The sequence below is a fragment of the Oncorhynchus kisutch genome, unplaced genomic scaffold, assembly GCF_002021735.2.
Source record: "Oncorhynchus kisutch isolate 150728-3 unplaced genomic scaffold, Okis_V2 scaffold3902, whole genome shotgun sequence".
NCBI classification, from domain to species: Eukaryota; Metazoa; Chordata; class Actinopteri; order Salmoniformes; family Salmonidae; genus Oncorhynchus; species Oncorhynchus kisutch.
The window spans coordinates 230,643-302,731 of NW_022265847.1; the positions used below are offsets into that span (position 1 = coordinate 230,643).

Here is a 72,089-nt window from a genome sequence, read left to right on the forward strand (position 1 = left end):
AACACCACCTATGATTCATTCTTCACAGAGGTCAATACTGATGATTAACAATCATTCAAATGTATTTACGATCTCTCAGATAACATTTTCAGGACAGGGAAAAATACATTTTTCTTTATAAAAGGTTAATCAAAAATCAAGCTGAGTACAGAGTCTTAAATACTTGATGCATTCTGTTATTTCCAAGTGTTGATATATTCATCATGTTCATTATTAATACTGATCCATTCTGTTATTTCCAAGTGTTGATATATTCATCATGTTCATTATTAATACTGATCCATTCTGTTATTACCAAGTGTTGATATATTTATCACGTTCATTATTAATACTGATCCATTCTGTTATTACCAAGTGTTGATATATTCACCATGTTCATTATTAATACTGATCCATTCTGTTATTACCAAGTGTTGATATATTCATCATGTTCATTATTAATACTGATCCATTCTGTTATTTCTTTCTTCTTACAGGGAAAAGAATCTGAATAAACAAGACCAAAGTCTCGTCAATTTCCTGTGTTTCATAAAATATGATTTTCATGGTGAAATGTTGAGCAATGATTAAAAACATGTCGGCCTACATACACTTCCTTTGTGACTGTGGACTTATTTCTCAGAAAACAGCTTTTCATACCATAAAAAATACCGTACTTTAACTAAAGGAGCAATCTGGGATTCAAACCACAACACTTGTTTTGGTTAAGAGCTGAGGATTGAGGCTGGAGAAATGTAATCACTTTCAAAATCCATTACATCAAAAAATTATAGTTATAATTATAGTTATAGGTATAACCTTTTACACTCTGGGGAATTGACCTATATGGATCAAAATGGAATGTTTTGAAAATAAACAAATGGGAGGAATATATGCGCAACCATGGTAACTAATTGAGCGAAAACATTTTTGGGAGATTGAGCGGAAATTCTTAGAACAAGTTCTCCAGAGACAACTGCATTTGAATTTTGTCACAGATTATGCATACAATAACCTGGTGTGGACAGAAAATGTAAACATTTATAAATGGTAATCGTGCATCTGACTCAATTACACAAGATTTTAGTTCTGGGTTAACTAAAACCCAGATGCACATAAATGGATAAACACTGACAATTGGAATACCGATTTATCATTAGAAAATTTGAATATCCGATTTTTGTCAGAAATACAAAAGTTCCATAATGATTAGTGTTTCCCTCCAGCCCTCTAGTGGTGAAATTACGGTAATACACATTATAAACACAGGAATACACAACAGGCTTTTGCACATTGAGATGGATTAATTGACCTTTCACGAGGAAAATAAAATTGTCTGATTAGTGCCCACGAAATCATGAAAAACTAAACAATTATCTAGATTAATATTTATAAATCTTAATTGAAGATTATAATTATTCTAAATGTATTTGATTGAAGAACACTGTACATCAGCGGCGGTCGTTAACATGAGGAAGGATGATGTCATTTTTTAGAGAGTCCTTATTTCTCTTACAGCGAATTGGATGACTGTCGTTCATATTTCATTCACCCAGTTCAATGTAACATCCATAGGTTTAGGTTACCATAGGTTTAGGTTACTGTCGTTCATATTCCATTCACCCAGCTCTGTGTAACATCAGGTTTAGGTTACTGTCGTTCATATTCCATTCACCCAGTTCAATGTAACATCCATAGGTTTAGGTTACTGTCGTTCATATTCCATTCACCCAGTTCAATGTAACATCCATAGGTTTAGGTTACTGTCGTTCATATTCCATTCACCCAGTTCAATGTAACATCCATAGGTTTAGGTTACTGTCGTTCATATTCCATTCACCCAGTTCAATGTAACATCCATAGGTTTAGGTTACTGTCGTTCATATTCCATTCACCCAGCTCTAAGTAACATCCATAGGTTTAGGTTACTGTCATTCATATTCCATTCACCCAGCTCTAAGTAACATCCATAGGTTTAGGTTACTGTCATTCATATTCCATTCACCCAGCTCTAAGTAACATCAGGTTTAGGTTACTGTCGTTCATATTCCATTCACCCAGTTCAATGTAACATCCATAGGTTTAGGTTACTGTCGTTCATATTCCATTCACCCAGCTCTAAGTAACATCCATAGGTTTAGGTTACTGTCGTTCATATTCCATTCACCCAGCTCTGTGTAACATCAGGTTTAGGTTACTGTCGTTCATATTCCATTCACCCAGTTCAATGTAACATCCATAGGTTTAGGTTACCATAGGTTTAGGTTACTGTCGTTCATATTCCATTCACCCAGTTCAATGTAACATCAGGGTTAGGTTACTGTCGTTCATATTCCATTCACCCAGCTCTAAGTAACATCCATAGGTTTAGGTTACTGTCATTCATATTCCATTCACCCAGCTCTAAGTAACATCCATAGGTTTAGGTTACTGTCATTCATATTCCATTCACCCAGCTCTAAGTAACATCCATAGGTTTAGGTTACTGTCATTCATATTCCATTCACCCAGCTCTAAGTAACATCCATAGGTTTAGGTTACTGTCATTCATATTCCATTCACCCAGCTCTAAGTAACATCCATAGGTTTAGGTTACTGTCATTAATATTCCATTCACCCAGCTCTAAGTAACATCCATAGGTTTAGGTTACTGTCATTCATATTCCATTCACCCAGCTCTGTGTAACATCAGGTTTAGGTTACTGTCGTTCATATTCCATTCACCCAGCTCTGTGTAACATCAGGTTTAGGTTACCGTCGTTCATATTCCATTCACCCAGCTCTGTGTAACATCAGGTTTAGGTTACTGTCGTTCATATTCCATTCACCCAGCTCTGTGTAACATCAGGTTTAGGTTACTGTCGTTCATATTCCATTCACCCAGCTCTGTGTAACATCAGGTTTAGGTTACCGTCGTTCATATTCCATTCACCCAGCTCTGTGTAACATCAGGTTTAGGTTACTGTCGTTCATATTCCATTCACCCAGCTCTGTGTAACATCAGGTTTAGGTTACCGTCGTTCATATTCCATTCACCCAGCTCTGTGTAACATCAGGTTTAGGTTACTGTCATTCATATTCCATTCACCCAGCTCTAAGTAACATCCATAGGTTTAGGTTACTGTCATTCATATTCCATTCACCCAGCTCTAAGTAACATCAGGTTTAGGTTACTGTCATTCATATTCCATTCACCCAGCTCTAAGTAACATCCATAGGTTTAGGTTACTGTCATTCATATTCCATTCACCCAGCTCTAAGTAACATCCATAGGTTTAGGTTACTGTCGTTCATATTCCATTCACCCAGCTCTAAGTAACATCAGGTTTAGGTTACTGTCGTTCATATTCCATTCACCCAGCTCTAAGTAACATCAGGTTTAGGTTACTGTCATTCATATTCCATTCACCCAGCTCTATGTAACATCCATAGGTTTCGGCTATTACATGATACTCAAATTTTCCCTATACCCATCATGAGGTTGCTACAACCTGGCTTATGAATGAAAGTTTACAAAGTAGGTGCGCAGATCAAGAGGGCTCCATGAGTTGCGCAGCAGTGGTCTAAGGCACTGCATCTCAGTGCAAGAAGCATCACTACAGTCCCTGGTTTGAATCCAGGCTGTATCACATAAGGCCGTGATTGGTTGTCCCATAGGGCGGCGCACAATTGGTCCAGCGTCGTCTGGGTTTGCCGGGGTAGGGTGTCATTGTAAATAAGAATTTGCTATTAACTGACATGCCTGGTTAAATAAAAAATATAATTTTGAGTAATCAAAGTGACAGTCAGTGACACATTCAATACCGCCTGGCACACTCTTGCCTGCATCTAGCTGATCTAGGGTCACATAAAATTTTATTTTTCACATGCGCCAAGTACAACAAGTGTAGACCTTATAGTGAAATGCTTACTTACAACCCCTTAAAACCTCTACAGGACCGGTGTCCCGTGCTTGGGAGCTAACGTACGCTAATGTGATTAGCATGAGGATGTAAGAAACAAAAAAAATCCCAGGACAGAGACATATCTGATATGGGCAGAAAGCTTATATTCTTGTTAATCTAACTGCACTGTCCAATTTACAGTAGCTATTACAGTGAAATAATACCTTGCTATTGTTTGAGGAGAGTGCACAGTTATGAACTTGAAAATGTATGAATAAACCAATTAGGCACATTTGGGCAGTCTTGATACAACATTTTGAATAGATATGCAATAGTTCATTGGATCAGTCTAAAACGTTGCACATACACTGCTGCCATCTAGTGGCCAGTCTAAATTGTGCATGGGCTGGAATAATTCATTATGGCCTTTCTCTTGCATTTCAAATATTACGCTACAGTTATTATTTTTTAAACGTATGTTTTTTTCTTTTGTATTCTCTTTGACCAGATCTAATGTGTTATATTCTCCTACATTCATTTCACTTTTCCACAAGCAAGAATATGCATATCCTTTGCTTCAGGTCCTGAGCTACAGGCAGTTAGATTTGGGGATGTCATTTTAGGAGGCGAACATGTAAAAAAAGGGGCAGATCCTTAAGACAATGCAGTTAAGAAAAATAAGTGTTAATTAAAATATGAAAAATAAAAGTAACAAATAATTAAAGATCACTAGTAAAATAACTGTAGCGAGGCTTTATACAGGGGGTACCGGTACAGAGTCAATGTGGAGGCTTTATACAGGGGGTACCGGTACAGAGTCAATGTGGAGGCTTTATACAGGGGGTACCGGTACAGAGTCAATGTGGAGGCTATATACAGGGGGTACCGGTACAGAGTCAATGTGGAGACTATATACAGGGGGTACCGGTACAGAGTCAATGTGGAGGCTATATACAGGGGGTACCGGTACAGAGTCAATGTGGAGGCTATATACAGGGGGTACCGGTACAGAGTCAATGTGGAGGCTATATACAGGGGGTACCGGTACAGAGTCAATGTGGAGGCTATATACAGGGGGTACTGGTACAGAGTCAATGTGGAGGCTATATACAGGGGGTACCGATACAGAGTCAATGTGGAGGCTATATACAGGGGGTACCGGTACAGAGTCAATGTGGAGGCTATATACAGGGGGTACCGGTACAGAGTCAATGTGGAGGCTATATACAGGGGGTACCGGTACAGAGTCAATGTGGAGGCTATATACAGGGGGTACTGGTACAGAGTCAATGTGGAGGCTATATACAGGGGGTACCGGTACAGAGTCAATGTGGAGGCTTTATACAGGGGGTACCGGTACAGAGTCAATGTGGAGGCTATATACAGGGGGTACTGGTACAGAGTCAATGTGGAGGCTTTATACAGGGGGTACCGGTACAGAGTCAATGTGGAGGCTTTATACAGGGGGTACTGGTACAGAGTCAATGTGGAGGCTTTATACAGGGGGTACCGGTACAGAGTCAATGTGGAGGCTATATACAGGGGGTACCGGTACAGAGTCAATGTGGAGGCTTTATACAGGGGGTACTGGTACAGAGTCAATGTGGAGGCTTTATACAGGGGGTACCAGTACAGAGTCAATGTGGAGGCTATATACAGGGGGTACTGGTACAGAGTCAATGTGGAGGCTTTATACAGGGGGTACTGGTACAGAGTCAATGTGGAGGCTTTATACAGGGGGTACTGGTACAGAGTCAATGTGGAGGCTTTATACAGGGGGTACTGGTACAGAGTCAATGTGGAGGCTATATACAGGGGGTACTAGTACAGAGTCAATGTGGAGGCTATATACAGGGGGTACCAGTACAGAGTCAATGTGGAGGCTATATACAGGGGGTACTGGTACAGAGTCAATGTGGAGGCTATATACAGGGGGTACTGGTACAGAGTCAATGTGGAGGCTATATACAGGGGGTACCGGTACAGAGTCAATGTGGAGGCTATATACAGGGGGTACTGGTACAGAGTCAATGTGGAGGCTATATACAGGGGCTACTGGTACAGAGTCAATGTGGAGACTATATCCAGGGGGTACCGGTACAGAGTCAATGTGGAGGCTATATACAGGGGGTACTGGTACAGAGTCAATGTGGAGGCTATATACAGGGGGTACCGGTACAGAGTCAATATGGAGGCTATATACAGGGGGTACCGGTACAGAGTCAATGTGGAGGCTATATACAGGGGGTACCGGTACAGAGTCAATGTGAAGGCTATATACAGGGGGTACTGGTACAGAGTCAATATGGAGGCTATATACAGGGTATTACGGTACAGAGTCAATATGGAGGCTATATACAGGGGGTACCGGTACAGAGTCAATATGGAGGCTATATACAGGGGGTACCGGTACAGAGTCAATGTGGAGGCTATATACAGGGGGTACCGGTACAGAGTCAATGTGAAGGCTATATACAGGGGGTACTGGTACAGAGTCAATGTGGAGGCTATATACAGGGTATTACGGTACAGAGTCAATATGGAGGCTATATACAGGGGGTACCGGTACAGAGTCAATATGGAGGCTATATACAGGGGGTACCGGTACAGAGTCAATGTGGAGGCTATATACAGGGGGTACCGGTACAGAGTCAATGTGGAGGCTATATACAGGGGGTACCGGTACAGAGTCAATGTGGAGGCTATATACAGGGGGTACCGGTACAGAGTCAATGTGGAGGCTATATACAGGGGGTACCGGTACAGAGTCAATGTGGAGGCTATATACAGGGGGTACCGGTACAGAGTCAATGTGGAGGCTATATACAGGGGGTACCGGTACAGAGTCAATGTGGAGGCTATATACAGGGGGTACCGGTACAGAGTCAATGTGGAGGCTATATACAGGGGGTACCGGTACAGAGTCAATGTGGAGGCTATATACAGGGGGTACTGGTACAGAGTCAATGTGGAGGCTATATACAGGGGGTACTGGTACAGAGTCAATGTGGAGGCTATATACAGGGGGTACTGGTACAGAGTCAATGTGGAGGCTATATACAGGGGGTACCGGTACAGAGTCTATGTGGAGGCTATATACAGGGGGTACTGGTATAGAGTAAACTATAGATAGATGTAAACTATAGATAGATGTAAACTATAGATAGATGTAAACTATAGATAGATGTAAACTATAGATAGATGTAAACTATAGATAGATGTAAAGTATAGATAGATGTAAACTATAGATAGCTGTAAACTATAGATAGATGTAAACTATAGATAGATGTAAACTATAGATAGATGTAAACTATAGGTAGATGTAAACTATAGATAGATGTAAAGTATAGATAGATGTAAACTATAGATAGATGTAAACTATAGATAGATGTAAACTATAGATAGATGTAAACTATAGATAGATGTAAACTATAGATAGATGTAAAGTATAGATAGATGTAAACTATAGATAGATGTAAAGTATAGATAGATGTAAACTATAGATAGATGTAAACTATAGATAGATGTTTTATTTATTCACCTTTATTTAACCAGGTAGGCTAGTTGAGAACACCTTTATTTAACCAGGTAGGCTAGTTGAGAACACCTTTATTTAACCAGGTAGGCTAGTTGAGAACACCTTTATTTATCCAGGTAGGCTAGTTGAGAACACCTTTATTTAACCAGGTAGTCTAGTTGAGAACAAGTTCTCATTTACAACTGCGACCTGGCCAAGATAAAGCATAGCAGTGTGAGCAGACAACAAAGTGTTACACATAGTTGAGGTAATATGTACATGTACAGTGCCTTGCGAAAGTATTCGGCCCCCTTGAACTTTGCGACCTTTTGCCACATTTCAGGCTTCAAACATAAAGATATAAAACTGTATTTTTTTGTGAAGAATCAACAACAATTGGGACACAATCATGAAGTGGAACGACATTTATTGGATATTTCAAACTTTTTTAACAAATCAAAAACTGAAAAATTGGGCGTGCAAAACTATTCAGCCCCTTTACTTTCAGTGCAGCAAACTCTCTCCAGAAGTTCAGTGAGGATCTCTGAATGATCCAATGTTGACCTAAATGACTAATGATGATAAATACAATCCACCTGTGTGTAATCAAGTCTCCGTATAAATGCACCTGCACTGTGATAGTCTCAGAGGTCCGTTAAAAGCGCAGAGAGCATCATGAAGAACAAGGAACACACCGGGCAGGTCCGAGATACTGTTGTGAAGAAGTTTAAAGCCAGATTTGGATACAAAAAGATTTCCCAAGCTTTAAACATCCCAAGGAGCACTGTGCAAGCGATAATATTGAAATGGAAGGAGTATCAGACCACTGCAAATCTACCAAGACCTGGCCGTCCCTCTAAACTTTCAGCTCATACAAGGAGAAGACTTGCAGCCAAGAGGCCCATGATCACTCTGGATGAACTGCAGAGATCTACAGCAGAGGTGGGAGACTCTGTCCATAGGACAACAATCAGTCGTATATTGCACAAATCTGGCCTTTATGGAAGAGTGTAACGGCGTTCTTCGTTTGTTGAAAGAGAGTCGGACCGAAATGCAGCGTGGTGGTTACTCATGTCTTTAATGAAAATAAGTGCGATACATGAAATAACTATAAATACGAAAACAACAAACGGAACGTGAAACCTAATACAGCCTATCTGGTGACACTACACAGAGACAGGAACAATCACCCACGAAATACAAAGCGAACTCAGGCTACCTAAATACGGTTCCCAATCAGAGGCAACGAGAAGCACCTGACTGCTGATTGAGAACCGCCTCAGGCAGCCAAGCCTATACAACACCCCTAATCAGCCGCGATCCCAAATACTACAAACCCCAATACGAAACACAACACACAAACCCATGTCACACCCTGGCCTGAACAAATAATTAAAGAAAACACAAAATACTAAGACCAAGGCGTGACAGAACCCCCCCCCCCCCAAGGTGCGGACTCCCGGACGCACCTCAAAACCATAGGGAGGGTCCGGGTGGGCGTCTGTCCATGGTGGCGGCTCCGGCTCGGGACGTGGACCCCACTCCATAAATGTCATAGTTCCTCCCCTTCGCGTCCTGGGATAATCCACCCTCGCCGCCGACCATGGCCTAATAGTCCTCACCCAGAACCCCACAGAACTGAGGAGCAGCTCGTGACTGAGGGGCATCTCGGGACTGAGGGACAGCTCGGGACTGAGGGGCAGCTCGGGACTGAGGGGCAGCTCGGGACTGAGGGGCAGCTCGGGACTGAGGCAGCTCGGGACTAAGGGGCAGCTCGGGACTGAGGGGCAGCTCGGGACTGAGGGGCAGCCTGGGACTGAGGGGCAGCCCGGAACTGAGGGGCAGCCCGGAACTGAGGGGAAGCCCAGTACTGAGAGGAAGCCCAGTACTGAGAGGAAGCACAGTACTGAGATGAAGCTCAGGTAGGTAGTAGGCTCCGGTAGATCCTGGCTGGCTGGCGGATCTGGAAGATTCAGGTTGACTAGCAGATCTGGAAGATTCTGGTTGACTAGCAGATCTGGAAGATTCTGGTTGACAGGCTGATCTGGAAGAATCTGGTTGACTGGCAGATCTAGAAGATCATGGCTGACTGGCGGATCTAGCTGCTCTATGCAGACTGACAGCTCTGACTGCTCCATGCAGACTGACAGCTCCCTGCAGACTGGCAGCTCTGGCTGCTTCATGCAGACTGACAGCTCTGACTGCTCCATGCAGGCTGACAGCACCCTGCAGACTGGCAGCTCCTTGCAGACTGACAGCTCCTTGCAGACTGACAGCTCCCTGCAGACTGGCAGCTCCTTGCAGACTGACAGCTCTGACTGCTCCATGCAGGCTGACAGCTCCTTGCAGACTGACAGCTCCTTGCAGACTGGAAGCTCCTTGCAGACTGACAGCTCTGACTGCTCCATGCAGGCTGACAGCTCCTTGCAGACTGGCAGCTCCTTGTAGACTGGCAGCTCCTTGCAGACGGACAGCTCTGGCTGCTTCATGCAGACTGACAGCTCTGACTGCTCCATGCAGGCTGACAGCTCCTTGCAGACTGACAGCTCCTTGCAGACTGGCAGCTCCTTGCAGACTGGCAGCTCCTTGCAGACTGACAGCTCCCTGCACACTGGCAGCTCCTTGCAGACTGACAGCTCTGACTGCTCCATGCAGGCTGACAGCTCCTTGCAGACTGGCAGCTCCTTGCAGACTGGCAGCTCCTTGCAGACTGGCAGCTCCTTGCAGACTGGCAGCTCCTTGCAGACTGACAGCTCCCTGCAGACTGGCAGCTCCTTGCAGACTGACAGCTCTGACTGCTCCATGCAGGCTGACAGCTCCTTGCAGACTGGCAGCTCCTTGCAGACTGGCAGCTCCTTGCAGACTGACAGCTCCTTGCAGACTGACAGCTCCCTGCAGACTGGCAGCTCCTTGCAGACTGGCAGCTCAGGCTGCTTCAAACAGGCAGGAGGCTCCGGCAGCGCAGGAGAGGAGGAAAACGCTGGCTGCGCTGAACAGGCGGGAGACTCTGACAGCGCAGGAGAGGAGGAAAACGCTGGCTGCGCTGAACAGGCGGGAGACTCCGACAGAGCAGGAGAGGCGAGGCGCACTGTAGGCCTGATGCGTGGTACGGGCACTGGTGATACTGGAGCGAGGACACGCACAGGAAGCCTGGTGCGGGGAGCTGCTACCGGAGGACTGGTGTGTGGAGGTGGCTCTGGATAGACCGGACCGTGCAGGCGCACTGGAGCTCTTGAGCACCGAGCCTGCCCAAGCTTACCTGGCTCGATGCCCACTCTAGCCCGGCAAATACGAAGGGCTGGTATGAACCGTACCGGGCTATGCACCCGCACTGGAGACACCGTGCGCTCACTAGCATAACACGGTGCCTGCCCGGTCTCTTTAGCCCACCGGAAAGCACAGGGAGTTTGCGCAGGTCTCCTACCTGGCATAGCCATACTCCCTGTAAGCCCCCCCCCAATAATTTTTTGGGGTTGCTTCTCGGGCTTCCTTGCCAACCGTGTTCCCTCGTATCGCCGGCTCCTATCTCCTGCTGCCTCTGCTTCCTCCTTGGGGCGGCGATATTCACCAGGCTGAGCCCAGGGTCCTCTTCCGTCTAATATCATCTCCCAAGAACAGAAGTCCTTATATCGCTGCTCCTCATGATTAACAGGGAGAGTTGGCTCAGGTCTGACTCCTGACTCTGCCACTCTCTCCCTGAGCCCCCCCACAATAATTTTTTTGGGGTGAATTTCGGGTTTCGCTCTGCGCCGCCGTGTTTTCCTTTTCGACTCCATTCGCCTATAGCCTTCTTCGCACTGCTCAAGCGAATCCCATGCGGGCTTCTGCACTCTCTCTGGGTCGGCCGCCCACCTGTCGATTTCTTCCCACGTCGTATACTCCATGCCATTGCTGTCCATAACGTCCTCCTTTCGCTGCTCCTGCTGTCGCTGCCTGTTACCACGCTGCTCGGTCCGTGTGTGGTGGGTGATTCTGTAACGGCGTTCTTCGTTTGTTGAAAGAGAGTCGGACCGAAATGCAGCGTGGTGGTTACTCATGTCTTTAATGAAAATAAGTGCGATACATGAAATAACTATAAATACGAAAACAACAAACGGAACGTGAAACCTAATACAGCCTATCTGGTGACACTACACAGAGACAGGAACAATCACCCACGAAATACAAAGCGAACTCAGGCTACCTAAATACGGTTCCCAATCAGAGGCAACGAGAAGCACCTGACTGCTGATTGAGAACCGCCTCAGGCAGCCAAGCCTATACAACACCCCTAATCAGCCGCGATCCCAAATACTACAAACCCCAATACGAAACACAACACACAAACCCATGTCACACCCTGGCCTGAACAAATAATTAAAGAAAACACAAAATACTAAGACCAAGGCGTGACAAAGAGTGGCAAGAAGAAAGCCATTTCTTAAAGATATCCATAAAAAGTGTTGTTTAAAGTTTGCCACAAGCCACCTGGGAGACACACCAAACATGTGGAAGAAGGTGCTCTGGTCAGATTAAACCAAAATTGAACTTTTTGGCAACAATGCAAAACGTTATGTTTGGCGTAAAAGCAACACAGCTCATCACCCTGAACACACCATCCCCACTGTCAAACATGGTGGTGGCAGCATCATGGTTTGGGCCTGCTTTTCTTCAGCAGGGACAGGGAAGATGGTTAAAATTGATGGGAAGATGGATGGAGCCAAATACAGGACCATTCTGGAAGAAAACCTGATGGAGTCTGCAAAAGACCTGAGACTGGGACGGAGATTTGTCTTCCAACAAGACAATGATCCAAATCATAAAGCAAAATCTACAATGGAATGGTTCAAAAATAAACATATCCAGGTGTTAGAATGGCCAAGTCAAAGTCCAGACCTGAATCCAATCGAGAATCTGTGGAAAGAACTGAAAACTGCTGTTCACAAATGCTCTCCATCCAACCTCACTGAGCTCGAGCTGTTTTGCAAGGAGGAATGGGAAAAAATTTCAGTCTCTCGATGTGCAAAACTGATAGGTACATACCCCAAGCGACGTACAGCTGTAATCGCAGCAAAAGTATTAACTTAAGGGGGCTGAATAATTTTGCACGCCCCATTTTTTCAGTTTTTGATTTGTTAAAAAAGTTTGAAATATCCAATAAATGTTGTTCCATTTCATGATTGTGTCCCACTTGTTGTTGATTCTTCACAAAAAAATACAGTTTTATATCTTTATGTTTGAAGCCTGAAATGTGGCAAAAAGGTCGCAAAGTTCAAGGGGGCCGAATACTTTCGCAAGGCACTGTAGGTAGAGTTATTAAAGTAACTATGCATAGATAATAACAGAGAGTAGCATCAGCGTAAAAAGGGGGGGGGGGGCAATGCAAATAGTCTGTGTAGCCATTTGATTAGCTGTTCAGGAGTCTTATGGCTTGGGGGTAGAAGCTGTGAAGAAGCCTTTTGGACCTAGAGTTGGCACTCCAGTACCACTTGCCATGCGGTAGATGAGAGAAGATCTATAACTGGGGTGTCTGGAGTCTTTGACTACCCTCTGTAGTGCCTTGCGGTTGGAGGCTGAACAGTTGCCATACCAGTCAGGATGCTCTCAATGGTGCAGCTGTAGAACTTTTTGAGGATCTGAGGACCCAGGACAAATCTTTTCAGTCTCCTGGTGGGGAATAGGCTTTGTTGTGCCCTTTTCACGGCTGTCTTGGTGTGTTTGGACCATGATCATTTGTTGGTGATGTGGACACCAAGGAACACCAAGGAACAGCTCTCAACCTGCTCCACTATAGCCCCATCAATGTGAATGGTGACCTGTTCGGCCCTCCATTTCCTGTAGTCCACAATCATCTCCTTTGTCTTGATCACGTTGAGGGATAGGTTGTTGTCCTGGCACCACACGGCCAGGTCTCGGACCTCCTCCCTATAGGCTGTCTCGTCGTTGTCGGTGATCAGGCCTACCACTGTTGTGTCATCTGTAATTTTAATTATGGTGTTGGAGTGAACAGGGAGTAAAGGAGGGGGCTGAGCACACATCCTTGAGGGGCCCCTGTGTTGAGGATCAGCGTGGCGAATGTGTTGTTACTTACCTTTTCTACCTGGGGGCAACCCGTCAGGATGTCCTGGATCCAGTTGCAGAGGGATGGGTTTAGTCCCAGGGTCCTTAGTGATGAGCTTTGAGGGCACTATGGTGTTGAACGCTGAGCTGTAATCAATGAATAGCATTCTCACATAGGTGTTCCTTTTGTCCAGGTGGAAAAGGGCAGTGTGGAGTGCAATAGAGACTGCATCATCTGTGGATCTGTTGGGGCGGTATGCAAATTGGAGTGGATCTAGGGTTTCTGGGATGATGGTGTTGATGTGAGCCATAACCAGCCTTTCAAAGAACTTCATGGCTACAGACGTGAGTGCTACGGGTCGTTAGTCATTTAGGCAGGTTACCTTAGTGTTCTTGGGCACAGGCACTATGGTGGTCTGCTTGAAACATGTTGGTATTACAGACTCGGACAGGGAGAGGTTGAAAATGTCAGTGAAGACACTTGCTATTTGGTCAGCCCATGCTCGCAGTACACATCCTGGTAATCTGTCTGGCCCTTCTGAATGTTGACCTGTCTAAAGGTCTTACTCACATTGGCTGCGGAGAGCGTGATCACAGTCTTCCGGTACAGCTAGTGTTCTCATGCATGTTTCAGTGTTATTTGTCTCCAAGCTAGCATAGAAGTAGTTTAGCTTACCCGGTAGGCTCGTGTCACTGGGCAGCTCTCGGCTGTACTTCCCTTTGTAGTCTGTAATGGTTTGCAAGTCCTGCCACATCCGATGAGCCGGTATAGTATGACTCAATCTTATTCCTGTATTGGCGCTTTGCCTGTTTGATGGTTCGTCGGAGGGCATAGCGGGATTTCTTAGAAGCTTCCAGGTTAGAGTCCCGCTCTTTGAAAGCGGAAGCTCTAGCCTTTAGCTCAGTGCCAATGCTGCCTGTAATCCATGGCTTCTGGTTGGGGTATGTAGGTCACTGTGGGGAGGACGTCATCGATGCACTTATTGATGAAGCCAATGACTGATGTGGTGTGCTCCTCAATGCCATCGGAGGACTCCTGGAACATATTCCAGTCTGTGCAAAACAGTCCTGTAGTTTAGCATCTGCTTCATCTGACCACTTTTTTATTGATCTAGTCACTGGTGCTTCCTGCTTTAATTTTTTACTTGTAAGCAGGAATCAGGAATTATGGTCAGATTTGCCAAATGGAGGGCGAGGGAGAGCTTTGTGTGCATCTCTGTGTGTGGAGTAAAGGTGTTCCAGAGTTCTTTTTCCTCTGGTTGCACACTTAACATGCTGATAGAAATTTGGTAAAACTGATTTAAGTTTCCCTGCATTAAAGTCCCCGGCTACTAGGAGCGCCGCCTCTGGGTGAGCGATTTCTTGTTTGCTTATGGTGGAATACAGCTCATTCAATGCTGTCTTGGTGGCAGCCTCTGACTGTGGTGGTATGTAAACAGCTACAAAGAATATAGATGGCCTTATCAAACCCCCAATAATTAACTTAATTGTGTCACCAGAGTCATACTTTCTGTGGCACACAGTCAAATGCTTTCTATAGAACTAAATTCATCAGGATAGGCAACCGAAATTCATTAAAGTGTTATATTAAACAGAGGTAGTCAAATGTAGGAAAGCAATAAACATTTCAGAACTACTAGTCAAATTAGACATGGACGAGATGACGAATTTTGGCAAAGAGATTTATAGACTAATAAACTTAAAACAAAATAGCCAAACCCAAAACTGCAGACATTACTTGTGCCTCCCCCCGCGTTCAAACCGCCACAAAAAAAATGTATGAAACGCAGCCTCACTGACAGCTGCCTTGAAGAACACAAATAAAACCTGCTTTCTGCTACTAAGATCAGTGAAATGTGAACTGACAAAGGAGTGAAGAGCAGAAATCTCAACTAGCCAGAAAGTTGCAACAATGAAGAATTGAGTGTGTGCCCGTCCACGTGAAGGGGCGAATTCTGGCGGTGGGGGGCACAACACCGGTGGAGGCGTAGCGACGATCCTGAGGACTGAGGTGGGATGGGCGCCTTCCGAGCCAACCGTGGTAAGAAACCTCTCGAGCCAGCTAGGGCGTGACAGCCCAGCGCGCTGGCTTATACAGGACCGACGCTGGAAATGAGAAGCAGATACGGGGAGTTGAACGTTTATTCGGAACAGACAGGTAACAGGAACAGCGTCAGCGCACGGGTATACAGAGACACACGAATGCTGAAGCGGGGAAAAGACAGACATAGGGGAGGGAATGACAGAGGTGATTGAGTCCAGGTGAGTCCAACAATCGTGATGCGCATGACGGGGGCAGGCAGGTGTCCGTGATGATGGTGGCTGGAGTGCGTAATGCTGGGGAGCCTGGAGGGAAGAGCGCGAGGAGGCAGGACATCCAGAGAAACCGAGATTGAAATAAAGTTTATATTCATGAAATTACTATAGGTGGAATTAAGATGACCCCGATAAAAAAAAAAAAAAGTCCATATTGATACAGAAACATTAAACAATTATTCAGTTTTGTTAAAAACAAGTTGATTGACAAAGTCATGAAACATGGGACGAAACCACCTTTGGGATATGATACAAATGATGACTGGGGTCAGAATGACCTGGTAGATTGAAGGTAAATGATATCTGAGGTTCTGAATGACCCCAGTCAGGTAGCTTGAAGGTAAACCTCCTCTAGAGTGGGAGAGCGGTGGAGAATCACGGAGTAGGCTATATGGGAGTTGTAGTTTTAAGGAGAATCAGTGGGAAGAAAATAGCCTACATGCCTACAGTATGCAATATAACTGTATAATATAACCGTACAGCACAACACATCCTTTAAAATATCAACACCCGCATGGTGACTGTCTCCCAAATGACACCCTATTCCCTTTCTAGTGCACTACTTTTGACCAGGGCATACAGGGTTAGAGCATGTAGGTTCCTGTTGTAGGTTCCTGTTGTGTGTTGAGCCAGTGTGTGGTGGAAGAGATTAAAATAAAGAGAAGTTGAAAGGGTGAGACTGTCTCAATGCACGAGAGGAACTGAAGCAAGCCAGTCAGATCTTCTAAGAAAGGCAAGTAATCTGTGTGAGCAGACGACCAGCTATAATTAGGACTACTGTAGATGTCTTTATGTGTTGAAGCGAGAAAAGCCATCATACCAAGCGTACTGAGTTGGTTTAGGATATATTGTTATTCACCGAGAATTGGATTCTCTTTACACTGTGTAGGCCTACTTCACAGTCTATGAGCACTGTATTACAACAGTTGAGATGCATTGTGTTGAAGAGCTGCTGTTTCTGTTGACCAAGCGGGACGTTTTTTCTATGTGTTCTCAACCCTTGTTGTGTCTCTACTCTCTATCATACAGGATGGATTAGACTAGAGTAGAGTAGAATAGAGTAGAATAGAAAACAGTAGAATAGAAGAGTAGAATAGAGTAGAGTAGAAAACAGTAGAATAGAAGAGTAGAATAGAGTAGAGTAGAAAACAGTAGAATAGAAGAGTAGAATAGAGTTGAGTAGAAAACAGTAGAATAGAGTAGAGTAGAATAGAGTAGAAAACAGTAGAGTAGAATAGAAAACAGTAGAATAGAGTAGAATAGAGTTGAGTAGAAAACAGTAGAGTAGAATAGAAAACAGTAGAATAGAGTAGATTAGAAAACAGTAGAATAGAATAGAATAGAGTTGAGTAGAAAACAGTAGAATAGAATAGAGTTGAATAGAAAACAGTAGAATAGAGTAGAGTAGAATAGAATAGAGTTGAGTAGAAAACAGTAGAATAGAGTAGAGTAGAATAGAATAGCTTTATTTGAAGTAAGGTTGATGGTATTGTTTCTATGCAGGATGGCTGTTATTGATGCCGTGCTGGATCGTCTGCTAGATGGACTCCTGGGTCTGGGTCGTCTCCTGTCTCCTCTCTGCTCCCTCTTTGTTCTCCTCCAGCTCTCTGCTCTGGTTGTCCTCCTCCTCCTGTCCCTCCGTGTCGTCTGTCTGCTGTGGAGCCATGCTCAGTTCACCAGGCGTCTCCGGTGCTTTAGTAAACCCCCCACACAAAACTGGCTGATGGGACACCTGGGAGAGGTGAGGAAACTCTGTGTGTGTGTGTGTGTGTGTGTACAGACTGAATGAATGGATGGAATTGATAGGACATTAACCCCTACACTACAACCTGCATGTTGAGATGGAGAAAATAGACTTTGGTTAATAAAGCTGATCCAATATGAATTGAAATGTATGTTGCTCCAGGGAAAGGAAATGCTTTTGTTGTTGTTGTGAATTCAGTGGATGTTTTCAGTCTCAGTGACCACCATTTTGTATTAGGCTCCTGAAGCTGACTGTTAGGCAACAGTGCTTTGTTTACAGGAATAGGTTCTTCCTGTTGTTCAGAAGGGTAAGCTACTGTAAGTGTTGCACCACAAGCACTGAAAACTAAAGTCAGTCTTTTACAACTCTAGTTGTCAACACTGAAAACGAGTCTGTTTTTACAGCTCCAGTCGTCCTGCCCTTTACAGTACAAAACATCTCCTTGTAAAGTGTTTATTGGCCACTCGTTCCACACCACTATCCCCCAGCCTGCGGCTAGAAAGGAGTAGCTTTGTATCAGTCCTGCAGTTGTTTCAGCAGTGGGTTTTTGTGACACCCGTGACTGGATATTGCACATGGAAGTTTGGTTTCAGCATGAAACATTACCTTCAAATGTCCCAATGCTGGAGGAACCTCCCCCCCAGCCTCCCTAATGTTGCCAACACTGTAGGCCTTTCTTTGTTTCCCTAATGAAATATACTTGTTTATCTTTATTCATATATTATAAACAAAATGTGTTTCTACCTACGTGTGTGTGTGTTTCTACCTACGTGTGTGTGTGTTTCTACCTACGTGTGTGTGTGTGTGTGTGGTATGTGTGTGTGTGTGTTTCTACCTACGTGTGTGGTGTGTGTGTGTGTGTGTGTGTGTGTGTGGTGTGTGTTTCTACCTACGTGTGTGTGTGTGTGGTGTGTGTGTGTGTGGTGTGTGTGTGTGTGTTTCTACCTACGTGTGTGTGTGTGGTGTGTGTGTTTCTACCTACGTGTGTGTGTGTGGTGTGTGTGTGTGTGGTATGTGTGTGTGTGTTTCTACCTACGTGTGTGTGTGTGGTGTGTGTGTGTGTTTCTACCTACGTGTGTGTGTGTGTGGTGTGTGTGTGTGTGTGTGGTGTGTGTGTGTGTGTGTTTCTACCTACGTGTGTGTGTGTGGTGTGTGTGTTTCTACCTACGTGTGTGTGTGTGGTGTGTGTGTGTGTGGTGTGTAGATGCGGAGCACGGAGGAGGGCCTGCAGGCGGTGGATCAGTTGGTAAGAACCTACAGCCACTCCTGCTCCTGGTTTCTGGGCCCCTTCTACTCCCTGGTACGACTCTTCCACCCTGACTACATCAAGCCTCTGCTGCTGGCACCAGGTACATACATCTTTCACTCCTGGCTCCTGTTCATTAGGGCACCAAACTGAAGAAAACAAATTGTAACCCGGGAGGGACTAACCGGGATTGTCCAATAAGAAGGGCTCATTTACATTTCCCATTGCTAAATGTTTCAAAACGTTTTTTACTTGTGTACCCTAATGAACAGTGTGCCCTAATGAACAGTGTGCCCTAATGAACAGTGTGCCCTGTATACAGAATACCACTTCATTTAGTCCATGGACCAGAGGGCCACATTTCACACATTTGTCTACTTTGGGCTGGCAAAGTCTAACAACAATTTTCAGTAAGGTCCACCCATGTCTGTGGGTAACATTTAGATATCAATAACACTTATCAGAGGTAGCTAAATGTGGCTATCGCTACATTATATGTTATGACCCCTTATGCAGTTAGTTAGGGGTCATAGACTGGGGGAATGAAATCTAGTTCTGTGTTGTCAGGGAACAATCTTCTCATACTAACTCAATTGATATATTATTCACTTGATGATACAACACTATTTAAGGTATGAAACAATTGGGATTGGTAATGACATGTCTATGGGGCCACCTTGAGGGGGTTCATATGTTATACACGTATTCATGTGGTGGTGCTAGGAGACAGAATGGGCAGTATAGGGATGTGCTCTGTTACCACGTGACAAGGGTGTGAAGGACTTAAGTTTAAAAAAAGTTGTTTGTTTGTGGTATCTTACAGATCACACCTTTCCTGTCAGCATGCTGGGTGTTAATATACAGCAGAGTATTGTGTCAACTATAAAAACAACATGGTCCCATATATAGATATCTTTATTTCTGTGACCAACTTCCCTAAAAACACACATGTTGTTCTGCTATTTGAAACACTCTGGTTTCAATGGTGAATCAGTCGAGGTAAATCATTAGATACAACAGCCCCCCAAAAAATGGACCAATCTCGTGGTTTTTAACATAACATCCCATCCAATAGGATGGATCCATTGCTGTTTGAACCAGTCATTTTCAACGAGCATGTGAACATTCCAACTTCTCTTCAACATTCTTTAATCAGCCGTCAAACATTTTAGACTCGTATTCAACAAGATATAAATGTGTGAAAACATCATTTTATTTGGAGAGGTTATATATTAATCTGATCAGGGGCTTGTGGAGAACAACTGAATACCATCAAAGCTTTGCCATCCTAAAGTGGATACATTTTCCCACTGGCCCATAGACTAATGTCTGTCATAGCTGCAGCAAGATGTTTTGAATAGGGGGGGTGCTGATGGCTCCCATACACACTCCCGTCCTGCTCACCCACACACACTCCCGTCCTGCTCACCCATACACACTCCCGTCCTGCTCACCCAAGCTCCCATACACACTCCAGTCCTGCTCACCCAAGCTCCCATACACACTCCCGTCCTGCTCACCCATACACACTCCCGTCCTGCTCACCCATACACACTCCCGTCCTGCTCACCCAAGCTCCCATACACACTCCAGTCCTGCTCACCCAAGCTCCCATACACACTCCCTTCCTGCTCACCCATACACACTCCCATCCTGCTCACCCATACACACTCCAGTCCTGCTCACCCAAGCTCCCATACACACTCCAGTCCTGCTCACCCAAGCTCCCATACACACTCCCGTCCTGCTCACCCAAGCTCCCATACACACTCCCATCCTGCTCAACCATACACACTCCCGTCCTGCTCACCCATACACACTCCCGTCCTGCTCACCCATACACACTCCCGTCCTGCTCACCCATACACACTCCTGTCCTGCTCACCCATACACACTCCCGTCCTGCTCACCCAAGCTCCCATACACACTCCCGTCCTGCTCACCCAAGCTCCTATACACACTCCCGTTCTGCTCACCCAAGATCCCATACACACTCCCGTCCTGCTCACCAATACACACTCTCGTCCTGCTCACCCATACACACTCCCGTCCTGCTCACCCATACACTCTCCTGTCCTGCTCACCCATACTCACTCCTGTCCTGCCCACCCATACACACTCCCGTCCTGCTCACCCAAGATCCCATACACACTCCCGTCCTGCTCACCCAAGCTCCCATACACACTCCCGTCTTGCTCACCCAAGCTCCTATACACACTCCCGTCCTGCTCACCCAAGCTCCCATACACTCTCCCGTCCTGCTCACCCAAGCTCCCATACATACTCCCGTCCTGCTCACCTAAGATCCCATACACACTCCCGTTCTGCTCACCCAAGCTCTCATACACACTCCAGTCCTGCTCACCCATACACACTCCCGTCCTGCTCACCCATACACACTCCCGTCCTGCTCACCCATACACACTCCCGTCCTGCTCACCCATACACACTCCAGTCCTGCTCACCCATACACACTCCAGTCCTGCTCACCCATACACACTCCCGTCCTGCTCACCCAAGCTCCCATACACACTCCCGTCCTGCTCACCCAAGCTCCCACACACACTCCCGTCCTGCTCACCCAAGCTCCCACACACACTCCCGTCCTGCTCACCCAAGTTCCCATACATACTCCCGTCCTGCTCACCCAAGCTCCCATTAGGCCTACAGACATGACCGCCTACAAAAACACACTGATGGGGTACACATACAGGACAAGCTACATATTTTTTGCCAAGTCACAACAGCCTTATCACACATTCAAAATGTACTGATTGATTAAAGTAGGGAAATATGTGTTCCAATCACGAGCTAAAGTTTCGGAATAAAAGATGCTTCTCGTCTAGTTTAGGCTTTTTTACGAACTGCTAGCGTGTCATTTAGAATAGGTTATAACCCCCCTAATGGCTACTGTGTCATTTAGAATAGGTTATAACCCCCCTAACTGCTAGCGTGTCATTTAGAATAGGTTATAACCCCCCTAATGGCTACTGTGTCATTTAGAAGAGGTTATAACCACCCTAACTGCTAGTGTGTCATTTAGAAGAGGTTATAACCCCCCTAATGGCTACTGTGTCATTTAGAAGAGGTTATAACCACCCTAACTGCTAGTGTGTCATTTAGAAGAGGTTACAACCCCCCTAACCGCTAGTGTGTCATTTAGAATAGGTTATAACCCCCCCCCCTAACCGCTAGTGTGTCATTTAGAAGAGGTTACAACCCCCCTAACCGCTAGTGTGTCATTTAGAATAGGTTATAACCCCCCCTAACTGCTAGTGTGTCATTTAGAATAGGTTATAACCCCCCTAACTGCTAGTGTGTCATTTAGAATAGGTTATAACCCCCCCCCCCCTAACTGCTAGTTTGTCATTTAGAATAGGTTATAACCCCCCTAACTGCTAGTGTGTCATTTAGAATAGGTTATAACCCCCCCCCCCCTAACTGCTAGTTTGTCATTTAGAATAGGTTATAACCCCCCCTAACTGCTAGTGTGTCATTTAGAATAGGTTATAACCCCCCTAACTGCTAGTGTGTCATTTAGAATAGGTTATAACGACCCTAATGGCTACTGTGTCATTTAGAATAGGTTATAACAACCCTAATGGCTACTGTGTCATTTAGAATAGGTTATAACCCCCCTAACTGCTAGTTTGTCATTTAGAATAGGTTATAACCCCCCCTAACTGCTAGTTTGTCATTTAGAATAGGTTATAACCCCCCCCTACCTGCTAGTTTGTCATTTAGAATAGGTTATAACCCCCCCCCCTAACTGCTAGTGTGTCATTTAGAATAGGTTATAACGACCCTAATGGCCAATGTGTCATTTAGAATTGGTTATATATTGACTCTTGTAGGTCTTAATTTTGCAAATTAGATAGGCTACCTCACATCTCAATTAGGGTTAAATGTTTGTCGGTTTAGACAGAGAAGATAGGTCTAAACATGTGATTTGGTTGTCCATTGTGCTACTGGCTCTAGTGTGCTAGCTAGACAGTGTGTTTAAAGTTGAGTTAATTTGTCATGAGAAAAAGGCTTGTGGAAAAAATAACTCCCTCGCATGGTTTTACCATCTCACCACCAGGTGGTGCTGTTGCACCCTCTACACCTCTACTTCCTGCTGCCATGCTGTCTGCTTTTCTCCTTAGCAAGTAGACCTACAGTGACTATTTTTCTGAATCGCCTTCACCATTTTTTCCATCCTTGCAGCTTCCATCACAGTCAAAGATGAGCTTTTCTATGGGTTCCTGAGACCATGGCTGGGTAAGTACAAAACATGAACACCTTTCATTTACTTTACCCCATACAATACACTCTCAAATCAAATCCTCTCTCACAGTCACAGGAATATTTCCTATAGTATATACAGTACTCTCAGATCCTCTGTCCTAGTGACAGTCACAGTAATATTACCTATACTATATACAGTACTTTAGGATCCTCTGTCCTAGTGACAGTCACAGTAATATTTCCTATACTATATACAGTACTCTCAGATCCTCTGTCCTAGTGACAGTCACAGTAATATTTCCTATACTATATACAGTACTCTCAGATCCTCTATCCTGGTCACAGTTACAGTAATATTGTCATACAGGACAGAGTCTTCTCCTGAGTAACGGAGAGGACTGGTCTCGTCGTAGACGTCTACTCACTCCTGCATTCCACTTCGACATCCTCAAGAACTATGTGAAGATCTTCAACCACTCCTCCGACATCATGCATGTGAGTCTATGGAGCAACAGCAGCCATTACGTGGGTTCATTTAAGTAGCAATCAACATATTTGGCCCATTAAATATGTTAGAGAAACAAGTAGTATAGTTTACAAGTTAATTTTTTTTGCATCAGCTTCTCTGTTTTTAAACTCCGTAATTATTGGGACAGTGAAGTATTTTTTACTTATTTTAGCTCTATACTTGAAAACTTTGGATCCATATCAGGTGAAGAGTTTAGAAATTACAGCAGTTTTTGTACATAGACCTCTCATTTTAGGGGAGCGAACTAGTAAAAAGATAAGTATTTGGTCCCATATTCATAGCACGCAATGACTACAGCAAATTAGTTTGATGCATTTGCTTTTTTGTTTTGGTTGAGTTTCAGATGATTAGGTTTCAGATACAGTGTGTCAGACAGAGGTGGCTGGTGGGAGGAGCTATATCTGTTCAATTCCAGCCATTACAATGAGCCCGTCCTCCTATAGCTCCTCCCACCAGCCTCACCTGGTGTAAGAATGTAAGAGGTAGTGTGGCGATGTGGTGAGGTAGGCAACACAAATGTCTCCCATAGAGTTAGTTGGAGGACTTATGGACATAACCCACTTTAGCATGTACATTGCCATTGAGTGATTCCACCATTTTAAAGAAGTCAACTTGGTGGGGATTCCTATGGGTTCTAAGTGACCAGCCAAATATCAGAGCATTGTCGCCTGGTTGCAGTGTTTGTAAATGGCTTTAAGCTATATCACTGCCATCTAGTGGCCACAATAAATAAATGACACAAGATATGATTCAGGACTCCAGCACTGCAGGTGGCTGTAAATCACCAATATTAGCTTTAGGCGTTTAAAAAACACTAAGAAATAAGAAAATGGACTACTTCAAAATGGAGATAGAACAGGCAGTGTTACTGAGGCTGTCACAGACACCTTAATAGGACAGATACAAAGATGACTCCTCTAATTAACTCTATGGTCTCTCCCCTGTTGGTTGGCGTCAGTCTAAGTGGCGCCGCCTGGTGGCCGAGGGAGAGAGCCGCCAGGACATGTTCAATCACATCAGCCTGATGACTCTGGACAGTCTGCTCAGATGTACCTTCAGCTACAACAGCAACTGCCAGGAGTGAGTAGTCTATGTTTAATATTACAAGTAACCTTCTATCTCTGATACTGAGACAAGAGTCCAGTAACCTTCTACCTCTGATACTGAGACAAGAGTCCAGTAACCTTCTACCTCTGATACTGAGACAAGAGTCCAGTAACCTTCTACCTCTGTTACTGACTGAGACAAGAGTCCAGTAACCTTCTATCTCTGTTACTGACTGAGACAAGAGTCCAGTAACCTTCTATCTCTGTTACTGACTGAGACAAGAGTCCAGTAACCTTCTATCTCTGATACTGACTGAGACAAGAGTCCAGTAACCTTCTACCTCTGATACTGAGACAAGAGTCCAGTAACCTTCTACCTCTGATACTGAGACAAGAGTCCAGTAACCTTCTACCTCTGTTACTGACTGAGACAAGAGTCCAGTAACCTTCTACCTCTGTTACTGACTGAGACAAGAGTCCAGTAACCTTCTATCTCTGTTACTGACTGAGACAAGAGTCCAGTAACCTTCTATCTCTGTTACTGAGACAAGAGTCCAGTAACCTTCTATCTCTGTTACTGAGACAAGAGTCCAGTAACCTTCTACCTCTGTTACTGACTGAGACAAGAGTCCAGTAACCTTCTACCTCTGTTACTGACTGAGACAAGAGTCCAGTAACCTTCTATCTCTGTTACTGACTGAGACAAGAGTCCAGTAACCTTCTATCTCTGTTACTGAGACAAGAGTCCAGTAACCTTCTATCTCTGTTACTGACTGAGACAAGAGTCCAGTAACCTTCTATCTCTGATACTGAGACAAGAGTCCAGTAACCTTCTATCTCTGTTACTGACTGAGACAAGAGTCCAGTAACCTTCTATCTCTGTTACTGACTGAGACAAGAGTCCAGTAACCTTCTTTCTCTGTTACTGACTGAAACAAGAGTCCAGTAACCTTCTATCTCTGTTACTGACTGAGACAAGAGTCCAGTAACCTTCTCTCTCTGTTACTGACTGAGACAAGAGTCCAGTAACCTTCTATCTCTGTTACTGACTGAAACAAGAGTCCAGTAACCTTCTATCTCTGTTACTGACTGAGACAAGAGTCCAGTAACCTTCTACCTCTGATACTGACTGAGACAAGAGTCCAGTAACCTTCTACCTCTGTTACTGACTGAGACAAGAGTCCAGTAACCTTCTATCTCTGTTACTGACTGAGACAAGAGTCCAGTAACCTTCTACCTCTGATACTGACTGAGACAAGAGTCCAGTAACCTTCTACCTCTGATACTGACTGAGACAAGAGTCCAGTAACCTTCTCTCTCTGTTACTGACTGAGACAAGAGTCCAGTAACCTTCTACCTCTGTTACTGACTGAGACAAGAGTCCAGTAACCTTCTACCTCTGATACTGACTGAGACAAGAGTCCAGTAACCTTCTATCTCTGATACTGACTGAGACAAGAGTCCAGTAACCTTCTACCTCTGATACTGACTGAGACAAGAGTCCAGTAACCTTCTATCTCTGATACTGAGACAAGAGTCCAGTAACCTTCTATCTCTGTTACTGACTGAGACAAGAGTCCAGTAACCTTCTACCTCTGATACTGACTGAGACAAGAGTCCAGTAACCTTCTATCTCTGATACTGACTGAGACAAGAGTCCAGTAACCTTCTACCTCTGATACTGACTGAGACAAGAGTCCAGTAACCTTCTATCTCTGATACTGAGACAAGAGTCCAGTAACCTTCTATCTCTGTTACTGACTGAGACAAGAGTCCAGTAACCTTCTCTCTCTGATACTGAGACAAGAGTCCAGTAACCTTCTATCTCTGATACTGACTGAGACAAGAGTCCAGTAACCTTCTACCTCTGATACTGACTGAGACAAGAGTCCAGTAACCTTCTATCTCTGATACTGAGACAAGAGTCCAGTAACCTTCTATCTCTGTTACTGACTGAGACAAGAGTCCTGTAACCTTCTACCTCTGTTACTGACTGAGACAAGAGTCCAGTAACCTTCTACCTCTGTTACTGACTGAGACAAGAGTCCAGTAACCTTCTACCTCTGTTACTGACTGAGACAAGAGTCCAGTAACCTTCTACCTCTGTTACTGACTGAGACAAGAGTCCAGTAACCTTCTACCTCTGTTACTGACTGAGACAAGAGTCCAGTAACCTTCTACCTCTGATACTGAGACAAGAGCCCAGTAACCTTCGACCTCTGATACTGACTGAAACAAGAGTCCAGTAACCTTCTACCTCTGTTACTGACTGAGACAAGAGTCCAGTAACCTTATACCTCTGTTACTGACTGAGACAAGAGCCCAGTAACCTTCTACCTCTGTTACTGACTGAGACAAGAGTCCAGTAACCTTCTACCTCTGATACTGAGACAAGAGTCCAGTAACCTTCTACCTCTGTTACTGAATGAGACAAGAGCCCAGTAACCTTCTACCTCTGTTACTGACTGAGACAAGAGTCCAGTAACCTTCTACCTCTGTTACTGACTGAGACAAGAGTCCAGTAACCTTCTATCTCTGATACTGACTGAGACAAGAGCCCAGTAACCTTCTACCTCTGTTACTGACTGAGACAAGAGTCCAGTAACATTCTACCTCTGATACTGAGACAAGAGCCCAGTAACCTTCGACCTCTGATACTGACTGAAACAAGAGTCCAGTAACCTTCTACCTCTGTTAATGACTGAGACAAGAGTCCAGTAACCTTCTACCTCTGTTACTGACTGAGACAAGAGTCCAGTAACCTCCTACCTCTGTTACTGACTGAGACAAGAGCCCAGTAACCTTCTACCTCTGTTACTGACTGAGACAAGAGTCCAGTAACCTTCTACCTCTGTTACTGACTGAGACAAGAGTCCAGTAACCTTCTACCTCTGATACTGACTGAGATAAGAGCCCAGTAACCTTCTACCTCTGATACCGAGACAAGAGTCCAGTAACCTTCTACCTCTGATACTGACTGAGATAAGAGCCCAGTAACCTTCTACCTCTGATACTGACTGAACAAGAGTCCAGTAACCTTCTGCCTCTGATACTGACTGAAACAAGAGTCCAGTAACCTTCTACCTCTGTTAATGACTGAGACAAGAGTCCAGTAACCTTCTACCTCTGTTACTGACTGAGACAAGAGTCCAGTAACCTTCTACCTCTGTTACTGACTGAGACAAGAGTCCAGTAACCTTCTACCTCTGTTACTGACTGAGACAAGAGTCCAGTAACCTTCTACCTCTGTTACTGACTGAGACAAGAGTCCAGTAACCTTCTACCTCTGATACTGACTGAGATAAGAGCCCAGTAACCTTCTACCTCTGATACCGAGACAAGAGTCCAGTAACCTTCTACCTCTGATACTGACTGAGATAAGAGCCCAGTAACCTTCTACCTCTGATACTGACTGAACAAGAGTCCAGTAACCTTCTGCCTCTGATACTGACTGAGAGAAGAGTCCAGTAACCTTCTACCTCTGTTACTGACTGAGACAAGAGTCCAGTAACCTTCTACCTCTGTTACTGACTGAGACAAGAGTCCAGTAACCTTCTACCTCTGATACTGAGACAAGAGTCCAGTAACCTTCTACCTCTGTTACTGAATGAGACAAGAGCCCAGTAACCTTCTACCTCTGTTACTGACTGAGACAAGAGTCCAGTAACCTTCTACCTCTGTTACTGACTGAGACAAGAGTCCAGTAACCTTCTACCTCTGATACTGACTGAGATAAGAGCCCAGTAACCTTCTACCTCTGATACCGAGACAAGAGTCCAGTAACCTTCTACCTCTGATACTGACTGAGATAAGAGCCCAGTAACCTTCTACCTCTGATACTGACTGAGACAAGAGTCCAGTAACCTTCTACCTCTGATACTGACTGAGACAAGAGTCCAGTAACCTTCTACCTCTGATACTGAGACAAGAGTCCAGTAACCTTCTACCTCTGTTACTGACTGAGACAAGAGTCCAGTAACCTTCTACCTCTGTTACTGACTGAGACAAGAGCCCAGTAACCTTCGACCTCTGTTACTGACTGAGACAAGAGTCCAGTAACCTTCTACCTCTGTTACTGACTGAGACAAGAGTCCAGTAACCTTCTACCTCTGATACTGACTGAAACAAGAGTCCAGTAACCTTCTACCTCTGATACTGACTGAAACAAGAGTCCAGTAACCTTCTACCTCTGTTACTGACTGAGACAAGAGTCCAGTAACCTTCTACCTCTGATACTGACTGAAACAAGAGTCCAGTAACCTTCTACCTCTGATACTGACTGAAACAAGAGTCCAGTAACCTTCTACCTCTGTTACTGACTGAGACAAGAGTCCAGTAACCTTCTACCTCTGATACTGACTGAAACAAGAGTCCAGTAACCTTCTACCTCTGTTACTGACTGAGACAAGTGTCCAGTAACCTTCTACCTCTGTTACTGACTGAGACAAGAGCCCAGTAACCTTCTACCTCTGATACTGAGACAAGAGCCCAGTAACCTTCTACCTCTGTTACTGACTGAGACAAGAGTCCAGTAACCTTCTACCTCTGATACTGAGACAAGAGCCTAGTAACCTTCTACCTCTGTTACTGACTAAGACAAGAGTCCAGTAACCTTCTACCTCTGTTACTGACTGAGACAAGAGCCCAGTAACCTTCTACCTGTGATACTGACTGAGACAAGAGCCCAGTAACCTTCTACCTCTGATACTGACTGAGACAAGAGTCCAGTAACCTTCTACCTCTGATACTGAGACAAGAGTCCAGTAACCTTCTACCTCTGATACTGAGACAAGAGTCCAGTAACCTTCTACCTCTGATACTGAGACAAGAGCCCAGTAACCTTCTACCTCTGATACTGACTGAGACAAGTCCAGTAACCTTCTACCTCTGATACTGAGACAAGAGCCCAGTAACCTTCTACCTCTGATACTGAGACAAGAGTCCAGTAACCTTCTACCTCTGATACTGAGACAAGAGTCCAGTAACCATAGTCCCCTCCATCCTCCCTCCTCTATCTAACCCTGTCTCCATCCTCCCTCCTCTATCTAACCCTGTCTCCATCCTCCCTCCTCTATCTAACCCTGTCTCCATCCTCCCTCCTCTATCTAACCCTGTCTCCATCCTCCCTCCTCTATCTAACCCTGTCTCCATCCTCCCTCCTCTATCTAACCCTGTCTCCATCCTCCCTCCTCTATCTAACCCTGTCTCCATCCTCCCTCCTCTATCTAACCCTGTCTCCATCCTCCCTCCTCTATCTAACCCTGTCTCCATCCTCCCTCCTCTATCTAACCCTGTCTCCATCCTCCTTCCTCTATCTAACCCTGTCTCCCATCCTCCCTCCTCTATCTAACCCTGTCTCCAACCTCCCTCCTCTATCTAACCCTGTCTCCATCCTCCCTCCTATCTAACCCTGTCTCCATCCTCCCTCCTATCTAACCCTGTCTCCATCCTCCCTCCTATCTAACCCTGTCTCCATCCTCCCTCCTATCTAACCCTGTCTCCATCCTCCCTCCTCTATCTAACCCTGTCTCCTCCCTCCTCTATCTAACCCTGTCTCCTCCCTCCTCTATCTAACCCTGTCTCCTCCCTCCTCTATCTAACCCTGTCTCCATCCTCCCTCCTCTATCTAACCCTGTCTCCATCCTCCCTCCTCTATCTAACCCTGTCTCCTTCCTCCTCTATCTAACCCTGTCTCCATCCTCCCTCCTCTATCTAACCCTGTCTCCATCCTCCCTCCTCTATCTAACCCTGTCTCCATCCTCCCTCCTCTATCTAACCCTGTCTCCATCCTCCCTCCTCTATCTAACCCTGTCTCCATCCTCCTTCCTCTATCTAACCCTGTCTCCCATCCTCCCTCCTCTATCTAACCCTGTCTCCATCCTCCCTCCTCTATCTAACCCTGTCTCCATCCTCCCTCCTCTATCTAACCCTGTATCCATCCTCCCTCCTCTATCTAACCCTGTCTCCATCCTCCCTCCTCTATCTAACCCTGTCTCCATCCTCCCTCCTCTATCTAACCCTGTCTCCATCCTCCCTCCTCTATCTAACCCTGTCTCCATCCTCCCTCCTCTATCTAACCCTGTCTCCATCCTCCCTCCTTTATCTAACCCTGTCTCCATCCTCCCTCCTCTATCTAACCCTGTCTCCTCCCTCCTCTAACTAACCCTGTCTCCTCCCTCCTCTATCTAACCCTGTCTCCCCCCTCCTCTATGTAACCCTGTCTCATCCTCCCTCCTCTATGTAACCCTGTCTCCATCCTCCCTCCTCTATGTAACCCTGTCTCCATCCTCCCTCCTCTATCTAACCCTGTCTCCATCCTCCCTCCTCTATCTAACCCTGTCTCCATCCTCCCTCCTCTATCTAACCCTGTCTCCATCCTCCCTCCTCTATCTAACCCTGTCTCCATCCTCCCTCCTCTATCTAACCCTGTCTCCATCCTCCCTCCTCTATCTAACCCTGTCTCCATCCTCCCTCCTCTATCTAACCCTGTCTCCATCCTCCCTCCTCTATCTAACCCTGTCTCCATCCTCCCTCCTCTATCTAACCCTGTCTCCATCCTCCCTCCTCTATCTAACCCTGTCTCCATCCTCCCTCCTCTATCTAACCCTGTCTCCATCCTCCCTCCTCTATCTAACCCTGTCGCCATCCTCCCTCCTCTATCTAACCCTGTCTCCATCCTCCCTCCTCTATCTAACCCTGTCTCCATCCTCCCTCCTCTATCTAACCCTGTCTCCATCCTCCCTCCTCTATCTAACCCTGTCTCCATCCTCCCTCCTCTATCTAACCCTGTCTCCATCCTCCCTCCTCTATCTAACCCTGTCTCCATCCTCCTTCCTCTATCTAACCCTGTCTCCCATCCTCCCTCCTCTATCTAACCCTGTCTCCAACCTCCCTCCTCTATCTAACCCTGTCTCCATCCTCCCTCCTATCTAACCCTGTCTCCATCGTCCCTCCTATCTAACCCTGTCTCCATCTTCCCTCCTATCTAACCCTGTCTCCATCCTCCCTCCTATCTAACCCTGTCTCCATCCTCCCTCCTCTATCTAACCCTGTCTCCTCCCTCCTCTATCTAACCCTGTCTCCTCCCTCCTCTATCTAACCCTGTCTCCATCCTCCCTCCTCTATCTAACCCTGTCTCCATCCTCCCTCCTCTATCTAACCCTGTCCTCCTTCCTCCTCTATCTAACCCTGTCTCCATCCTCCCTCCTCTATGTAACCCTGTCTCCATCCTCCCTCCTCTATCTAACCCTGTCTCCATCCTCCCTCCTCTATCTAACCCTGTCTCCATCCTCCCTCCTCTATCTAACCCTGTCTCCATCCTCCCTCCTCTATCTAACCCTGTCTCCTCCCTCCTCTAACTAACCCTGTCTCCTCCCTCCTCTATCTAACCCTGTCTCCATCCTCCCTCCTATCTAACCCTGTCTCCATCCTCCCTCCTCTATCTAACCCTGTCTCCATCCTCCCTCCTCTATCTAACCCTGTCTCCCCCCTCCTCTATCTAACCCTGTCTCCCCCCTCCTCTATCTAACCCTGTCTCCATCCTCCCTCCTCTATGTAACCCTGTCTCCATCCTCCGTCCTCTATCTAACCCTGTCTCCATCCTCCCTCCTCTATCTAACCCTGTCTCCATCCTCCCTCCTCTATCTAACCCTGTCTCTACCCTCCCTCCTCTATCTAACCCTGTCTCCATCCTCCCTCCTCTATCTAACCCTGTCTCCATCCTCCCTCCTCTATCTAACCCTGTCTCCATCCTCCCTCCTCTATGTAACCCTGTCTCCTCCCTCCTCTATCTAACCCTGTCTCCATCCTCCCTCCTCTATCTAACTCTGTCTCCATCCTCCCTCCTCTATCTAACCCTGTCTCCATCCTCCCTCCTCTATCTAACTCTGTCTCCATCCTCCCTCCTCTATCTAACCCTGTCTCCATCCTCCCTCCTCTATCTAACCCTGTCTCCATCCTCCCTCCTCTATGTAACCCTGTCTCCATCCTCCTCTATCTAACCCTGTCTCCATCCTCCCTCCTCTATCTAACCCTGTCTCCTCCCTCCTCTATCTAACCCTGTCTCCTCCCTCCTCTATCTAACTCTGTCTGATGGCTCCTTTCCTTTCGTCCAGGAGTTCCAGTGAGTACATAGCAGCCATATTTGAGCTGAGTACCTTGGTGATCGAGCGGAGAGGACGTATCCTGCACCACTGGGACTGTCTCTACTGGAGGTCCCCAGAGGGACAGCGCTTCAAACAGGCCTGTAGTGTAGTACACGGGTAAGAAGATTGGCTGAACATTTCTCTGAAATTCCAAGGTTTTCTGAAATTCCTTTTGGGAGATACCTGGAAGCTGGAAATCCAAGATTCCTCCAAACAGGATGTCTGGAATACTTTGGAATTTTCAGGAAGTAACTCAAGTTCTTACAACCCTATACACAGGTTCACCAGGACTGTTGTCCAGGAGCGCAGAGCACAGCTTCTCCACCGGGGGGAGCCAGAGAGCCACACTGACACCACAGGAGGAGAGGAGAAGAAGAAGAAAAGAGTAGCAGACTTCATTGATTTGTTACTGCTGTCAAAGGATGAGGATGGTCATGGTCTCACAGATGAGGAGATAAAAGCAGAGGCAGACACTTTCATGTTTGGAGGTGATCCTCGAGTGTTCAGATCCACCATATCCTCTACTGTATTTACCCTGGCAGTATATCCTGTCATAAACTGCTGTATTTACCCTGGCAGTATATACTATCATAAACTACTGTAATTACCCTGGCAGTATATCCTATCATAAACTACTGTATTTACCCTGGCAGTATATACTATCATAAACTACTGTAATTACCCTGGCAGTATATCCTATCATAAACTACTGTATTTACCCTGGCAGTATATCCTATCATAAACTACTGTATTTACCCTGGCAGTATATCCTATCATAAACTACTGTAATTACCCTGGCAGTATATCCTATCATAAACTACTGTATTTACCCTGGCAGTATATCCTATCATAAACTACTATATTTACCCTGGCAGTATATCCTATCATAAACTACTGTATTTACCCTGGCAGTATATCCTATCATAAACTACTGTAATTACCCTGGCAGTATATTCTATCATAAATCAATTTATTTGAGACTTTATTCTCTCTCAGGTCATGACACCACGGCCAGCGGGATCAGCTGGGTTCTGTATAACCTGTCTCAGCATCAGGACTACCAGGACCGCTGTAGAGCCGAGGTCAACGACCTGCTACAAGACCGAAAGACAGATGACTTAGACTGGTCAGCACCTGTCTGTCTGTCTGTCCGTCTGTCTGTCTGTCTGTCTGTCTGCTTGCCTGTCTGTCTTTGTTTCTGTTGTTTCTGTCATACCACAGGGTGATGGGAGGGGGACGGGTCATACCACAGGGTGAGGGCAGGGGGACGGGTCATACCACAGGGTGAGGGCAGGGGGACGGGTCATACCACAGGGTGAGGGGAGGGGGACGGGTCATACCACAGGGTGAGGGGAGGGGGACGGGTCATACCACAGGGTGAGGGCAGGGGGACGGGTCATACCACAGGGTGAGGGCAGGGGGACGGGTCATACCACAGGGTGAGGGCAGGGGGACAGGTCATACCACAGGGTGAGGGCAGGGGGACGGGTCATACCACAGGGTGAGGGGGATGGGACGGGTCATACCACAGGGTGAGGGCAGGGGCACGGTTCATACCACAGGGCAAGGGGAAGGGGGATGGGTCATACCACAGGGCGAGGGGAGGGGGACGGTTGATACCACAGGCCTTTCTCAAATAGGTCACATTTGTAATAATGAAAAGTTCCATCCTCTCTTCATCTCAACATGGCAGGATCTCTGTGGGCCAAGACTCCCAAAACCACAGAGAGGATACCACGTTAATAAGACTAGTCTTGGATCTCTATGGGCCAAGACACTCAAAACCACAGAGAGGATACCATGTTAATAAGAGTACTCTTGGATCTCTGTAGGCCAAGACTCCCAAAACCACAGAGAGGATACCACGTTAATACGACTAGTCTTGGATCTCTGTGGGCCAAGACACTCAAAACCACAGAGAGGATACCATGTTAATAAGAGTACTCTTGGATCTCTGTAGGCCAAGACTCTCAAAACCACAGAGAAGATACCACGTTAATAAGAGTAGTCTTGGATCTCTGTGGGCCAAGACACTCAAAACCACAGAGAGGATACCATGTTAATAAGAGTACTCTTGGATCTCTGTAGGCCAAGACTCTCAAAACCACAGAGAAGATACCACGTTAATAAGAGTAGTCTGGGGATCTCTGTGGGCCAAGACACTCAAAACCACAGAGAGGATACCACTTTAATAAGATGAGTCTGGGGATCTCTGTGGGCCAAGACACTCAAAACCACAGAGAGGATACCACGTTAATAAGAGTAGTCTTGGATCTCTGTGGGCCAAGACACTCAAAACCACAGAGAGGATACCACTTTAATAAGATGAGTCTGGGGATCTCTGTGAGCCAAGACACTCAAAACCACAGAGAGGATACCACTTTAATAAGATGAGTCTGGGGATCTCTGTGGGCCAAGACACTCAAAACCACAGAGAGGATACCACGTTAATAAGAGTAGTCTTGGATCTCTGTGGGCCAAGACACTCAAAACCACAGAGAGGATACCACTTTAATAAGATGAGTCTGGGGATCTCTGTGGGCCAAGACACTCAAAACCACAGAGAGGATACCACTTTAATAAGATGAGTCTGGGGATCTCTGTGGGCCAAGACACTCAAAACCACAGAGAAGATACCACGTTAATAAGAGTAGTCTTGGATCTCTGTGGGCCAAGACACTCAAAACCACAGAGAGGATACCACTTTAATAAGATGAGTCTGGGGATCTCTGTGGGCCAAGACACTCAAAACCACAGAGAGGATACCACTTTAATAAGAGTAGTCTGGGGATCTCTTTGGGCCAAGACACTCAAAACCACAGAGAGGATACCACGTTAATAAGAGTAGTCTTGGATCTCTGTGGGCCAAGACACTCAAAACCACAGAGAGGATACCACTTTAATAAGATGAGTCTGGAGATCTCTGTGGGCCAAGACACTCAAAACCACAGAAAGGATACCACTTTAATAAGAGTAGTCTGGGGATCTCTGTGGGCTAAGACTCTCAAAACAGACCAGTCCTTTTTGTATGTGTGAATGATCCATAAAAGAATGACTGGTGTGTTGTGTTTCTGCAGGGAGGACCTGAGCAGCCTCCCCTTCACCACCATGTGTATTAAAGAGTCTCTGAGACTGCACTCCCCCGTGTCTGCTGTCACCAGACGATACACGAAGGACATGACGGTGCCAGGTGGACGGGTCATACCACAGGGTGAGGGGGACGGGTCATACCAAAGGGTGAGGGGGATGGGTCATACCACAGGGTGAGGGCAGGGGGATGGGTCATACCACAGGGTGAGGGGGACGGGTCGTACCACAGGGAGAGGGGGACAGGTCATACCACAGGGTGAGGGGGACAGGTCATACTACAGGATGAGGGGGATGGAACGGGTCATACCACAGGGTGAGGGGGATGGGTCGTACCACAGGGTGAGGGGGATGGGTCGTACCACAGGGTGAGGGGGATGGGTCGTACCACAGGGTGAGGGGGATGGGTCGTACCACAGGGTGAGGGGGACAGGTCATACCACAGGGTGAGGGGGACAGGTCATACTACAGGATGAGGGGGACGGGTCATACCACAGGGTGAGGGTACGGTTCATACCACAGGGTGAGGGGGACGGGTCATACCACAGTGTGAGGGGGACGGGTCATACCACAGGGTGAGGGGGACGGGTCATACCACAGGGTGAGGGGGACGGGTCATACCACAGGGTGAGGGGGACAGGTCATACCACAGGGTGAGGGGGACGGGTCATACTACAGGATGAGGGGGACAGGTCATACCACAGGGTGAGGGGGACAGGTCATACTACAGGATGAGGGGGATGGGTCATACCACAGGGTGAGGAGGACGGGTCATACCACAGGGTGAGGGGAGGGGGATGGGTCATACCACAGGGTGAGGGGAGGGGGATGGGTCATACCACAGGGTGAGGGGACGGGTCATACCACAGGGTGAGGGGGATGGGTCATACCACAGGGTGAGGGGAGGGGGACGGGTCATACCACAGGGTGAGGGGGACAGGTCATACTACAGGATGAGGGGGACGGGTCATATCACAGGGTGAGGAGGACGGGTCATACCACAGGGTGAGGGGAGGGGGACGGGTCATACCACAGGGTGAGGAGGACGGGTCATACCACAGGGTGAGGGGGACGGGTCGTACCACAGGGTGAGGGGACGGGTCATACCACAGGGTGAGGGGAACGGGTCATACCACAGGGTGAGGGGGACGGGTCGTACCACAGGGTGAGGGGGACGGGTCATACCACAGGGTGAGGGGACGGGTCGTACCACAGGGTGAGGGGGACGGGTCGTACCACAGGGTGAGGGGAACGGGTCATACCACAGGGTGAGGGGGACGGGTCGTACCACAGGGTGAGGGGACGGGTCGTACCACAGGGTGAGGGGACGGGTCGTACCACAGGGTGAGGGGACGGGTCATACCACAGGGTGTATTTGGGTATATTTGCATATTTAAATCCATTAACAGAAAGGGGAGGAACAGAGCTGCAACCACCAAACACTTTCTCAGTCTCCCCTACCTGCTCTGTCTAGACTACCTGCTCTGTCTAGACTACCTGCTCTGTCTACCCTACCTGCTCTGTCTAGACTACCTGCTCTGTCTAGACTACCTGCTCTGTCTAGACTACCTGCTCTGTCAACCCTACCTGCTCTGTCTACCCTACCTGCTCTGTCTAGACTACCTGCTCTGTCTAGACTACCTGCTCTGTCTCCCCTACCTGCTCTGTCTAGACTACCTGCTCTGTCTAGACTACCTGCTCTGTCTAGACTGCCTGCTCAGTCTCCCCTACCTGCTCTGTCTAGACTACCTGCTCTGTCTAGACTACCTGCTCTGTCTCCCCTACCTGCTCTGTCTAGACTACCTGCTCTGTCTAGACTACCTGCTCTGTCTAGACTGCCTGCTCAGTCTCCCCTACCTGCTCTGTCTAGACTACCTGCTCTGTCTAGACTACCTGCTCTGTCTAGACTACCTGCTCTGTCTAGACTACATGCTCTGTCTAGACTACCTGCTCTGTCTAGACTACATGCTCTGTCTAGACTACCTGCTCTGTCTAGACTACCTGCTCTGTCTAGACTACATGCTCTGTCTAGACTACCTGCTCTGTCTAGACTAACTGCTCTGTCTAGACTACCTGCTCTGTCTAGACTACATGCTCTGTCTAGACTACCTGCTCTGTCTAGACTACCTGCTCTGTCTACCCTGCCTGCTCTGTCTAGACTACCTGCTCTGTCTAGACTACCTGCTCCGTCTACCCTGCCTGCTCTGTCTAGACGACCTGCTCTGTCTACCCTGCCTGCTCTGTCTAGACTACCTGCTCTGTCTAGACTACCTGCTCTGTCTAGACGACCTGCTCTGTCTACCCTGCCTGCTCTGTCTAGACTACCTGCTCTGTCTAGACTACCTGCTCTGTCTAGACTACCTGCTCTGTCTAGACGACCTGCTCTGTCTACCCTGCCTGCTCTGGCTAGACTACCTGCTCTGTCTAGACTACCTGCTCTGTCTAGACTACCTGCTCTGTCTAGACGACCTGTTCTGTCTACCCTGCCTGCTCTGTCTAGACTACCTGCTCTGTCTAGACTACCTGCTCTGTCTAGACTACCTGCTCTGTCTACCCTGCCTGCTCTGTCTAGACTACCTGCTCTGTCTAGACTACCTGCTCTGTCTAGACTACCTGCTCTGTCTAGACTACCTGCTCTGGCTAGACTACCTGCTCTGTCTAGACTACCTGCTCTGTCTAGACTACCTGCTCTGTCTAGACTACCTGCTCTGTCTACCCTGCCTGCTCTGTCTAGACTACCTGCTCTGTCTAGACTACCTGCTCTGTCTAGACTACCTGCTCTGTCTAGACTACCTGCTCTGTCTACCCTGCCTGCTCTGTCTAGACTACCTGCTCTGTCTAGACTACCTGCTCTGTCTAGACTACCTGCTCTGTCTACCCTACCTGCTCTGTCTAGACTACCTGCTCTGTCTACCCTGCCTGACTTTACTCATTCAAGGGTTTTTCTTTATTTCTTTTACAATTTTCTACATTGTAGAATAAGAGTGAAGACATCAACACTATGAAATAACACATATGGAATCATGTAGAAGTGTTAAACAAATCAAAATATATTTTATATTTGAGTTTCTTCAAAGTTGCCTTGATGACAGTTTTGCACACGCTTGGCATTCTCTCAACCAGCTTCATGAGCTAGTCACCTGGAATGCATTTAAATTAACAGGTGTTCCTTGTAAAAAATGTATTTGTGGAATTTCTTTCCTTTTCAGCCAATCAGTTGTGTTGTGACAAGGTAAGGGTGGCATACAGAAGATAGGCCTATTTGGTAAAAGACTAAGTCCATATTAAGGCAAGAACAGCTCAAATATACAAAGAGAAAAACCCCGGAATGAGTAGGTGTGTCCAAACTTTTGACTGGTACTGTACGTGTGGTGCGTTAAATCCCTGACGAAGCTTTAGCGTTCTTATAGACTAAACGGAAAGGCAATGTAAACACAGGAAATAGATAGCTGAAGAAGACAGATCTTCAGGTGGGCGGAGCCTGTGCGTTTCTAATACTAATGTCTAATGTCTTTTCCCACCTCAGGTAGCATCTGTCTGGTGAGCATCTATGGGACCCATCACAACCCTGAGATCTGGCCTGACCCAGACGTTAGTACAGTTTACTCCATCGACACTCAGGGCTCTGACGAGCTCCTTAATATCCTCTCACAGTGCCGCTGACAGTCACTTTAGTCTGATGGCATTTCACTCTTCTTCTCTCCAGGTCTACAACCCCATGCGCTTCGACCCTGAGAACTCAAAGGACCGTTCATCCCATGCCTTCATACCTTTCTCTTCAGGACCTAGGTGTGGATTCTAATTGACATTATCTTTATACACATTAGCATCACAGCCCAGGCATAACATAGCCTAATGTTTAGAACCTGTTCCCTGATCCGTTTGTGCATGGCATGACAGTACAAACAGATCCGGAGACCAGGCTATGATGATACAGTATCAACCATCACCGATCATTCTGTGCTATAGGAACTGTATAGGTCAGAAGTTTGCCATGGCGGAGCTGCGTGTGGTGGTGGCGCTGACCTTGAGGAGGTTCCGTTTGACCCCAGGGGGGGTGGAGGTGAGGAGGCTACCCCAGCTGGTTCTCAGAGCCGAGGGGGGGCTGTGGCTGACGCTGGAGACCCTAGACGCCCCCCAGGACTAACCCCTGAACTCCTCTCTCCTTTATGGATCAGACATAGAGAAAACTGATTTTATGATTTTACTGTATAAACATACGCTGAGTATACGAAACGTTAAGAACACCTTAACACAGTAAAATACATAGGCCTAAAGCCTACAAATAAACAAGAATACATAGGCCTAAAGCCTACAAATAAACAATAGAATACATAGGCCTAAAGCTGAAAAAATGAAAATAGCAAAATATCCTGATGAAAATGCAGGTTCTCATGAATCGCCTCCCTTTCCATCTGTCTTGACTTGAACCAGGACAGAGAAACCACATACTCTCAATGCTCTCTCAGATGGATATAAAATTAACCCCTTACTTGTTGTTTCTCACAAGTGTATCAGGTTGTAAACTCTGCAAACAACGTTTTTCCACTCCGGGAAGGAGAACAGTAAATTACTGTAAATACATGCATTAACAGAAATGTAACCAAATGACGGGATAAACGGTACATCTACTATGCCTACTGGTTACATATATGATGGAGAATTGAACAAAACAAACAATCGAAGAGCAAACAATTCACAACAATGAATGTGCAATAATTGTCAGGAGACCGCAAGGGGAACATTCTGGAGAGAGACGCCCATATCTTCGCCACACATCCCTCCCCTACTTCTTGTTGCAACGTTTTTAAATTAGTCTCGAGACACATTATCTTCACACATTGTTAGATGTTTTTCACTGATAGCCACAACTCAATAATCGGCTAGGTCTATTGCCATGCGCGCTCGCCAAATTGCTGGTTTCCCAAATAGGAATAGGCAAACAATCCATAGCTATTTTATTTAACTAGTTTATAACAAAATCTTATTTACAATGACGGCCTAGGAACAGTGAGTTAACTGCCTTGTTCAGAGGCAGAACAACAGATGTTTACCTTGTCAGCTCTGGGGATTCGATCGAGCAACTTTTCGGTTACTAGTCCAATGCTCTACCCCCCAGGCTACCTGCCGCTTATGATGCTAAGTTTAGCTCTCTGGTAAAGTATTTAGAATGATTATATTAGGGGGGAACAATCTGTCGATGTGCCCTTGAGCAAGGCACTTAACTCAAGTCGCTCTGGATAAGAGCATCTGCTAAAGTGTGAAATGGGTCAGCATCCCTGTAGAACACTTTCGACACTTTGTAGAGTCCAAACATCTGAAGCTGTTCTGAGGGCAAAAGGGGGAGGTGCAACTCAATATCAGGAAGAGGGTGTTCCTAATGTTTTGTCCGCTCAGTGTATGTCTCAATGCACGGTGAATGTAGGTCGGCCTACTGGATGTATGTGAACATAAATACACATAGAAACATCTCAATGCACGGTGAATGTAGGTCGGCCTACTGGATGTATGTGAACATAAATACACATAGAAACATCTCAATGCACGGTGGATGTAGGTCGGCCTACTGAATGTATGTGAACATAAATACACATAGAAACATCTCAATGCACGGTGAATGTAGGTCGGCCTACTGAATGTATGTGAACATAAATACACATAGAAACATCTCAATGCACGGTGGATGTAGGTCGGCCTACTGGATGTATGTGAACATAAATACACATAGAAACATCTCAATGCACGGTGAATGTAGGTCGGCCTACTGGATGTATGTGAACATAAATACACATAGAAACATCTCAATGCACGGTGAATGTAGGTCGGCCTACTGGATGTATGTGAACATAAATACACATAGAAACATCTCAATGCACGGTGAATGTAGGTCGGCCTACTGGATGTATGTGAACATAAATACACATAGAAACATCTCAATGCACGGTGAATGTAGGTCGGCCTACTGGATGTATGTGAACATAAATACACATAGAAACATCTCAATGCACGGTGAATGTAGGTCGGCCTACTGGATGTATGTGAACATAAATTCATTAAGTACTTTTCATCTGAATTGTTAATGTGATTTTTGTAAGCTATTTTTTTTTCCAGTGTGAGTGCATTGTTATTTTGAGATTCAATAAACATAGCCTTGATGAGTACTGTGCTAATATGTGAACCAGAAGCCTCTGCTCTGATCTGGCTTTACTCTTTTTGAATAAGAGATTTCCCTCCTTGAATAAGTTGTCCAATATACCAGGTATTTGCCAGTGTTACATGATACAATTACAGTGTCAATGGCAGTTTACCAGGGAGAGCTATGGGTAGAAATGGGCTGCAGAGCACATATCTCAACCCAAACACTCTCATCAACACAGAGGTGGATACTGGGGCGGCTGGTAGCCTAGTGGTTAGAGCAGGTAGCCTAGTGGTTAGAGCAGGTAGCCTAGTGGTTAGAGCCAGGTAGCCTAGTGGTTAGAGCAAGTAGCCTAGTGGTTAGAGCAGGTAGCCTAGTGGTTAGAGCAGGTAGCCTAGTGGTTAGAGCAGGTAGCCTAGTGGTTAGAGCAGGTAGCCTAGTGGTTAGAGCAGATAGCCTAGTGGTTAGATCAGGTAGCCTAGTGGTTAGAGCAGGTAGCCTAGTGGTTAGAGCAGGTAGCCTAGTGGTTAGAGAAGGTAGCCTAGTGGTTAGATCAGGTAGCCTAGTGGTTAGAGCAGATAGCCTAGTGGTTAGATCAGGTAGCCTAGTGGTTCGAGCAGGTAGCCTAGTGGTTAGAGCAGGTAGCCTAGTGGTTAGATCAGGTAGCCTAGTGGTTAGAGCAGATAGCCTAGTGGTTAGATCAGGTAACCTAGTGGTTAGAGCAGGTAGCCTAGTGGTTAGAGCGTTGGGCCGGTTACCGAAAGGTTGCTGCATCGAATCCCCAAGCTGACAAGGTAAAAATCTGTCCTTCTGCCCCTGAACAAGGCAGTCAACCCATATTTGATACTTATACTCGGCAAGTCAGTTAAGAACAAATTGTTCTTTACAATGAGGGCCTACCAGAAGGCCTCCTGCAGGGACGGGGATTAAACGTGTTCAATAAATTAATTAAAATATAGGACAAAACACACATCACGACAAGAGAGACAACACAACACCACATAAAGAGAGACCTAAGACAACAACATAGCATGGCAGCAACACATGACAACACAGCATGGTAGCAAAACAACATGACAACAACATGGTAGCAGCACAAAACATGGTACAAACATTATTGGTCCCAGACAACAGCACAAAGGACAAGAAGTTAGAGACAACACATCACACAAAGCAGCCAGTCAGTAAGAGTGTCCATGATTGAGTCTTTGAATGAAGAGATGGAGATAAAACTGTCTAGTTTGAGTGTCTGTTGCAGTTTGTTGCAGTTTTCATCAAGGATCTCTCTGTGCTTTGCTCTGTTCATCTTTCCTTCAATCCTGACTAGTCTCCCAGTCCCTGCCGCTGAAAAACATCCCCACAGCATGATGCTAACACCACCATGCTTCACCGTAGGGATGGTGTCAGGTTTCCTCCATACATGAAGCTTGGCATTTAGGCCAAAGAGTTCAATCTTGGTTTCATCAGGCCAGAGATTCTTGTTTCTCATGGTCTGAGAGTCCTTTTGGTGCCTTTTGACAAACTCCAAGCGGGCTGTCATGTGCCTTTTACTGAGGAGTGGCTTCCGTCTGGCCACTCTACCATAAAAGCCTGATTGGTGGAGTGCTGCAGAGATGGTTGTCCTTCTGGAAGGTTCTCCCATCTCCACAGAGGAAGTCTGGAGCTTTGTCAGAGTGACCATCGAGTTCTTAGTCACCTCCCTGACCAAGGCCCTTCTCCCCCGATTGCTCAGTTTGGCCGGGCGGCCAGCTCTATGAAGAGTCTTGGTGATTCCAAACTTCTTCCATTTACGAATGATGGAGGCCACTGTGTTCTTGGGGACCTTCAATGCTGCATACATGTTTTGGTACCCCTCCCCAGATCTGTGCCTTGACACAACCCTGTTTTGTAGCTCTAAGGACAATTCCTTTGACCTCATGTCTTGGTTTTTGCTCTGACATGCACTGTCAACTGTAGGACCTTATATAGACAGGTGTGTACCTTTCCAAATCATGTCCAATCAATTGAATTTACTGCATGTGGATTCCAATCAAGTTATAGAAACATCTCAGGGATGATCAATGGAAACAGGATGCACCTGAGCTCAAATTCGATTCTCATAGCAAAGGGTCTGAATACTGAATAAATAAAAGGTATTTATGTTTTTAATACATTTCTATAAAACCTGTTTTCACTTTGTCATTATGGGGTATTGTGATGTCATTATGGGGTATTGTGATGTCATTATGGGGTATTGTGATGTCATTATGGGGTATTGTGATGTCATTATGGGGTATTGTGATGTCATTATGGGGTATTGTGATGTCATTATGGGGGTATTGTGATGTCATTATGGGGTATTGTGATGTCATTATGGGGGTATTGTGATGTCATTATGGGGGTATTGTGATGTCATTATGGGGTATTGTGATGTCATTATGGGGGTATTGTGATATCATTATGGGGTATTGTGATGTCATTATGGGGTATTGTGATGTCATTATGGGGTATTGTGATGTCATTATGGGGGTATTGTGATGTCATTATGGGGTATTGTGATGTCATTATGGGGGTATTGTGATGTCATTATGGGGGTATTGTGATATCATTATGGGGTATTGTGATGTCATTATGGGGGTATTGTGATATCATTATGGGGTATTGTGATGTCATTATGGGGGTATTGTGATGTCATTATGGGGTATTGTGATGTCATTATGGGGGTATTGTGATGTCATTATGGGGTATTGTGATGTCATTATGGGGTATTGTGATATCATTATGGGGTATTGTGATGTCATTATGGGGGTATTGTGATGTCATTATGGGGTATTGTGATGTCATTATGGGGGTATTGTGATGTCATTATGGGGTATTGTGATGTCATTATGGGGGTATTGTGATGTCATTATGGGGGTATTGTGATGTCATTATGGGGGTATTGTGATGTCATTATGGGGGTATTGTGATGTCATTATGGGGGTATTGTGGTGTCATTATGGGGGTATTGTGATGTCATTATGGGGGTATTGTGATGTCATTATGGGGTATTGTGATGTCATTATGGGGGTATTGTGATATCATTATGGGGTATTGTGATGTCATTATGGGGGTATTGTGATGTCATTATGGGGGTATTGTGATGTCATTATGGGGGTATTGTGATGTCATTATGGGGGTATTGTGTGTAGATTTTATGAAGACATTTTGTTATTAAACTGTAACAGAACAAAATGTGGTAAAAAGTCTGAAAACCTTCTGAATACGCTGTCTCTTCCTCTATCTGGTTTACTAGAACACACAGAAACACAGCGTTTACCCCATAATGACATCACAATACCCCCATAATGACATCACAATAACCCATGTTGATGTTGGGGTGGTGCTGGAAAAGGATGAACACGGAGCTGAAACATTTTGAAGCTTCCGTTTAAGGGTCGTGTTTCTGAGACGAGCCATTGAGAGCTGTCCGTCCGTCTGTCTAAAAACAGTAACACCTGACTATAAATAGCCACCAAGGGGGTTTCCTGTTGTGGCCCAACAGCACCAGTGATTGTGTAATCACTGCTACGCATTAAATATTAAGCAAGCGGCTGCAGAGAGTAGCAACAGACCATAATACTGTAGCAAGAGGCACCTATCAAAGATCCAGTGATCAAGGAGAGATCAATCTGTTTCCATGGCGTCTGAGCAGCAAAAGGGTGATGAGCCCTCTCTCCCCAGGGAAGAGGCTGTGTGCCCGGGCTGTCAGGGAGCAGGGCCCCTGGTCCTGCCGTGTGGCCACAGCCTGTGTGAGGCCTGCCTGGGGCTGTGTGAGGGCGAGCTAGGCCAGGGGGGCTGTACGATCTGCTATGGCAGAGACCTGCTGGACTGCGTCCTGAAGAGACTGCTGGACTCCCTATTCCAAGGGCAGCCGCGGCGGGCCAGGGATGGAGGGGTAGAGGACGGGGACAGGGAGCTGTGTCCTCTGCATGGGGAGAGGCTGACATTGTATTGTGTGGAGGACAAGGAGTTGGTGTGTGTGGCGTGTCAGAGCGAGGAGCACGACGACCACGAGTGTTGTCCCATGGAGGAGGCTGTGCACGACTGCAAGGTGAGAATGTTGTGACTGACTACATACACAGATACTCAGAGACGAAAACGCAGAGCTGCAATAGTTCAGTGGCCAATTGTGACATAACTACAACTGCTCCTCGGGGGAAACACAGTCCAGCCGCACACCATCCCAACACTCCCAACCAACACAGCTCCATGAATATAATCAGAATTCATGTAAACATTACAGTTTTGAAAATATAGCTTGTCCAAAAGAAAAGTTGTCTCTTGGCACACCTTACCTTGAGTCCGGGACAGGGTAAGATAACCCGCCTACAAATTTCTGAACTTAATTAAATTTGACCACTACCTTGTTAAAAAACATGTCAATTTCTATTTCCCAAATCACAATCACTTTTTAAAAAAACAGCATTTTAAGCATCTTTGAACTCAGGCTTAACACCTAAGAAACACTTTGTACTTTTTAAGACACTTTCAACATGGGCCAGGCCCTGTTGTTACCTCATATCCCAGAGATAATTCCAGAGATAATGCCAGGCATAATGCCAGAGACAATGCCAGAGATAATACCAGAGATAATGCCAGAGATAATGTCAGAGATAATGCCTTGGATTATGCCTGGGAAGAAAACACTTCAATTTGCTCAAATTGTCATTGGCTCAACCATTGGCTCAACCATTGGCTCAACCATTGGCTCAACCATTGGCTCAACCATTGGCTCAACCATTGGCTCAACCATTGGCTCAACCATTGGCTCAACCATTGGCTCAACCATTGGCTCAACCATTGGCTCAATTTACCACAAGGAAAACATTTTGACTATATTAGTCCACACAGCTACAAGGATGCACTTTCATGCCAGGTTTAAGACCTCATATTGAAGCTGATAGAGACCCCAACTGATGTATAAAACACTCTCAATATGATCTACTTTGGTTTAGATACAAACATCATGAAACCACGTTTCTTTGGACCTCTTTCTTATCACTTTTTCCACGTGGTTTCTTCCTTCACAGACGCCATGAAATTATGACCTCTTTATAAATATTTTGTCAAATTATACATTTTGTGTATGATTTCCTAGAAACAAGGTTGGCTCAACTTACCCCTTTGGCTCAACTTACCCCTTTGGCTCAACTTACCCCTTTGGCTCAACTTACCCCACTCTCCCCTACAGTACAACTGATCTGACGTGGTTGTTAGAAACCCTAACCGAGTGAGATGGAGATCATTTTTGGTTGATCACTGTCACACATATGTGTATGTTGACTCACCCCTGACCTCTCTCTAACCACTGACCTCTGACCCCAGAGGGAGCTGACGTCTGCCCTGAGACCTCTACAAGAGAAGCTGGAGGCTCTGAACACTGTCAAGCAGACCTGTGAGGAGTCAGCTGAACACATCAAGGTTAGGAGGAGTCAGCTGAACACATCAAGGTTAGGAGGAGTCAGCTGAACACATCAAGGTTAGGAGGGGTCAGCTGAACACACCAAGGTTAGGAGGGGTCAAAAGGGCTGAACACATCAAGGTTAGAAGGGGTCAAAAGGCGTCAGATCCATCCATAGACAGAACGATGGATCATTTCTGGGTTTGAATGTGACTAGTTCTGTGTCGTACCATTGATCGAATATACTTCCAGGAGGACTGTGAAATGGTAACAGCACAATAACTGGGATTGATGTTGAAACAGTAGATTCAGTCAAAGTACATTATCAATATCATACAGTAGAAGTACATCAGACAGGAGATCCAGTCGAAGTACATTATCATTGATATCAGACAGGAGATCCAGTCGAAGTACATTATCAGTGATATCAGACAGGAGATCCAGTCGAAGTACATTATCAGTGATATCAGACAGGAGATCCAGTCGAAGTACATTATCAGTGATATCAGACAGTAGATCCAGTTGAAGTACATTATTGTTGATATCAGACAGTAGATCCAGTCGAAGTACATTATCATTGATATCAGACAGTAGATCCAGTTGAAGTACATTATGATTGATATCAGACAGTAGATCCAGTTGAAGTACATTATTGTTGATATCAGACAATAGATCCAGTCGAAGTACATTATCATTGACATAATTTCCTGAGCTCCTAATCCCACTTGATAGGCTGCTAAAGTATTGATAGAGATGAGGTCATTCGGATTCTGATATTCCCTCCATCTCCTCCATCTCCTCCTTTCATTCCTTCTTTATCCCGTCGTCCCCTATCCCCGTTTACTCCTGCAGAGCCAGGCACAGCATACTGAGCGCCTGGTCCAGCAGCAGTTTGAGAAGCTGCACCGGTTCCTCCGAGACGAGGAAGCTGCTGTGATCTCTGCTCTGAAGGAAGAGGAGCAGGAGAAGACCCAGGGGATGAGGGACAGGATAGACAGAACAACAGACCAGATCAACTCTCTAGCTGAGGCCATTGAGGTGACGGTGGAGGCCATGGACACTGGTGATGACATAGCCTTCCTCAAGGTACGGACTCATCAGAGAACGAGATCACGGTATGAAAAGAGGTTGTAATATAAGGATATTATTATTTGCCTTTCAAGTAAAGACGTCATATTTTCCATTAGAACTTCAAGAGGACCTCTGAGAGGTGGGTGTGTTGCTCTATTCTTTTCCTTCATAGTTGTGCATCTTGTAATCTCAGCACCTATAACCTAATCTCACCTATAACCTAATCCCACATCTAACCTAATCTCACCTATAACCTAATCTCACCTATAACCTAATCCCACCTCTAACCTAATCTCACCTCTAACCTAATCTCACCTATAACCTAATCCCACCTCTAACCTAATCTCACCTCTAACCTAATCTCACCTCTAACCTAATCTCACCTCTAACCTAATCTCACCTCTAACCTAATCTCACCTCTAACCTAATCTCAGCACCTCTAACCTAATCTCAGCACCTATAACCTAATCTCAGCACCTATAACCTAATCTCACCTATAACCTAATCCCACCTCTAACCTAATCTCACCTCTAACCTAATCTCACCTCTAACCTAATCTCACCTATAACCTAATCTCACCTCTAACCTAATCTCAGCACCTATAACCTAATCTCACCTCTAACCTAATCTCACCTATAACCTAATCTCACCTCTAACCTAATCTCACCTCTAACCTAATCTCATCTATAACCTAATCTCACCTATAACCTAATCTCCTCTAACCTAATCTCACCTCTAACCTAATCTCACCTATAACCTAATCTCCTCTAACCTAATCTCACCTCTAACCTAATCTCACCTCTAACCTAATCTCACCTCTAACCTAATTTCACCTATAACCTCATCTCACCTCTAACCTAATCTCACCTATAACCTAATCTCCACACCTATAACCTAATCTCACCTATAACCTAATCTCACCTATAACCTCATCTCACCTATAACCTAATCTCACCTTTAACCTAATCTCACCTATAACCTAATCTCACCTATACCCTCATCTCACCTATACCCTCATCTCACCTATAACCTAATCTCAGCACCTATAACCTAATCTCACCTATAACATTTAAACGTGTTAACCCTCGCAAGGCTGCAGGCCCAGACGGCATCCCCAGCCGCGCCCTCAGAGCATGCGCAGACCAGCTGGCCGGTGTGTTTACGGACATATTCAATCAATCCCTATACCAGTCTGCTGTTCCCACATGCTTCAAGAGGGCCACCATTGTTCCTGTTCCCAAGAAAGCTAAGGTAACTGAGCTAAACGACTACCGCCCCGTAGCACTCACATCCGTCATCATGAAGTGCTTTGAGAGACTAGTCAAGGACCATATCACCTCCACCCTACCTGACACCCTAGACCCACTCCAATTTGCTTACCGCCCAAATAGGTCCACAGACGATGCAATCTCAACCACACTGCACACTGCCCTAACCCATCTGGACAAGAGGAATACCTATGTGAGAATGCTGTTCATCGACTACAGCTCGGCATTCAACACCATAGTACCCTCCAAGCTCGTCATCAAGCTCGAGACCCTGGGTCTCGACCCCGCCCTGTGCAACTGGGTACTGGACTTCCTGACGGGCCGCCCCCAGGTGGTGAGGGTAGGCAACAACATCTCCTCCCCGCTGATCCTCAACACTGGGGCCCCACAAGGGTGCGTTCTGAGCCCTCTCCTGTACTCCCTGTTCACCCACGACTGCGTGGCCACGCACGCCTCCAACTCAATCATCAAGTTTGCGGACGACACAACAGTGGTAGGCTTGATTACCAACAACGACGAGACGGCCTACAGGGAGGAGGTGAGGGCCCTCGGAGTGTGGTGTCAGGAAAATAACCTCACACTCAACATCAACAAAACTAAGGAGATGATTGTGGACTTCAGGAAACAGCAGAGGGAACACCCCCCCCCCCCATCCACATCGATGGAACAGTAGTGGAGGGTAGCAAGTTTTAAGTTCCTCGGCATACACATCACAGACAAACTGAATTGGTCCACTCACACAGACAGCATCGTGAGGAAGGCGCAGCAGCGCCTCTTCAACCTCAGGAGGCTGAAGAAATTCGGCTTGTCACCAAAAGCACTCACAAACTTCTACAGATGCACAATCGAGAGCATCCTGGCGGGCTGTATCACCGCCTGGTATGGCAACTGCACCGCCCTCAACCGTAAGGCTCTCCAGAGGGTAGTGAGGTCTGCACAACGCATCACCGGGGGCAAACTACCTGCCCTCCAGGACACCTACACCACCCGATGCTACAGGAAGGCCATAAAGATCATCAAGGACATCAACCACCCGAGCCACTGCCTGTTCACCCCGCTGTCATCCAGAAGGCGAGGTCAGTACAGGTGCATCAAAGCTGGGACCGAGAGACTGAAAAACAGCTTCTATCTCAAGGCCATCAGACTGTTAAACAGCCACCACTAACATTGAGTGGCTACTGCCAACACACTGTCAATGACACTGACTCTACTCCAGCCACTTTAATAATGGGAATTGATGGGAAATGATGTAAATATATCACTAGCCACTTTAAACAATGCTACCTTATATAATGTTACTTACCCTACATTATTCATCTCATATGCATACGTAGATACTGTACATCACTAGCCACTTTAACTATGCCACTTGGTTTACATACTCATCTCATATGTATATACTGTACGCGATATCATCTACTGTATCTTGCCTATGCTGCTCTGTACCATCACTCACACATATTCTTTATCCCCTTACACTGTGTATAAGACAGTAGTTTTTGGAATTGTTAGTTAGATTACTTGTTCGTTATTACTGCATTGTCGGAACTAGAAGCACAAGCATTTCGCTACACTCGCATTAACATCTGCTAACCATGTGTATGTGACAAATAAAATTTGATTTGATTTGATTTGATTTGAACCTAATCTTACCTACAACCTAATCTCAGCACCTATAACCAAATCTCACCTATAACCAATTTTCGCATGGGCTACCTCTGTCTGTCTGTCACAAGCGATTATACATTTTGTAAACCTGTTGACACATTAACCTTCTTCTGACAGGACTCAGGTGACAGTACAGGAGCCAGATGAGGTGACAGGAGCTCTGCTGGACGTGGCCAAACACCTGGGCTGTCTCAACTACAGAGTCTGGGAGAGGATGCAGGACTTCATTACATACAGTGAGTAGAGGGAGACCATAAGACCACAATACATGTGCAGATCATCTGTTTTGAGTACCGTAGGAATGATAAATCAATGTACTCTGTCTCAATCAATCATTCTCTCTCTCTCTCTCTCTCTCAATCAATCATTCTCTCCCTCTCTCTGTCTCAATCAATCATTCTCTCTCTCTCTCTCTCTCTCTCTCTCTCTCTCTTTTTCAATCATTCTCTCTCTGTCTCTCTCTCTTTCTCTCTCTCTCTCTCTCTCTCTCTCTGTCTCAATCAATCATTCTCTCCCTCTCTCTGTCTCAATCAATCATTCTCTCTCTCTCTCTCTCTCTCTCTCTCTCTCTCTCTCTGTCTCAATCATTCTCTCTCTGTCTCTCTCTCTCTCTCTCTGTCTCAATCATTCCCTCCCTCCCTCCCTCCCTCCCTCCCTCCCTCCCTCCCTCCCTCCCTCCCTCCCTCCCTCCCTCTCTCTCTCTCTCTCTCTCTATCCCTCCCTACCTCCCTCCCTACCTCTCTCCCTCTCTCCCTCCCTCCCTCCCTCCCCTCACATCCAGCTCCTGTGACTCTGGACCCCAACACGGCTAATGTCTGCCTGTCTCTGTCTGATGATCTGACCAGCCTGCGGTACACAGAGGAGGAGGAGCGACTCCCTGACAACCCAGAGAGGTTCTGTTACTATGAGTGTGTCCTGGGTTCCGAGGGCTTCAACTCCGGACGACACACCTGGGACGTGGAGGTGGGCGTGAACAGCGAGTGGGCCGTGGGCGTGGCACGGGAGACGGTCTCGAGGAAGGAGTGGTTCCCCCGAGCCCAGGTACCGTCTCTTGCCATTGTGCCATTGAGCAAGGCACATAACTTCAACAACTCTCTGTCCAGAGGCGCTGCTCTGTGGCTGACCCTGTGCCAATCGTTGTGAATGTGTGTACGTTGTGAATGGTTTGGCTGGAGTAGGCCGTCATTGTAAATAAGAATTTGTTCTTAACTGACTTGCCTAGTTAAATAAAGGTTAAATAAATAATATATATGTATAATCTATTCTATTCCATTCTATTCTATTGCATTCTATTCTATTGCATTCTATTCTATTGCATTCTATTCTATTCCATTCTATTCTATTGCATTCTATTCTATTGCATTCTATTCTATTGCATTCTATTCTATTGCATTCTATTCTAGAGAGGGGCCTGTGGACCATCTGCTACTATGGAGGTGAATACCGCGCCCGCACGGCCACCGCCACCCCCCTGGTCCTGAAGAGAAGGCCCCAGGAGGTCAGAGTGCAGCTGGACTGGGACAGAGGCAGGGTGATCTTCTCCGACGCCTCAGACAACACGCTCATCTACAAGTTCCAACACAAGTTCACCCAGAGAGTGTTCCCTTACTTCTCCAACACCTGCAAGAGGCACCCTCTGAGGATCTCAGCCGGGAAGTTGTCAGTTACAGCGGAGTAGCTTGGTTCATTCATTAAGAGCTTATTTGGTAAACCTATAGTTAAGGGACATTAAAAAGCTGTTGCTGCAGAACAGGTTAAAACATTAGCTTCAAGGTGGATGCACCTTTACTGCAGCAAAGGCATTGTTTATGCAGCTACATGACTGTTTTCTGTCTCTCTGGGTTCTAAATCTAAATAGATAATTACTGACTCTCTCTGGGTTCTAATCTAAATAGATAATTACTGACTCTCTCTCTCTGTGTTCTAATCTAAATAGATAATTACTGACTCTCTCTGTGTTCTAATCTAAATAGATAATTACTGACTCTCTCTCTCTGGGTTCTAATCTAAATAGATAATTACTGACTCTCTCTGTGTTCTAATCTAAATAGATAATTACTGACTCTCTCTGTGTTCTAATCTAAATAGATAATTACTGACTCTCTCTCTCTCTGTGTTCTAATCTAAATAGATAATTACTGACTCTCTCTCTCTCTGTGTTCTAATCTAAATAGATAATTACTGACTCTCTCTCTCTGGGTTCTAATCTAAATAGATAATTACTGACTCTCTCTGTGTTCTAATCTAAATAGATAATTACTGACTCTCTCTGGGTTCTAATCTAAATAGATAATTACTGACACTCTCTGTGTTCTAATCTAAATAGATAATTACTGACTCTCTCTGGGTTCTAATCTAAATAGATAATTACTGACACTCTCTGTGTTCTAATCTAAATAGATAATTACTGACTCTCTCTGGGTTCTAATCTAAATAGATAATTACTGACTCTCTCTGTGTTCTAATCTAAATAGATAATTACTGACTCTCTCTGTGTTCTAATCTAAATAGATAATTACTGACTCTCTCTGTGTTCTAATCTAAATAGATAATTACTGACTCTCTCTGGGTTCTAATCTAAATAGATAATTACTGACTCTCTCTGTGTTCTAATCTAAATAGATAATTACTGACTCTCTCTGGGTTCTAATCTAAATAGATAATTACTGACTCTCTCTCTCTGTGTTCTAATCTAAATAGATAATTACTGACTCTCTCTGGGTTCTAATCTAAATAGATAATTACTGACTCTCTCTGTGTTCTAATCTAAATAGATAATTACTGACTCTCTCTCTCTGGGTTCTAATCTAAATAGATAATTACTGACTCTCTCTGTGTTCTAATCTAAATAGATAATTACTGACTCTCTCTCTCTGTGTTCTAATCTAAATAGATAATTACTGACTCTCTCTCTCTGGGTTCTAATCTAAATAGATAATTACTGACTCTCTCTCTCTGGGTTCTAATCTAAATAGATAATTACTGACTCTCTCTCTGTGTTCTAATCTAAATAGATAATTACTGACTCTCTCTCTCTGGGTTCTAATCTAAATAGATAATTACTGACACTCTCTGTGTTCTAATCTAAATAGATAATTACTGACTCTCTCTCTCTGGGTTCTAATCTAAATAGATAATTACTGACTCTCTCTCTCTGGGTTCTAATCTAAATAGATAATTACTGACTCTCTCTCTGTGTTCTAATCTAAATAGATAATTACTGACTCTCTCTCTCTGGGTTCTAATCTAAATAGATAATTACTGACACTCTCTGTGTTCTAATCTAAATAGATAATTACTGACTCTCTCTCTCTGGGTTCTAATCTAAATAGATAATTACTGACTCTCTCTCTGTGTTCTAATCTAAATAGATAATTACTGACTCTCTCTCTCTGGGTTCTAATCTAAATAGATAATTACTGACTCTCTCTCTCTGGGTTCTAAATCTAAATAGATAATTACTGACTCTCTCTGTGTTCTAATCTAAATAGATAATTACTGACTCTCTCTGGGTTCTAATCTAAATAGATAATTACTGACTCTCTCTCTCTCTGTGTTCTAATCTAAATAGATAATTACTGACTCTCTCTGGGTTCTAATCTAAATAGATAATTACTGACACTCTCTGTGTTCTAATCTAAATAGATAATTACTGACTCTCTCTCTCTGGGTTCTAATCTAAATAGATAATTACTGACTCTCTCTCTGTGTTCTAATCTAAATAGATAATTACTGACTCTCTCTCTCTGGGTTCTAATCTAAATAGATAATTACTGACACTCTCTGTGTTCTAATCTAAATAGATAATTACTGACTCTCTCTCTCTGGGTTCTAATCTAAATAGATAATTACTGACTCTCTCTCTGTGTTCTAATCTAAATAGATAATTACTGACTCTCTCTCTGTGTTCTAATCTAAATAGATAATTACTGACTCTCTCTGTGTTCTAATCTAAATAGATAATTACTGACTCTCTCTCTCTGGGTTCTAATCTAAATAGATAATTACTGACACTCTCTGTGTTCTAATCTAAATAGATAATTACTGACTCTCTCTCTCTGTGTTCTAATCTAAATAGATAATTACTGACTCTCTCTCTAGGTTCTAATCTAAATAGATAATTACTGACTCTCTCTGGGTTCTAATCTAAATAGATAATTACTGACTCTCTCTGGGTTCTAATCTAAATAGATAATTACTGACTCTCTCTCTCTGGGTTCTAATCTAAATAGATAATTACTGACTCTCTCTGGGTTCTAATCTAAATAGATAATTACTGACTCTCTCTGGGTTCTAATCTAAATAGATAATTACTGACTCTCTCTGTGTTCTAATCTAAATAGATAATTACTGACTCTCTCTCTCTCTGTGTTCTAATCTAAATAGATAATTACTGACTCTCTCTCTCTGGGTTCTAAATCTAAATAGATAATTACTGACTCTCTCTGTGTTCTAATCTAAATAGATAATTACTGACACTCTCTCTCTGTGTTCTAATCTAAATAGATAATTACTGACTCTCTCTGTGTTCTAATCTAAATAGATAATTACTGACTCTCTCTCTCTCTGTGTTCTAATCTAAATAGATAATTACTGACTCTCTCTCTCTGGGTTCTAAATCTAAATAGATAATTACTGACTCTCTCTGTGTTCTAATCTAAATAGATAATTACTGACACTCTCTCTCTGTGTTCTAATCTAAATAGATAATTACTGACTCTCTCTGTGTTCTAATCTAAATAGATAATTACTGACTCTCTCTCTCTGTGTTCTAATCTAAATAGATCATTACTGACTCTCTCTCTCTCTGTGTTCTAATCTAAATAGATAATTACTGACTCTCTCTCTGTGTTCTAATCTAAATAGATAATTACTGACTCTCTCTCTCTGGGTTCTAATCTAAATAGATAATTACTGACTCTCTCTCTCTGGGTTCTAATCTAAATAGATAATTACTGACTCTCTCTCTGTGTTCTAATCTAAATAGATAATTACTGACTCTCTCTCTCTGTGTTCTAATCTAAATAGATAATTACTGACTCTCTCTGGGTTCTAATCTAAATAGATAATTACTGACTCTCTCTGGGTTCTAATCTAAATAGATAATTACTGACTCTCTCTGTGTTCTAATCTAAATAGATAATTACTGACTCTCTCTGGGTTCTAATCTAAATAGATAATTACTGACACTCTCTGGGTTCTAATCTAAATAGATAATTACTGACTCTCTCTGGGTTCTAATCTAAATAGATAATTACTGACTCTCTCTCTCTGTGTTCTAATCTAAATAGATAATTACTGACTCTCTCTGTGTTCTAATCTAAATAGATAATTACTGACTCTCTCTGTGTTCTAATCTAAATAGATAATTACTGACTCTCTCTGGGTTCTAATCTAAATAGATAATTACTGACACTCTCTGGGTTCTAAATCTAAATAGATAATTACTGACTCTCTCTCTCTGTGTTCTAATCTAAATAGATAATTACTGACTCTCTCTCTGGGTTCTAATCTAAATAGATAATTACTGACTCTCTCTGGGTTCTAATCTAAATAGATAATTACTGACTCTCTCTGTGTTCTAATCTAAATAGATAATTACTGACACTCTCTCTCTGTGTTCTAATCTAAATAGATAATTACTGACTCTCTCTGGGTTCTAATCTAAATAGATAATTACTGACTCTCTCTCTGGGTTCTAATCTAAATAGATAATTACTGACACTCTCTGTGTTCTAATCTAAATAGATAATTACTGACACTCTCTGGGTTCTAATCTAAATAGATAATTACTGACTCTCTCTGTGTTCTAATCTAAATAGATAATTACTGACACTCTCTGTGTTCTAATCTAAATAGATAATTACTGACTCTCTCTGGGTTCTAATCTAAATAGATAATTACTGACACTCTCTGTGTTCTAATCTAAATAGATAATTACTGACACTCTCTGTGTTCTAATCTAAATAGATAATTACTGACTCTCTCTCTCTCTGTGTTCTAATCTAAATAGATAATTACTGACTCTCTCTGTGTTCTAATCTAAATAGATAATTACTGACACTCTCTGTGTTCTAATCTAAATAGATAATTACTGACACTCTCTGTGTTCTAATCTAAATAGATAATTACTGACTCTCTCTCTCTCTGGGTTCTAATCTAAATAGATAATTACTGACACTCTCTGTGTTCTAATCTAAATAGATAATTACTGACACTCTCTGTGTTCTAATCTAAATAGATAATTACTGACTCTCTCTCTCTCTGGGTTCTAATCTAAATAGATAATTACTGACACTCTCTCTCTCTGTGTTCTAATCTAAATAGATCATTATTGACTTGTGCAGCAATGTAAACATGCTATAAAATACCTTTAGTCTTTACATTAGAGGGTATGAATGCAGGGCTTGTATGACCATGTGATTTGCACTAATTTCATTTAACAGTAGCAATGTGATGCATTATATGGTTTCTGTGACAGGGTACAGTATAAAAGGCGTTTGTAACGTTTGATATACACTGTATTGTTTGCATAGAAGGTTTTGCTTGTTTTCCTGTCCCATGCTTTCAGGAGAATCTTTGCACACAAACAAATGATTGTAGTTAGGCAGGCCTAAAGTACTGTAGCAATGTTAACATGAAACAAACAACTGTTTTAAAACCTACCACCTGTCCACAGCTTGTCCATATGAACGAACATAAAGAATTATAAAGCAATGGGGCGGCAGGGTAGCCTAGTGGTTAGAGCGTTGGACTAGTAACCGGAAGGTTGTCAGTTCAAACCCCCGAGCTGACAAGGTACAAATCTGTCGTTCTGCCCCTGAACAGGCAGTTAACCCACTGTTCCCAGGCCGTCATTGAAAATAAGAATGTGTTCTTAACTGACTTGCCTGGTTAAATAAAGGTAAAATTAAATTTAAAAAAATAAATAAATTAAAAATTAAAAAAATTGGATCTGTTGTGGTTTTGTATCAATGGTTTTCAGAGCAGAGTGATGAAGGGTGTGTAACCTTTCAGAGCAGAGCAGAGTGATGGAGGGTGTGTAACCTTTCAGAGTAGAGTGATGGAGGGTGTGTAACCTTTCAGAGCAGAGCAGAGTGAGGGAGGGTGTGTAACCTTTCAGAGCAGAGCAGAGTGAGGGAGGGTGTGTAACCTTTCAGAGCAGAGCAGAGTGAGGGAGGGTGTGTAACCTTTCAGAGCAGAGCAGAGTGATGGAGGGTGTGTAATCTTTCAGAGCAGAGCAGAGTGAGGGAGGGTGTGTAACCTTTCAGAGCAGAGCAGAGTGAGGGAGGGTGTGTAACCTTTCAGAGCAGAGCAGAGTGAGGGAGGGTGTGTAACCTTTCAGAGCAGAGCAGAGTGAGGGAGGGTGTGTAACTTTTCAGAGCAGAGCAGAGTGATGGAGGGTGTGTAACCTTTCAAAGCAGAGTGATGGAGGGTGTGTAACCTTTCAGAGCAGAGCAGAGTGAGGTACGGTGTGTAACCTTTCAGAGCAGAGTGAGGGAGGGTGTGTAACCTTTCAGAGCAGAGTGAGGCACGGTGTGTAACCTTTCAGAGCAGAGTGAGTGAGGGTGTGTAACCTTTCAGAGCAGAGCAGAGTGAGGCACGGTGTGTAACCTTTCAGAGCAGAGTGAGGGAGGGTGTGTAACCTTTCAGAGCAGAGCAGAGTGATGGAGGGTGTGTAACCTTTCAGAGCAGAGCAGAGTGAGGGAGGGTGTGTAACCTTTCAGAGCAGAGCAGAGTGAGGGAGGGAGGGTGTGTAACCTTTCAGAGCAGAGCAGAGTGAGGGAGGGTGTGTAACCTTTCAGAGCAGAGCAGAGTGAGGGAGGGTGTGTAACCTTTCAGAGCAGAGCAGAGTGAGGTACGGTGTGTAACCTTTCAGAGCAGAGTGATGGAGGGTGTGTAACCTTTCAGAGCAGAGTGATGGAGGGTGTGTAATCTTTCAGAGCAGAGTAGAGTGATGGAGGGTGTGTAACCTTTCAGAGCAGAGTGATGGAGGGTGTGTAACCTTTCAAAGCAGAGTGATGGAGGGTGTGTAACCTTTCAGAGCAGAGCAGAGTGAGGTACGGTGTGTAACCTTTCAGAGCAGAGTGATGGAGGGTGTGTAACCTTTCAGAGCAGAGTGATGGAGGGTGTGTAATCTTTCAGAGCAGAATAGAGTGATGGAGGGTGTGTAACCTTTCAGAGCAGAGTGATGGAGGGTGTGTAACCTTTCAGAGCAGAGTGATGGAGAGTGTGTAACCTTTCAGAGCGGAGTAGAGTGATGAAGGGTGTGTAACCTTTCAGAGCAGAGCAGAGTGATGGAGGGTGTGTAACCTTTCAGAGCAGAGTGAGGGAGGGTGTGTAACCTTTCAGAGCAGAGCGAGGGAGGGTTTGTAACCTTTCAGAGCAGAGTAGAGTGATGGAGGGTGTGTAACCTTTCAGAGCAGAGTAGAGTGATGGAGGGTATGTAACCTTTTAGAGCAGAGTAGAGTGATGGAGGGTGTGTAACCTTTCAGAGCAGAGCAGAGTGACGGAGGGTGTGTAACCTTTCAGAGTAGAGTGATGGAGGGTGTGTAACCTTTCAGAGCAGAGTGATGGAGGGTGTGTAATCTTTCAGAGCAGAGTAGAGTGATGGAGGGTGTGTAACCTTTCAGAGCAGAGTGAGGGAGGGTGTGTAACCTTTCAGAGCAGAGCAGAGTGAGGCACGGTGTGTAACCTTTCAGAGCAGAGTGAGGGAGGGTGTGTAACCTTTCAGAGCAGAGCAGAGTGATGGAGGGTGTGTAACCTTTCAGAGCAGAGCAGAGTGAGGGAGGGTGTGTAACCTTTCAGAGCAGAGCAGAGTGAGGGAGGGTGTGTAACCTTTCAGAGCAGAGCAGAGTGAGGGAGGGTGTGTAACCTTTCAGAGCAGAGCAGAGTGAGGGAGGGTGTGTAACCTTTCAGAGCAGAGCAGAGTGAGGGAGGGTGTGTAACCTTTCAGAGCAGAGCAGAGTGATGGAGGGTGTGTAACCTTTCAGAGCAGAGCAGAGTGAGGTACGGTGTGTAACCTTTCAGAGCAGAGTGATGGAGGGTGTGTAACCTTTCAGAGCAGAGTGATGGAGGGTGTGTAATCTTTCAGAGCAGAGTAGAGTGATGGAGGGTGTGTAACCTTTCAGAGCAGAGTGATGGAGGGTGTGTAACCTTTCAGAGCAGAGTGATGGAGAGTGTGTAACCTTTCAGAGCGGAGTAGAGTGATGAAGGGTGTGTAACCTTTCAGAGCAGAGCAGAGTGATGGAGGGTGTGTAACCTTTCAGAGCAGAGTGAGGGAGGGTGTGTAACCTTTCAGAGCAGAGCGAGGGAGGGTTTGTAACCTTTCAGAGCAGAGTAGAGTGATGGAGGGTGTGTAACCTTTTAGAGCAGAGTAGAGTGATGGAGGGTATGTAACCTTTCAGAGCAGAGCAGAGTGACGGAGGGTGTGTAACCTTTCAGAGTAGAGTGATGGAGGGTGTGTAACCTTTCAGAGCAGAGTGATGGAGGGTGTGTAATCTTTCAGAGCAGAGTAGAGTGATGGAGGGTGTGTAACCTTTCAGCGCAGAGTGAGGGAGCGTAACCTTTCAGAGCAGAGTGAGGGAGCGTAACCTTTCAGAGCAGAGTGAGGGAGGGTAACCTTTCAGAGCAGAGTGAGGGAGGGTGTGTAACCTTTCAGAGCAGAGTGAGGGAGCGTAACCTTTCAGAGCAGAGTGAGGGAGCGTAACCTTTCAGAGCAGAGTGAGGGAGCGTAAACCTTCAGCGCAGAGTGAGGGAGCGTAACCTTTCAGAGCAGAGTGATGGAGCGTAACCTTTCAGAGCAGAGTGAGGGAGCGTAACCTTTCAGAGCAGAGTGAGGGAGCGTAAACCTTCAGAGCAGTGTGAGGGAGTGTAACCTTTCAGAGCAGAGTGAGGGAGCGTAAACTTTCAGAGCAGAGTGAGGAAGCGTAACCTTTCAGAGCAGAGTGAGGGAGCGTAAACCTTCAGAGCAGAGTGAGGGAGCGTAAACTTTCAGATCACATGAACCATACCCCAGCTGTTACACAACACATTATAATCCTGGGATGACATGGCACCTGTTTCTGTCTGTCTGGTGTGTGTGTGCGTGTATGTGTGCGTGTGCATGTGTGTGTCAGACCAGAGCACCTACGTCACGTGACGCCTTACAGAGGGAACTGGATCCTCCAGCCCTCCAGAGTAGAGGCTCGTTGGCACGCAGCCATGTTCCTAACCTTTCACACACACACACAGTGACGCACACACACACACACACACAAACTCAGATGAGTTAACTATGTACCAATGGAGATGTCACAAACAACAGAGAGACATGTAAGAGACCGACTTGATTTGTGCAGAGTCATATTGAATCTACAGTTGAAGTCAGAAGTTTATTTTCACCTTGGCCAAATACATTTAAACTCAGTTTTTCACAATTCCTGACATTTAATCCTAGTAAAAATTCCCTGTCTTAGGTCAGTTAGGATAACCGCTTTATTTTAAGAATGTGAAATGTCAGAGTAGAGAGAATTATTTATTTCAGATTTTATTTCTTTCATCACATTCCCAGTGGGTCAGGAGTTTACATACACTTAATTAGTATTTGGTAGCATTGCCTTTAAATTGTTTAACTTGGGTCAAATGTTTTGGGTAGCTTCCCACAATAATTTGGAGGAATTTTGGCCCATTCCTCCTGACAGAGCTGGTGTAACTGAGTCAGGTTTGTAGGCCTCCTTGCTCGCACATGCTTTTTCAGTTCTGCCCACAAATTGTCTATAGGCTTGAGGTCAGGGCTTTGTGATGGCCACTCCAATACCTTGACTTTGTTGTCCATAGGCCATTTTGCCACAACTTTCGAAGTATGCTTGGGGTCATTGTCCATTTGGAAGACCCATTTGCGACCCAAGCTTTAACTTCCTGACTGATGTCTTGAGATGTTGCTTCAATATACCCACATACTTTTTCTTCCTCGTGATGCCATCTATTTTGTGAAGTGCACCAGTCCCTACTGCAGCAAAGCACCCCCACACTATGATGCTGCCACTCCTGTGCTTCACGGTTGGGATGGTGTTCTTCGGCTTGCAAGCCTCCCCCCTTTTCCTCCATACACAACGATGGGCATTATGGCCAAACAGTTCTATTTTTGTTTCATCAGAACAGAGGACATTTCTCCAAAAAGTACGATCTTTGTCCCCATGTGCAGTTGCAAACTGTAGTCTGGCTTTTTTTATGGTGGTTTGGAGTCGTGGCTTCTTCCTTGCTGAGTGGCCTTTCAGGTTATGTTGATATTGGACTCATTTTACTGTGGATATAGATACTTGTGTACAGTATCTGTTCCCTCCAGCCTCTTCACAAGGTCCTTTGCTGTTGTTCTGGGATTGATTTGCACTTTTCGCACCAAAGTACATTCATCTCTAGGAGACAGAATGCGTCTCCTTCCAGAGCGGTATGATGGCTGCGTGGTCCCATGGTGTTTATACTTGCGTACTATTGTTTGTACAGATGAACGTGGTACCTTCAGGCCTTTGGAAATTTCTCCAAAGGATGATCCAAACAATTTATTTTCTGAGGTCTTGGCTGATTTCTTTTGATTTTCCCATGATGTCAAGCAAAGAGGCACTGAGTTTGAAGGTAGGCCTTGAAATACATCCACAGCTACACCTCCAATTGACGCAAATTATGTCAATTAGCCTATCAGAAGCTTCTAAAGCCATGACATCATTTTCTGGAATTTTCCAAGCTGTTTAAAGGCACAGTCAACTTAGTGTATGTAAACTTCTGACCCACTGGAATTGTGATACAGTGAATTATAAGTGAAATAATCTGTCTGTAAACAATTGTTGGAAAAAGTACTTGTGTCATACACAAAGTAGATGTCCTAACCGACTTGCCAAAACTATAGTTTGTTTACAATAAATTTGTGGAGTGGTTGAAAAACGAATTTTAAATGACTCCAACCTAAGTGGATGTAAACTTCCGACGTCAACTGTATATAAGACATGTTATGACATTGTCATTACAAATGACAAATATAAACCAATTACACTTTTCCCCCTCAAACTTTATTCAGGACATGCTTACATTAGCTTTCGGGACACAAATCCTATTTCCATTGGACACAGAAACAGTAGAAAAAGACTAAAGATTGACCACTTCATTTGACCTTTTTTACATGACCACTTAACGAATGCAAACAACCTTTCCAAAGGCTGACTGAGTTACACTGTTGAACAAGACAGTTGAACAAGAACAACATTAATGTTGTTGATGTCTATTTAGGCAACAAACAAACAAAATAAAAATGTCCACATTCTCAACTGGACCATGTAAAAGTACAAACGTCGAAGTCTACAAAAAGAGAAAGGAAATGGTAGAAAATTAAATAAAATCATTACAAAGAAGAGTCGGGTTTAAAAAAAAGCGAGAGACTTTTAAAACCACTGTTTTATTGTTCACAGCTCCACGTATCCCTGTGTATCTTGGCTACAACGTGGCTGTTCAATAGCCTGGAATCCTGACTGCTATGCTCTGTTTCACCAAGTCAGTGGAGCATTCAGTATGGCTGAACCAGGCTAGGGTTTCAAAGCACCAGGATGTTTGGTCTTTATATACAAAAAATATAAAAGTCACACAATGAAAGAGGAACATGGCTGTGCTATAAAGACAAAAACACAGATCCAGTATACAGATGATATGGGCTTCCCTGTACCTCCTATATAGACATGAAGGATTGGTGAAGTTCCTATTCTGACTGACTGAATAGAAGGATTGGTGAAGTTCCTATTCTGACTGACTGAATAGAAGGATTGGTGAAGTTCCTATTCTGACTGACTGAATAGAAGGATTGGTGAAGTTCCTATTCTGACTGACTGAATAGAAGGATTGGTGAAATTATTACTCTGACTGACTGAATAGAAGGATTGGTGAAATTATTACTCTGACTGACTGAATAGAAGGATTGGTGAAGTTCCTATCCTGACTGAATAGAAGGATTGGTGAAGTTCCTATCCTGACTGAATAGAAGGATTGGTGAAGTTCCTATCCTGACTGACTGAATAGAAGGATTGGTGAAGTTCCTATCCTGACTGAATAGAAGGATTGGTGAAGTTCCTATCCTGACTGAATAGAAGGATTGGTGAAGTTCTTATCCTGACTGACTGAATAGAAGGATTGGTGAAGTTCTTATTCTGACTGAATAGAAGGATTGGTGAAGTTCTTATTCTGACTGAATAGAAGGATTGGTGAAGTTCTTATCCTGACTGAATAGAAGGATTGGTGATGTTGTTATTCTGACTGAATAGAAGGATTGGTGAAGTTCTTATTCTGACTGAATAGAAGGATTGGTGAAGTTCTTATCCTGACTGAATAGAAGGATTGGTGATGTTGTTATCCTGACTGAATAGAAGGATTGGTGATGTTGTTATTCTGACTGAATAGAAGGATTGGTGAAGTTGTTACTCTGACTGACTGAATAGAAGGATTGGTGAAGTTCTTATCCTGACTGAATAGAAGGATTGGTGAAGTTCCTATCCTGACTGAATAGAAGGATTGGTGAAGTTCCTATCCTGACTGAATAGAAGGATTGGTGAAGTTCTTATTCTGACTGACTGACTGAATAGAAGGATTGGTGAAGTTCCTATCCTGACTGAATAGAAGGATTGGTGAAGTTCCTATCCTGACTGAATAGAAGGATTGGTGAAGTTCTTATCCTGACTGAATAGAAGGATTGGTGAAGTTCTTATCCTGACTGAATAGAAGGATTGGTGAAGTTCCTATCCTGACTGAATATAACATGGAAGCAAAGTTAGCTCACCTACATTGGGATAAAACACCATAATAATAGTAAGACAAGTGTGACTAGAGGACTGTCCCTACAGTCTGTTCCCAGTAACAGTAATACGCACTTATTTTCCTTGTTGTATTTGTAATGAGTAACGATTAAGAGGAAAAGTCATGCATAACAGTAAGAGACGGTAAGATGAAGCCTAAATAGCCTACAGCCATGACTAAATAACAACAGAGAGAGACAACAAGTTCGCGTCAGTCTGAAATGGCCCTCTATTCCCTAGATAGCGCACTACTTTTGTCCTCTAGTGCACTATCTAGGGAATAGAGTTCCATGTTGGACTCAACTACAGAGTTTCTTAGAAGCATTGAAGCGAAAGCAGAAGCAGGCATCACTACGACGAGAGAGAGAGAGAGCTGAGAGGCATTCTGTGGTCTAAAGAGAACTACTTTCATCTAGGACTCATGTATCACCATGTTAGTAAAGCTATAGTGAAGCTGAGGAGACGATGAGAGAGACGGTTATCTGACTGAGGAGACAGAGACTGTTTAAGCTGCATGCTATGGAGATCTGACAGGGACAGTTGACTATTGAGGGCTGATGAGATAAATTGATTGAGGAATTGATCACAATATTGATAAAGGATAACAGATCAAAGTACTAAGTTAGTGGGTTTTATCAGTTGGTGTGTCTACCATAGAAATAGAATGACTGGTAACTACTAGTGGTAATTGTAGTTCTATGCTGTATACTGGTGGTAACTACTTGTGGTAAATGTAGTTCTAATCTGTATACTGTTTTACAGTTGTATCTGAGAGGAGGATTGCATGTTCAGGTTTCACTGTTGAGTTTAGTTCTGGAAGCCGGGTGAGATTTGTTTTGATTGATGTAGTTGGTTGTTGCTACAGTAGTTGATTTATTTTTCTCCCTACAGCAGACGTGAGGAGCAAGGAGCTCCCAGGTTCACGACAGGGAGGTGATATTGGAGCGGCCACCGGGTGGCGCCACGATCCTCTGTGCTGAGCGTCGTGGGATGTGGTCGTCAATCTGAGTTCCTGTATCGGAGAACAAGAACAAAGATCTGTTACAAACAATTGAGTACATTTTGGGTTCTGATAGGAGTAAGACAGTATAACTATGATTGAAATAACCATTGTACAGCTTCCCAAATCCCTGACCTTAGATGTAACTACAGCTATACTGTAGCTATAATTGGTCCTGTGTGGTTCAACAGAGACAGTAAACAGAGCTAGAGGTTAGACTGTAATAAGACTGACAGGATAAAACAGGACTCCCAATTAGAAAGATGATTGGCTGAAACAAGGGAATGGGAGTGAGATGGTCAGAGTGAGAGAGAAGGAGAGAGAGGGAGGAAGATGGAGAGAGTGGAAGAGAGGGAGATGGGGGGGAGAGAGAGTGAGAAGGGGGAGAGAGATTAGGATGCTTATAGACAGAGACACCGAGAGAAAAGGAAGGACAAATAAATAATTAAATAATACAACCCTGACATCAAGACAAAAGGAGACAGTTTCCTGTCTGGTACTTCCAGAGAGTGAAAGAGATTTGATCTTAATGAGAATAACCCTGTATAGAATAACCCTGTATAGAATAACCCTGTATAGAATAACCCTGTATAGAATAACCCTGTATAGAATAACCCTGTATAGAATAACCCTGTATAGAATAACCCTGTATAGAATAACCCTGTATAAATAAAGGTTCAATTAAAAAAGTGAGGAGAAACATCCACACCCAGTAAAGAGTAGACGAAGCTTACCCATACCGGATAGGGTGAAACCAGACTGGTGCAGGTTCCTGGTGGGGCCGAGGGGGCCCTTCCCTGGGCACTGGGGCCCCCTGCTGGAGGGAGTGGCCGGCACTGACTTAGTCATGCTGATGACATCATGGACCGGTCCATCATAGTTCCCTCGGGGGACGCCACGGGCATCAGCCATCTGGAGAGGGAGGAGAATGTTATGTAAAGGATAATGTAAATATTAAGCCATCTGGAGAGAATGTCATGTAAAGGATAATGTAAATATTCAGCCATCTGGAAAGAATGTCATGTTAGGATAATGTAGATCATCAACCATCTGGAGAGAATGTCATGTTAGGATAATGTAGATCATCAACCATCTAGAGAGAATGTCATGTTAGGATAATGTAGATCATCAACCATCTGGAGAGAATGTCATGTTAGGATAATGTAGATCATCAACCATCTAGAGAGAATGTCATGTTAGGATAATGTAGATCATCAACCATCTGGAGAGAATGTAATGTAAAGGGTAATGTAGATTGTCAAGCATCTGGAGAGAATGTCATGTTAGGATAATGTAGATCATCAACCATCTGGAGAGAATGTCATGTTAGGATAATGTAGATCATCAACCATCTGGAGAGAATGTCATGTTAGGATAATGTAGATCATCAACCATCTGGAGAGAATGTCATGTTAGGATAATGTAGCTCGTCAAGCATCTGGAGAGAATGTCATGTTAGGATAATGTAGATCATCAACCATCTGGAGAGAATGTCATGTTAGGATAATGTAGATCATCAACCATCTGGAGAGAATGTCATGTTAGGATAATGTAGAACATCGACCATCTGGAGAGAATGTCATGTTAGGATAATGTAGATCGTCAAGCATCTGGAGAGAATAATGTAGCCTTAATGTAGCCTCACTAAAAAGTGATTTACTGTGTAATATACAGTAAGTAAATGGTGGAAAGAAAGTTATGCCACATTTGTAAAAGCACAAGTTGCGATGGACCTTTATACTATCACACTCTTATCTCTGCATAGCCATTAGCCCATAGCCGTTAGCCATTAGCTGTTAGCCATTAGACCTTAGCCGTTAGCCATTAGCTGTTAGCCATTAGCCGTTAGACATTAGCCGTTAGTGTTTAAATTGCTGCAATTGCACTTCAAAAGCACAGTTTCTTAAAAACCTAATGTGGTAGAGTTTCAGGCCTCTGTCTGTAAAGTTTACCTCTCGCTCTAGGTGACTTCTGCAACAGGATAATGACAGGGCCATTTGAGGATGGATTGTTCTTATTCCTCTTTAGCTCTCAGCTCTTACCTTTCACTGGTTCTCTGATTTTATCTCTTACCCTGCTGCGGGCTTTGAGAAATTATACAACTGAATGGTGGCAAACGCTTTAAGACAATGAAATGTCCCCCTTGCTTCAAGTGAGATCTGCAACACGATAATGACGAGGACATTTAACACCCCTACTGCTTCTCTTTCTGGACAGAACATCTTTGTCCTCATTAGCTTATTAAATTCCCAAGCTGGCCCCATTCCATCATGCCCACCTAATCAACCCCTTCGTTCAACCCCCTGGGATATATCACTCCGGTAAAACCTTTTGGCACAAAACGGTCACGTGAATTACATAAGTGGATGCCACACATTGGTGGTGGATGAGGTGAGTTCTCCCTTACTATCTAAAGCTCTTTGAGTACCTCAGTAGGTAAAAAGGCGCTACGTTAATCCAATGTAATATTATTTGTATTAGCCGTTAGCTCCGAGCTCTTACCCTGCTTCTGTAATTTATCCCACCTGCTCCTCTTTTTTGTTGGTACTGTAGGTCCATTTTCTCATCAGCTCTTACCCTGCTAGCATTAGCCTCTAGCTATTACCCTGCAAGCATTAGCCTCTAGCTCCTACCCTGTTAGTATTAGCCCCTAGCTATTACCCTGCAAGCATTAGCCTCTATCTTCTACCCTGTTAGTATTAGCCCCTAGCTATTACCCTGCTAGCATTAGCCCCTAGCTATTACCCTGCTAGCATTAGCCTCTAGCTCTTACCCTGCTAGCATTAGCCCCTAGCTATTACCCTGCTAGCATTAGCCTCTATCTCCTACCCTGTTAGTATTAGCCCCTAGCTATTACCCTGCAAGCATTAGCCCCTAGCTGTTACCCTACAAGAATTAGCCCCTAGCTATTACCGTACAAGCATTAGCCCCTAGCTATTACCGTACAAGCATTAGCCCCTAGCTGTTACCCTACAAGCATTAGCCCCTAGCTATTACCCTACAAGCATTAGCCCCTAGCTATTACCCTGCTGTGCTTTTACCCTGCAAGCATTAGCCACCTTCTCCTACCCTGCTGTGCTTTTACCCTGCAAGCATTAGCCACTATTTCCTACCCTGCTGTGCTTTTACCCTGCAAGCATTAGCCACTATTTCCTACCCTGCTGTGCTTTTACCCTGCAAGCATTAGCCACTACCTCCTACCCTGCTGTGCTTTTACCCTGCAAGCATTAGCCCTAAGTCCTACCCTGCTGTGCTCTTACCCTGCTAGCATTAGCCACTATATCCTACCCTGCTGTGCTCTTACCCTGCTAGCATTAGCCCCTAGCTCTTACCCTGCTAGCATTAGCCACTATCTCCTACCCTGCTGTGCTTTTACCCTGCCAACATTAACCCCTAGCTCTTACTCTGGTTAGCCTTCACCACTATTCTCTTACCCTGCTGGTTGTTAGCCCCTAGCTCTTACCCCGATTAGCCATAATCTCTCTTCTCTTACCCTGCTGGTTGTTAGCCCCTAGCTCTTACTATGGTTAGCCTTCATCTCTCTTCTCTTACCCTGCTTGTTGTTAGCCCCTAGCTCTTACCCTGGTTAGCCTTCATCTCTCTTCTCTTACCCTGCTTGTTGTTAGCCCCTAGCTCTTACCCTGGTTAGCCATAATATCTCTTCTCTTACCCTGCTGGTTGTTAGCCCCTAGCTCTTACCCTGATTAGCCATAATCTCTCTTCTCTTACCCTGCTGGTTGTTAGCCCCTAGCTCTTACCCTGGTTAGCCTTCATCTCTCTTCTCTTACCCTGCTGGTAGTTATCCCCTAGCTCTTACCCTGGTTAGCCTTCATCTCTCTTCTCTTAACCTGGTTAGCTTACATCTCTCTTCTCTTAACCTGGATAGCCTTCATCTCTCTTCTCTTAACCTGGTTAGCCTACATCTCTCTTCACTTACACTGGTTAGCCTACATCTCTCTTCTCTTACCCTGGTTAGCCTTCATATCTCTTCTCTTACACTGGTTAGCCTTCATATCTCTTCTCTTAACCTGGTTAGCCTTCATATCTCTTCTCTTACCCTGGTTAGCCTTCATCTCTCTTCTCTTACCCTGGTTAGCCTTCATCTCTCTTCTCTTAACCTGGTTAACCTTCATCTCTCTTCTCTTACCCTGGTTAGCCTTCATCTCTCTTCTTCTCTCTTCTCTCACCCTGGTTAGCCTTCCTCTCTCTTCTCTCACCTTGCTGCGTGCTTTGATCCTCTTGTAGATGAAGTCAGGATAAGCCTTCCTGGGTACGAAGCGTCCAGAGCCCTCTGTGACGTTCAGCTTTCCCCCCTCCAGGACGATCTTCCCCTGGCTGATCACCACAACCGGGGCTCCCCGGACCTCCATGCCCTCAAAGATGTTAATCTCCACTGTCTGGAAACACACACAAGGACAGAATAATGAACATCCAGCTCAGACATGATATCATCATCATTACACCCTTACAGACAGACCGACAAAACTCCTCCCTGACAGGCAGACAGACACATTGGAGAGGAATGTCTGAATGATGTCTGGAGGTTGACTGTGAAAGAGAAGGAGGGTGTGTGTGTGTGTACCAGTGCGTGGGTCGCGGCTGAGATGGTCTTGGTCTCCTTGGGGTTCCAGATCACGATGTCTGCGTCTGACCCCACAGCAATCCTTCCTTTACGAGGATACAGGTTGAACAGCTTGGCAGCGTTGGTGCTCGTCACCGCAACAAACTCATTCTCATCCATCTTGCCTGTCGCCTGGGGAATACGGAACAACACATTATCTTCACAATCAGGAGAGAGCTGTCTTTTATACAACAATGCAAAGACGTTACTGTTAAAGACATATCGCATCACTGTGAAAACCAGTGAAGAAGAAGAGAAGAAGAGAAGAGGAAATAGGAAGAAGAAGAAGAGGAATAGGAAGAAGAGAAGGAAGAATAAGAAGAAGAACAGAAGAAAGAAGAGGAAAGAAGAAGAAGAAGAATAGGGGAAGAAGAAGAAGAAAAAGAAGAAAGAAGAATAATAGGAAGAAGAATAGAAGAATAGGAAGAAGAAGAATAGGAAGAAGAAGAATAAAGGAAGAAGAAGAGAATAGGAAAGAAGAAGAAGAAGAAGAATAGGAAAGAAGAAGAAGGAAGAAGAATAGGAAGAAGAAGGAAGAGAAAATAAGAATAGGAAGAAGAAAAGAAGAAAAGAATAGGAAGAAGAAGAAGAAGAAGAAGAAGAAGATAGGAAGAAGAAAGAAGAAGAAGAAATAGGAAGAAGAAGAAGAAAAGAAGAATAGGAAGAAGAAGAAGAAGAGAGAAGAATAGAAGAAGAAGAAGAAGAGAGAAGAAGAAGAATAGGAAGAAGAAGAAGACGATAGGAAGAAGAAGAAGAAGAATAAGAAGAAGAAGAAGAAGAAGAAAAAATAGGAAGAGAAGAAGAATAGGAAGAAGAAGAAGAAGAATAGGGAAGAAGAAGAAGAAGAATAGGAACAAGAAGAAGAAAGAAGAATAGGAAGAAGAAAGAAGAAAGAATAGGAAGAAGAAAGAAAAGGAAGATAGGAAGAAGAAGAAGAAAGAATAGGAAGCAAGAAGAAGAAGAAGAAGAAGAATAAGGAAAAGAAGAAGAAGAAGAATAGGAAAGAAGAAATAGGAAGAAGAAGAAGAAGATTAGGAAGAGAGAAAAAGAAGAAGAAATAGGTAAGAGAAGAAGAAGAAGAAAAAATAGGAAGAAGAAGAAAGAAGAATAGGATAGAGAAGAAGAAGAAGAATAGGAAGAAGAAGAAGAAGAGTAGGAAGAAGAAGAAAGAAGAAGTAGGAAGAAGGGAAAGAAGAAGAAGAATAGGAAGAAAGAAGACAGAATAGGAAAGCTAGAGGAAGAAGAAGAAGAAATAGGAAGAAGAAGAGAAGAAGAATAGGACGAAAGAAGAAGAAGAATAGGAAGAAGAAGAAGAAGAAGAAGCAACAACAACA

General features: G+C 44.6%; 3 protein-coding genes and 1 pseudogene across 5 annotated transcripts in view; 3 read left to right on the forward strand and 1 right to left on the reverse strand.

The window, feature by feature from the left end:
• LOC109886853 (myosin heavy chain, fast skeletal muscle-like) overlaps positions 1-509 on the forward strand; it is a 19,807-nt gene extending 19,298 nt beyond the window's left edge. The window contains exon 41 of the mRNA XM_031821174.1: positions 477-509. Coding sequence (XP_031677034.1) covers positions 477-494 — 18 coding nt within the window. The 3' untranslated portion in view covers positions 495-509. The remainder of the gene's footprint in view (positions 1-476) is intronic.
• A 14,953-nt stretch (positions 510-15,462) lies between these two features.
• LOC109886487 (cytochrome P450 4F3-like) lies at positions 15,463-41,976 on the forward strand. 3 transcript variants are annotated; one of them, XM_031821172.1, is made up of 13 exons: positions 15,463-15,577; positions 17,239-17,476; positions 18,684-18,828; positions 22,932-22,985; positions 23,320-23,447; positions 24,440-24,561; positions 32,642-32,788; positions 32,951-33,159; positions 33,668-33,797; positions 35,749-35,882; positions 39,285-39,349; positions 39,465-39,547; positions 39,728-41,976. In XM_031821172.1, exons 2-13 carry the CDS (start codon positions 17,240-17,242, stop codon positions 39,903-39,905), a joined length of 1,632 nt encoding a protein of 543 aa, XP_031677032.1. In that variant the 5' UTR covers positions 15,463-15,577; position 17,239; the 3' UTR covers positions 39,906-41,976. The 3 variants fall into 3 exon arrangements, with proteins under 3 accessions (XP_031677032.1, XP_031677030.1, XP_031677031.1); XM_031821170.1 differs by lacking the exon at positions 15,463-15,577 and adding an exon at positions 15,644-15,681; XM_031821171.1 differs by lacking the exon at positions 15,463-15,577 and adding an exon at positions 16,347-16,468.
• Positions 41,977-45,094: 3,118 nt separating this feature from the next.
• Positions 45,095-53,235, forward strand: LOC116352949 (tripartite motif-containing protein 35-like). Its single transcript, XM_031821164.1, has 7 exons — positions 45,095-45,966; positions 47,241-47,336; positions 48,169-48,402; positions 48,504-48,526; positions 51,441-51,559; positions 52,105-52,364; positions 52,727-53,235. The coding sequence occupies exons 1-7, from the start codon at positions 45,553-45,555 to the stop codon at positions 52,802-52,804; spliced, it is 1,224 nt and encodes a 407-aa protein (XP_031677024.1). The 5' UTR covers positions 45,095-45,552; the 3' UTR covers positions 52,805-53,235.
• Positions 53,236-63,734: 10,499 nt separating this feature from the next.
• LOC116372082 (dihydropyrimidinase-related protein 2-like) overlaps positions 63,735-72,089 on the reverse strand; it is a 10,314-nt pseudogene continuing 1,959 nt past the window's right edge.

Bases quoted from the DNA above. Each gene is read 5' to 3' on its own strand.
- LOC109886487 (XM_031821170.1), top strand. From the start codon at position 15,659: ATGACAGAGGTGATTGAGTCCAG. The intron at 17,477-18,683 runs GTGAGGAAACTC...TGTGGTGTGTAG, and splicing joins TGATGGGACACCTGGGAGAG to ATGCGGAGCACGGAGGAGGG. The intron at 24,562-32,641 runs GTGAGTAGTCTA...CCTTTCGTCCAG, and splicing joins TACAACAGCAACTGCCAGGA to GAGTTCCAGTGAGTACATAG.
- LOC116352949 (XM_031821164.1), top strand. From the start codon at position 45,553: ATGGCGTCTGAGCAGCAAAAGGGTGATGAGCCCTCTCTCCCCAGGGAA. The intron at 47,337-48,168 runs GTTAGGAGGAGT...TTACTCCTGCAG, and splicing joins AGTCAGCTGAACACATCAAG to AGCCAGGCACAGCATACTGA. The intron at 48,403-48,503 runs GTACGGACTCAT...ATTTTCCATTAG, and splicing joins ATGACATAGCCTTCCTCAAG to AACTTCAAGAGGACCTCTGA.